The sequence below is a fragment of the Coregonus lavaretus genome, assembly GCF_964263955.1.
Source record: "Coregonus lavaretus genome assembly, chromosome: 37".
Lineage (NCBI taxonomy): Eukaryota > Metazoa > Chordata > Actinopteri > Salmoniformes > Salmonidae > Coregonus > Coregonus lavaretus.
Genome location: NC_140024.1, coordinates 15,672,411 through 15,744,024, shown reverse-complemented (window position 1 = coordinate 15,744,024; position 71,614 = coordinate 15,672,411). Strand labels below are relative to the sequence as shown.

At 45.4% G+C, this 71,614-nt stretch overlaps 1 protein-coding gene across 1 annotated transcript; it reads left to right on the top strand.

The window, feature by feature from the left end:
* The first annotated feature begins 23,701 nt into the window (after window positions 1-23,701).
* LOC311111498 (kinesin-like protein kif7) lies at window positions 23,702-37,758 on the top strand. The gene is made up of 20 exons (XM_084154235.1): window positions 23,702-23,790; window positions 25,240-25,652; window positions 26,151-26,351; window positions 26,529-26,931; window positions 27,064-27,411; window positions 27,611-27,800; window positions 28,593-28,736; window positions 28,970-29,128; window positions 29,264-29,421; window positions 29,537-29,649; window positions 29,762-29,896; window positions 30,647-30,855; window positions 31,057-31,254; window positions 31,659-31,784; window positions 33,143-33,319; window positions 33,526-33,741; window positions 33,942-34,148; window positions 34,345-34,543; window positions 36,437-36,598; window positions 36,975-37,758. Exons 2-20 carry the CDS (start codon window positions 25,325-25,327, stop codon window positions 37,364-37,366), a joined length of 4,065 nt encoding a protein of 1,354 aa, XP_084010361.1. The 5' UTR covers window positions 23,702-23,790; window positions 25,240-25,324; the 3' UTR covers window positions 37,367-37,758.
* The last annotated feature ends 33,856 nt before the right edge of the window (window positions 37,759-71,614 follow it).

Below are 71,614 nucleotides of genomic sequence, written 5' to 3'. Positions count from 1 at the left end.
TACACCTGCCACATGCCACAGGGTTGCCAAATTTTGAAGAAAGCTTGGAGTGAGATTTGCTATGGGAATTTCAATGCCCCCTGGCACTACCCCTAGATGGGGGACTGGGTGTCCTCCCCCAGGAAAATGTTACTGTTTTAAAGCTAATTTCCTGCAATTCTACTTATTTTGACATGGCTTAGGCCTATGACCAGGGTGGAAATTTAACTAAAAACCAGAGGTCAGATGTTTTCAGGATGCTTTGAACATTAAATGAACATTTGAAATGTTGACGACTTTGTTAATTTAAGATTTTGGGGAGGATGAAATTTAAAGTATGGTAATACTTTTTTAAACATATTTTTTAGGTGGTTTGACACTTTATTCAGACAGTAATTAAATGTGATAGGGAGACAGGTAAATGGGAGAAACAGTGGGAAGGTTGGAAGCACGGGTTGATCCCTGTTCTCAGGTGGAAAGTTGTATGCGACACGTGCCGGGGAGTGTTACCACTACACCAAGGCTCTACCAGGAAATACTCATATTAATGGTTGATGATAGTGGGTAACCAAATCATAGGATGCAGTCTCCTTGTTGATAGACTGCTTTCAAGGTAAAGACACAAACATTTTGTATTTTGTAATTTGGGTGAACAAATGACAAAATATTAAAATAAATTACAATTACAATTACAATTAAAATAGGACTGGAAGAAAATCCTGTTTGCTCTCCAGGACGGTTGGCCACCCAGATCTATGTTTCCCAAGTGCTGGGTTTTTGAAAATGTTTTTGTTATAACAATTAATTTCTCAAAATCACCAAACTTTTAAGAAAATCAAATGAATATCAATATTCAGGTAGTTTATGCCTACTATTTGACTCTACATAGACAAAATAGTATGTGTTTATGAGTTGTGAATACCCCTACCGTCTCTGCCTAGCATGTACAAAATACTAAAATGTCAAAAATTATATTTGATTCATGGAGCATTTCATATCCAATGCTTATTTGTATGACTTATTCAAAACTGTCCATGAATGTCGGTAATAATACATAGCCTCATATAGTTAATTTTCAAAGACAAAAGTAAGCATATCAGACTTAAAATATGTGAGTACACTAGAAAAATTGTGAAGAAGTGGAATAAAAAAATAAGGGTGGGGAATAACAGCAGTGTTCTCGCTGACAAGCACAGGAACTACTCTATATTTTAGCCCATTGTTAAGACTGAGAATTATTCTATTGATCAGACTAAATAAAGTAAATAGATAATAAAATCTCCTAAAGACAAGATTACATAAATTTGTCCCTACCCCCTAACCAAAATAGTTTTCGATGTATTGTTCCCCCTATAGAATCAAACGTACACTTACTTATGGGTTCACAACTGTTTGACAAAATGATATTCATGGTTACAAATCAGTTCACCCTACCAAACTTCCCTGCTAAAACATACTGTAGGTCTCTGCTGCCTTTTCGTTGTCACAACCTACATTCCAATCACCGAACGAGGGGACTAATGCAAGTGTGGATTAAATCAACTTTAGTACATGCTGTCAAAAGGCTGCATTCTGCAACAGGGACGGGAGTAACAGAAACCTCATTTTGTTGACAACATTGTACATAAAACAGAGCTACGGTGCGGCTCTTTTTACAATTTTATAAACTCGTCAGAGAACGTTCTCTCTCTCCATTCATCGCCACTCTAATCTTGAGGGGCGTTTCTTTACAAAATGCATCCAATCCTCTTGATCCCTAACATAACTAGACCAATCATATGCTTCAATGTGCCGCGGTTCACGGTGCTTTGGGAAGACAATGAAAGAGATTCCGCCTGTGATGTTAAATTGCAGTCGCAGATGCTCCGATCTCAAAACGATTTGGCGCGCAGTTGAAAAGTCAACGCACTGACTATACAATGGACTAATTAGAAAAATAACAGCAGTACTTTTCAATGCGTGAGATATAAGAGGTGTGCCGTGTGAGCGTGAGAAGAGGGTAAAATGCGTGTGTCTCACAGCCAATGCGTGTGAGTTGGCAGCTCTGATGTTACATGCTCTTTTAATTTATCTAGCATTATATGATGGCCGCTCACCTGAAGCTTTCATTGGAATGGTTAATGTCTTAGTGTGTGTTGTGTAATATGGGAGGTCAACACTGCTGATCAAATCTACTATATTTACTCAAGAGAACCATAATAATAGAGAAGTGTCTACTGTTCATCCTGTTCACATCACAAGGTCAAACATGACCAAAATACACAGCCTGTATGCAAAAGGCCTCAGTGTGCAAAATGCAGATGGTAAATGCAGTGGAGCATTAATGGCAACAGGTTTCAGTTTTTTCTAAACATATGAGATTACTGTTTCATTGCACAAATGTTATTCAAAACAGCTTACAGTTAAGGTGGCGGCAGGTAGCTTAGTGGTTAAGAGCGTTGTGCCAGTAACCGAAAGGTCGCTGGTTCTAATCCCCGAGCCGACTAGGTGAAAAATCTGTCATTGTGCCCTTGAGCAAGGCACTTAACCCTAATTGCTCTGGATAAGAGCATCTGCTAAATAATGAAAAAAAAAGCCATATACTTGCATGCAAGCACCATGCTCCAACAACCTGAGCCATCGGGAACCAAGATTATTTTTGAAAGATTTTGCAACTTAAATAAAAACTGTTTACCTTCAAACTACATATGGACTTACATATGGAAATACCCCCGACCATGAGGAGAAACTTTTATAAGGTCACTATGCGATGGTAATTTAAAAAATCCACTTTCATTTCATTTGCTCTTGCATGAAGTACCTGCAATTCTCACTTTTCCCAAGTGTGAGAGAGAGCTGAAGTGATTAGACTGAAATAGGGACTCCTGCAGGGTTTTCTATTTCATATTACAGGTCTGGCATTCAGGTGAAATCAAATGGAAAGCATTCCACATGCGGACGGACATCCTCATACACACACTCTCACACACTGTAGAATCAAACCTCTCTCAGAGAGAGAGAGAGGATAAGTGAGAGAAAGAGAGCGAAAGAGAATTAGAATTGTACACTATCAGTTCACCTCACACACATAACATAATCAAGGCAAATTCACAAACTAACACAGAATATTCCAATAAATGATCGACCAGCTCATAGAACACAAATTCAACCCTAAGATGAGGCCGCACCAGCTCCACTAACACTGCCTTGGCATCTCTTGAGCCCAATCGCTCTAAATTGTGTTTTTTTCTTCCAGATGGCCATCCTGTCCTAAATAATAGTTTAACAGTCCTTCCTCCTAAAGCTTAGTTCCCCAATGTAGCCTACAAACAGCCCACAGCCCCAAACAGCCCCACCGATAAAGAACTGTGAAAAAATAAATGCTCCACTGTCCCCTTCCCCCCCTCCTTCCTACCGAAGGATCAGTGTCTGTTAGCAATAGTCCTGTAAACAATCCTTCACTGTAGAACATACTGTATGTTTCTCTATGGAGGGCTTTCAATAAGGATTCAGGTTAATACAGGACAATTTCTCATACTAGGGTTGGGCGGTATCCATATTTTCATACCTTCACTGTACCATACCGGGGTAAACGGTATTACCGGCAGTGCACACAAGGGGCACTATTTCTTTAATGTAGAAAAATAATAATGCTAACACGCGAACATAAACTAATTGCAAGGGCAGACAACCCAGCTCATAAAGTTATACAACTACTCTATCTTAAAAGGCTACTCACAGTTTGGTGAATGCACAAAACAAATTGGGGTGGATGTGGAGTTGGCCACTTTGCTCAGCGCCTGAATGATGTCTGCATAGCGGAACCGCACATATTGAATGGCATCATATCTGGATGCACATCACGTGGGGCACAGTCTTTTCAGGGTTGGTTTGGAGAAGTGGAGGGGATTGAATTGTCTCTGCTGTAACCAAGAAGCTTGATCTTCCAAGCTAGCCACTTAGCTAGCATGTTAGCAAACCAAATGCATAGCTGGAGCCCTGAGCTGGAGATAATTTATTTGGCACATCTTAGATTAACAGAGTAAAATATACATTGAGTTTACGAAACATTAGGAACACCTGCTCTTTGCAGGACATCATAGACTGACCAGGTGACTCCAGGCGAAAGCTATGATCCCTTACTGATGTCACTTGGTAAAGCCACTTCAAATCAGTGTAGATGAAGGGGAGGAGAAAGGTTAAAGAAGGATTTTTAAACCTTGAGACATGGATTGTGTATGTGTCATTCAGAGGGTGAATGGGCAAGACAAAAGATTGAAGTGCCTTTGAATGGGGTCTGGTAGTAGGTGCCAGGCGCACCGGTTTGAGTGTGTCAAGAACTGCAACGCTGCTGGGTTTTTCACGCTCAACAGTTTCCTGTGTGTATCAAGAATGGTCCACCACCCAAAGGACATCCAGCCAACTTGACACAACTGTGGGAAGCATTGGGGTCAACATGGGCCAGCATCCCTGTGGAACGCTTTCGACACCTTGTAGAGTCCATGCCCTGACGAATTGAGACTGTTCTGAGGGCAAAAAGGGTGCAACTCAATATTAGGAAGGTGTTCCTAATGTTTTGTACACTCAGTGTGTATAGAGCATTGGGCCAATGCAGTTTCTGTCTCAACGTTCCGATAGTGCCACTTTTTCCTCCATAGCTGTTGCTAAGTGATATGTTAATTAACGCTTCTGCGTTGTGCTGTTTATTTCTGATAGTTTTCAAAACCTATGATGTCCAACCCCCCCAAAAAACTTTTTGGGGGACAGTATTGAAAATCATACCATGTGTATTTCAAAATACCCCGGTATGCGGTACATATGGTATACCGCCCAAGCCTTTTTCATTCCATTTAATAACCCTGCAATGTGCCATGGACATACAGTATGTCGCAGCATTAGGTATTCCTTTCAGGATAAGTTTCAATGGCTAGGTAAGACGTCTTGTGAAAGGCCTTAATGCAAAGTCTACAATAAAAAGTGTCCTTTATACAGTACATACCTAACTATTTCAAGCCCATGTTCTTTCAACCCTTACATGTGTCTGTCCATCAAATATGATCAAGAATGGAATTTTAAACTATTTTGGTATACATTATAGTATTCTATTATTGTATTCTATTATATTTAGTATTGCATTTTTTAAAGGAATAACATGTTGGTTTTAGATATTCTTTGTAAGAAAAAGAAAACACAAACAAAGGAAACGGTCCTCTCAGACCCCTGTTTGTTCTTGCTCTGTGATTCTGTGCGCTTTAGCATCGATGGATGCGTGAAGAAAAAAAGAAAAAGAAAAAAAAGCGAAAAAGGCTTAAAGCAGTGGGGAGGACTGCACGCATGGCCTTGAGTGCAACATAATGGGTCTAACACCAATTATCCCTGTTCCACGCATGGCCATTCTACAACTTATAATTTTCTTTGATAGCAGCATTAGAGTTTCTTCGTGAACATTGCTTGCAGTATGTACCGTGGATGTTCTCCAATAAGGGCTATGGGGACGAAAGGTCTTTATCTTTTCATCAGGGTAAAACTTACATCCTGTACGTGGTATGGCTGTATCTGTGTCTGTCCAGGGTTGTTCTGAGGACACACACATTTGGCCCAGCGTTTTCCTGAGTACATGACATTATTAGTGTATTTCTAGAAATGCAATTATGCCAGTCTTGCTCACTCAGGCTTTTAGCAGAAGCCTGAGATGTATTATGAAGATGGACTAGACCTATGGGTGACACAGGGAGAAGGAGAGAGAGAGCAGTGCTTGTGCCATCAACGGAGGAAGGAGGAAGGCCGGGGCCTACTTGAGCTCCATTTGGTGGCTCTCACCTGCCTCTCATCTGTGAAAAACTCCTTTGTTCTGCAAGGGACCATGAGGGAGGTTGGAGGGAGGATGGAGGAATCAGATGCTTAAGAGGGGGGCTGCATTTTGGTAAGTTGTTCCTCCAGCGTCGTTTATACATGGTGGTGGTGGGCCAAGCCATTTTAGAAAAGACAAATTATGAAAGGAAATTAAATGCAGGTACAGTCGGGGATCTGTGATGGACGTGACTGAAAAGTTTACTATCGATGCTAAAAAGCACATGGATTTATATTATATTATATTAATATATATATACTTTTTTGGGGGGACCAGATAATAAAACAAATATATGCTTTGTTATCTAAAAAGCAATGTCTGACATTTTGAAAAAAGGCTAATTCAGATATGAACTGAATGACTCACTACATCCTCATCAAATTGAGTAGTTTTATCTTGCATGGAATTACATTTTTAAAATGTTCTTGACAAAATGTGCCTGATTAAATGGTACTGGTTTATTCAGATTTATTGAACAATGATCTCCCCTTGATAACACAATGCCCTATTACTCTAAAGCTCAGAGGGAAGATACTGTAGTTGTTTGGCTGTGAAAACCACACAAAATAAAGATAAAATAAAATAATATATGCTTATATTTGTCCTGTTACACACAAGTGTGTAATGCAAATGTGTTTCTTGCATATCTGAACTCCCCCTGAGACACTGCAGGAAGTGTGGTCGTGGCCAAGATCACCATTGTCCTACACCCCTGGAGTAATTAGGGGTTAAGTGCCTTGCTCAAGGGCACAGCGATAGATTGTTCACCTTGTCGGCTCAAGTATTCAAACCAGCGACTTTTTGGTTACTGGCCCAATACTCTAACCTCTAGGCTACCTGCCGAAAGATGACTATTCCACTACAATTGTGGTTTCTCTCCGTGTAACCACGGCATCCTCAAATTACAGTAACAACCTTTGTAATTCCCTCTTTGATGATGATTTTTTGCACACAATTTGTGGCCTGTGCACCCTCTCCAGTACACACTTATAAAAAATAGTTCTTCAAGGGTTCTTTGGTAAGGGTGATGGTTCTATGTTGAACCATAATGACTCAAATAACCCTTTGAGCCCTTCAATGGTTCTTTGCAGTTCAGAAAATGGTTCTTTCCTCTTTCTGTGATAATTAAAATGTAGGGGCGGTGGCTCATTAGAATATTTTGTGGCGTGGTTTGCACACAGCTTTTTTTGTGCAACCGTAAGTGTCATTCCAGTTTCTCTAATGTGTTGTCTTATACCATTAAATGTTGAACAGGACTACAGCCAGAAATTGTGTATCGTGAAAGACTCACGTAAGGCCTGGTGTCATTTGAGAACTGTTGTCTAAATCAGTGGTTCTCAAACCTCTCCCTGGGGACTCCGAGCAGCTCCATGTAAATGATCTATTCCAGAGCTAGCACACCAGATTAATCAACTAACACTATAAAAACAACAATGGAATTTTAATTTAAGAGAAAACAATATAATATGGCTAACCAGAATAAATACCCCTGTATGGTTTTCAAAAGGTTATTTGTAGAACTATTGAGATTCTCCATAAAGGTTATATACAAAAAAAGAAAAAGGTTATTTATAGTACCAGAAAAGGGTTGTAATGATTTTTTGTGCTATATAGAAACTTTTTTTAATGGTTCTTTATAGAACCTTTAAAAACGAGTTCTATATAGCACATACTTTTTTTAATTTAACCTTTATTTTAACCAGGTAAGCCAGTTGATAACAAGTTCTCATTTACAACTGCGACCTGGCCAAGATAAAGCAAAGTATATCCAAAAAATATTTCAAAAACACATGAGTAACGTGTGATGTGTAAAAGTGGCCGTCTCTGTCTGTTTCCCCACCCAATCGGAGGACCTAGTCCTATTCCTCACGCCCTGCCTGTGTTGCTGGCCAAGCTTCATCCTGTTCATGAATCACACTGAAAAGGAAAGTCTGCCACTCACTGAAAAACAGCTCAGGAACATTTTGGTTGCTTTTTTACTCTAATGCTGGTTGCCATGAAAATAGATATGTGCCAAACAAAGGACAGAGGGAGAGGGAGAGAGAAAAAGAGAAACAGGAAGGAAAGGAGATAGCTTAACAACTCACGTGACGTGTGTGTGTGGTTCGTTTTGCATCTAGTAGAAGATTTATTCAGGTGTGATGGAGTAATTGTGTTTATTTGCTTAAAGGAAGTTCAAAAGCCATCAAGACACCTGTAAATCTGTGTGAAACGTCTTGGACTTTTGATTGGTTTGATTGATTGGTGTTTAATTGGCTACTTTTATGTGTGTGTTCAAGAGGAAGAGAGAGGAGGGGAGAGAAAGATTATATATATATATATATATATATATATATATATATATATATATATATATATATATATATATATATATATATATATATATATATATATAGAGAGAGAGAGAGAGAGAGAGAGAGAGAGAGAGAGAGAGAGAGAGAGAGAGAGAGAGAGAGAGAGAGAGAGAGAGAGAGAGAGAGAGAGAGAGAGAGAGAGACCATGTGTTTGTGTGGGTTTTACGTGGGTGTCCTGACAGATTGGATGACTACGCTCTTGGTGGTGCATGGTTGTTTGCTATTAAACTAGTCTTCTCTCATGTGGTGAGCTATTCTGCATAAGGGACTTAATCTATCATCACCCTGTCAGTATTCTTTGATATTACTACGAACTATGAATAGGCATAGTATTGAAAAGTGTTTTTCTCTGAAACATTCAAGGAGTATATCGCCTAGTCCAGTCAAACTGAAGGCTAAATGAATGTTCGTATCGCCTACAGTCATATCACCCACTACAGTCAAGTTTGATACTGATATTTTTTTGCACTGCACCACTACATAAATGAAATTACGTTACATCTTTTTGTTTTTTTCACACTTTCTTTTCGAGAGCTGGTGCTGCTGGAGTGTGGGGTGAACCGTAGGAGAACACTAATGAGAGTTTCAGGGAGACCAAGGTACCGAGCGAAGGAGGAGAAATGGAATAGAGATTGGCCAATAAATTATTCCCTCCATTTTCTAAATGAAGAGCAGAGCACTAAGTGGTCAAGCAGCACTGTGGGTGGGCTGAAGTGAGGACAGACTGACACCTGAACTCAACAGGAGAAACACTGGGGAGTCGGCGGCTCATATTCACAATGGGGCCAGTTGGAGGGAGTAATCTACTCATGCACAATGTTGTTGTTTTTTATTACCAAATTGGACTGCCAGTGGTTTTCTTTTCATTTTCCACAGGACCTCACGCTGCCGTTATACCCAAAGAGATCAAATCAATCTGATTCTCAGTTAGGTCCTAATCTCAGTTAACCCAGAACTAAAATATTGCGTAATTTGGTCAGATACGTCTCGTCTGTCCACAAGAGATTAGTTAGGACCTAAATGAAGGTCATGGTTCTGCAGCATGCATTGCCAGGTTGGAGAGCATTATCCTTGTTTGAGGTTTTACACCCTACCAAAGAAAAGGTCATTAGCTGATGAGGGCAGTTACCTGGAAGAGAGGCACCTGGTGGGTGATCCCGCTTTCCTGTTGGCTGGAGAGATAGAAATAGATAGATAGAGAGCGAGCGAGAGAGCGAGAGAGAGAGATAATACATGAGCAGATGCTCGCTCTCATGCAGCACAGTGAATTACCCATATGCCTAAACAAACCCAGTCCATCGCAGACAGGTGTGTGTGTTGTAGCACTGATACCGAGTACAGACATCTGTTCCAGTGACCTTTGAACCCCAGCTCTGTTTTCATGGCAGGTAGCAAAGCCCTTATCATCTCCTGAGAACTCTGAGTGGCTGATTAGAACCATCGGGGAGCATGATTAACCATGATGTATAAACACGATGTGAGCCACTCCCCCTGGTCCAGGCTTTTTATTGTTGTCTCATTAAGCACTCTTTATACACAGGGATTAGAATAGAATCACACCCTTACAGAGAAAATGATGGTATGGACTGGTATTGTAGAAATACTACACCAATATCATTATAACCAGAATGTTTCAGTAATAATGTTTCATACATTAAAGAATATCTAGATCTGTGATATATGCAAATGTGTTTTCCTCGACTACAGTATGTCAGACCCTAACATTTAGCGCCACACAATAAAAAAGCTAGTATATTATATTGAAGTCATTAGTATAATGCTCGACAAACTATATTTATGTGCTCTCTTCATAAGATATATTTCCATATGCGTAATTTCTACCCACCAAGACAAGCACATTTCTTTGGACAATATACACATTTCAGGTGTTCATTCAATCAGAAAAAACGTTACATGTTTTGAGTAGATAATACTGTTAAAAGCAGCACATTGACATTTGAAAATATTACATGGTCTCTTGCTTTGTGAAACATTATGAAACTGCTAAATGCCAGTTACAGACTCTTTGCTGCTGTCTTGGATAAAAGAGAGGAATTACGCATGTAAAAAGCCCAATTTGAGATGAATACAGAGAACAATTTGCCTCCATGCGTTCTTCCTGAGGGGGGAGACACTGTGCTTAAATACAAGCTGTTTCTTTGAAAGGCTGAGGTGGTGATCTCCAGCGGAAAATGGAGGCGATGTTCTGTATACTGTAGTCCACACACAGTGGGACAAAGTAAGAGCAGATCAGCCAGATGTAGTCAGGCAAGCACGCTGGTAGGGTACTATACAGCTACTTGTTTAACAGGTCAGGAATACAGTGAGACTCTTTTTCAATGGTCAACATGAACAGAATAGTGTGTGTCTTATTTGAACAATAAAATGCCTTGTGAATAATACATATAGTGACTTTTATCACATCAAAAAGGAATTACATGATTTGTCATAATCATTCATACAGTTGCTAATTTCCCTATGATTATCAATGCATTAAGATTATAGATGCATTCTTAATGCATTAAGGGGTTAATTGGAGGTGTTGCCAATTTGATTTTCACAATGCATGCAAAAAATGTGGGAGGGGTTTAACCAGATCTAGTCCCAACAGGCAACAGCTGTGATATCTATCTCTCTAATATGAACAGGTATATAGTATCTTGCATATTCATACGTATCTGTTGAATGGCTGGTTGGAAGATTGGCTGGAGTTGTGGTGTGCCCTTTAAAAAAATATAGTATTCAGGGACTTTCAAATTCTGTCTCCTCGATTGTGACGTCACCTATGTTCAGAATATTGACAGGCCACCTGTCGGGCGAGCTGCTCTTTAAAGCCGCAGGACTGAAACAACGCTAGACTTCTCTCTCTACACATGGCAACGAGACGGGCCGTCATCTTTCTTCCTCAACAGATAGCAAGAGAGTAAGCGACAAATAAACGGAGGAACAGAGATAGAGTTTGACAGGTAGAGAGAGAAAGAGTAGGAGAGAGAGAGAGAGATGGAAGTGCTATAGGTTGGCGCTAATTCATGATGTGCAGTTTATACCATCTGAACATGATAGTCCTTCTCAGCTAACCAGTGATGCGTGAGGCATCAGCAACCAGGAAGGATTGAAGGAAGAAATGTACGCTGTGTCTAAGTACTCTGAAGGTAAGATACTTGTATTTACTTTGTGTGTGTGTGTGTGTGTGTGTGTGTGTGTGTGTGTGTGTGTGTGTGTGTGTGTGTGTGTGTGTGTGTGTGTGTGTGTGTGTGTGTGTGTGTGTGTGTGTTGGGGTCGGGGTGAAAGGAGAGAGGATGCCGGACAGTGCAACAGGTAGGCTATAGCAAGCAAAAACCAAGCACTCACGGCTTTTTCCTCCACGGACACAGCAAGCTACTTGGGCTACATTCGTCGGTCATTGGTAAAGAGTCCCCGATTGAAATAGATTTATTGTAGGCTAGGTACAGTTAATATATTTCCAATAAACTATGACCTTTTGAACCGTAGACTACATCGTATATTTACTCACGATTCCTAGGATTAGGATTGAGCAACCGTAGTGCGTCGCTATTACATTTTAGTCATTTTAGCAAAACGGATTTGCAGTTAGACGTTTTTACAAATAATTATCTGCTACTTTGCTTTCCGATAAGTAGCCTATATGTAACCATTGCCATTTCTGATAGATAGCATTTAACATTGCTTTATGCTACTTCCGATATATAAAACCCTCCGTAACACACGCACAGCACTATCATCTCCGGTTCAGCACCACCGACGTGGACAGCTCCTTTCGCGTTGTGTTGGTTTTAATCGGTCTGTTAGATGCCCACTGTAAATGATCCACGGCAAACACAACAAAACTAGTAGTTATATTTTCTATAAATCATATTTGCATAACAATTGCAGGTTAACGAGTATGTCTGTTCATTGTTCCTGTTTAACCAATTGAAGTGGCAGAATAGGGCACCTCTACTTATTGATGCATTGTGTTAAACTGGTTGAGTATCATATAATATGAGCAAACATGTTTAACAAACAGGTTGGTTAAATGCATTCAGTTGGTTTGATGTAGATACTTGGAACAACCAGTATCCATAAACGTAGAAATGAACCAAACCAATTCACGCTAGGAGTCAATCTTTGATGGCTGATTGTTTGTGGAGAAAGGATTTATCATATTGATGCCTCTGGCCCCCTCAAGGCTAAACAGATATGTGCAAGCAGGGATGCAGCTGCCAGGAGAACATCATGCGAAATTCAGTCTCAGCTCTAACCTTGAAGAGGGCAATCTGCTTCTGAAAGAGCAGCTCTTTTGAAACGCCACAGGATACAGAAAACACACACACACACAAACAGGTCTAAGTGTATTTTTATGTGTTGTGTGTGGGTGTGTGTCTGAGAGTGAGTGCATGCATGTGTGCATGTGTGTGTATGTGGGTGTGTGTGAGAGAATGGATGCCATTTAAAGAGAGACATCTGAAGTGCAGTCCCAGCAGTTAATGCCCGAGTGGCCGGTTTGTATGTGGGTCCCCATGGAGCCCAGGGGAGGAGCCCCAGCATCTGAACTGTCCTTTCATCAGCCTGTCAGGGCAGGGAGCTGGTCACCCACACTGAGAAAGAGCACCCAGACTCCTCATCACCACACGACTCAGATATATATAGAGAAAGAAGAAATCCACAACAGCCGAGATGAGAGGAGACAGGAAAGAACCGCTGAGCAGAGGAAGGGAGAGCAAACATTCACTCCTAATTCACAAATCTTTCTACGCTCCACTAAAAACAAACGTGTTTAATGTCAGCTTTCAAAGGATAATAGAATATGAATAATAGAATATGAAGTGAATCATATGTCTAAGCATATCCATCCCTGTTGGTTTGTGACGATAGATCTTTCACACTGCTTTTGGTATCTTAGAATACATTTCCATGGTTTCGCTGAAGCAGAAGGGAAGGAGAGAAAGTGTGAACAGTATCTATGGAGAAGGAGGCGAGGTGGCAGTGTGGATGGATGGTAGAAGACTGTAATACAGTCAGTGGGGTGGAGCTCAGTCCTAATGTAATGCAGAGGAGTGGGGAATGAACGTGGCAGATCTGAGGCCAGATGGATGAGTTGAGAGTCAGTCAGTGTGGCTGTGTGCCCAGAGAGTCCCCAAACCTCTCAGAGGACCACATATTCACTTACTGACACGAACACCATGGCCCTAACCCCCCAGCCGCTGTCTCTAACCAACACACTAATTCCCTGCATCCATACACCATACTATTACCACTCACATATCTCTCTTATGACTGACTACATTACCTATTATGACTACCCCAACCCCCACCCTTTTCTACACACTTACCCCCACCATCACCTCCAACCACTCTCCCCCCACACCTTGATCACCCGCAATCTATCACCCTGCATCCACCTCTAACCTTCATAACCCCCCCCCCCCCCCCCCCCCCCCCCCATGCCGTCCCTACCCCATCTGCAACAGCAACCTCCACTTTAATCCCAGAATCCCACCCCACCACTACTTTGATATACCTCTAGTGATGTTATCGCAGTTCTCGGTGAGTAAAGTAACGTTCCCTATACTTTCAATGCATTCTTCCGCAAAAGGTGGGTTAACGGCGATGCTGCATGTTTATCCTCCACTACACCGCTGTATACATCCATCCCTGCCTCCCCTCCCTCCATCCCCCAGTGCCTTGCTTTCCCTACAATTTGTTTTATTACAGTAACGAGAGGGCTGCGCTTTGGAAATCAGTCCAGAGTCCCTGAGCTCGTCTTCTTCACGCCCGTCAAAGTGTAAAAAATCCACTCTGAAATACATCTGGCACAGAAAGAATCTTACACTAGACGGGGAATCGTACTCTATAACAAGGTAAAACGATTGTGAGAGCGTGCAGTGCACACTAACTAAGTCACCATAGAGCACATCCATTGGAGAGGGGTTGGAGGGGAGGGGGACACTGCCCCCAGTCTCCTCCCCTGCTGAGGTATGGCTGTGGGTGGTGAGTCACCAGGCTCCAGCTGGCCTACTGTCTGTGGCAGCAGCAGCTCTGGATCAGTGCCCTACACATGAACAGGGTCACTGATAGCACAGCACCTGACATGAAATTACACACTAAATGCAATGAAACATGGAGAATACAGAATAAATACAGCGGACAGTTGCAGTCGGTTTACACCTAATGTGATATTTTACTGTCATTTGGTTTGATCATACACAAGCAAAATGTTATTTCGGTTAGTTTCTCCTGAAAATGGGATCAAACTGCCGTTCCTTTTTTGAGGTGATGGACAATTGTAATCTAATATGTATTGACCCAAAGGTGTTTTTATTTGATTTGCTGGGTAATTGATAAGGGAAAGTACAGTCTGGATAGCCTTAGGATGTAGTGGATTTGATTTTGCTGCACCGCATGTCAGCAGCTGTAAGGTAAGATTTAATATTATCACTTACAGGATTTCTTCCATTGTGCAAAATTCAGTTTCTAGCCACAGCTTTTTACAAGAAAGAAACCCCACATTTAGAGCTTGTTTCCACAGGCACCCCATTGGCCCATAAGACTACTGTTTAAGACAAAACAAAATCAATATACACAATGATAAAAAATCTATTTAAATAATGATCATTCTTAATTCAATACTAGGGAGGCTCTCTGGGTAGTAGGACATGTACAGTGTTGTTGGGAAGCACTCCATGTAGATGAGCTACTGTAGGAAATCATTCAATTGCAATTACAGCAACAGTTAGTGTGCACCGCACGCTCTCCCAAACGCTTTTCCTCGTTATAGAGTACGATTCCCCGTCTAGTGTAAGATTCTTTCTGTGCCAGATGTATTTCAGAGTGGATTTTTTTACACTTTGACGGGCGTGAAGAAGAGGAGCTCAGGGACTCTGGACTGATTTCCAAAGCGCAGCCCTCTCGTTACTGTAATAAAACAAATTGTTCATGTAACTCGACAGAGAGACCTCGGGGGAGACATCATGCTTGGGTAGTAAAGAGAAGCTGAGCTGTGCTCCAGTCATAGCAGACACTCGATCATGTGCTGTCTCTACTGCTCTGATACCTCCTCAGATCTGCTGACAGGCTGCAGGCAGCTATTCTATTATTACATACAATGAGCAACAACAACGCCTACTGTATTTCATGTTCCCCTGCCACTGTAATGTTAGTCTGTCAGATTGAAACAAACTGCATTTCAGATCGAATTGAACTGTTATTTTGAGCCATTTGCTGTCACTCGCGTAAAGATGAGGCCCCTGGGAACAGAGTGAGAGCCATAAGGGATTATTTAGTGGTGGATGGGAAGGGGGCTGTCTTGGCTCCTGACTCCCAGTCTACTCCTGACAGGTATTCCCTCTCATTTTTTATTTTTTTATTTCACCTTTATTTAACCAGGTAAACCAGTTGAGAACAAGTTCTCATTTACAACTGCGACCTGGCCAAGATAAAGCAAAGCAGTGCGATAAAAACAACAACACAGAGTTACATATGGGGTAAAACAAAACAAAGTCAAAAAAATACAACAGAAATACATATATATACAGTGTGTGCAAATTTAGCAAGTTATGGAGGTAAGGCAATAAAATAGGCTATAGTGCAAAATAATTACAATTAGTATTAACACTGGAATGATAGATGTGCAAGAGATGATGTGCAAATAGAGATACTGGGGTACAAATGAGCAAAATAAATAACAATATAGGGATGAGGTAGTTGGGCGGGCTAATTTCAGATGGGCTGTGTACAGGTGCAGTGATCGGTAAGGTGCTCTGACAACTGATGCTTAAAGTTAGTGAGGGAGATAAGTGTCTCCAGCTTCAGAGATTTTTGCAATTTGAAAAAAGCTTCTTAATGTGAGATCAATAGGGAAGCTCCCAGTGTGTGTGTGTGTGTGTGTGTGTGTGTGTGTGTGTGTGTGTGTGTGTGTGTGTGTGTGTGTGTGTGTGTGTGTGTGTACCTGCATGCATGCGAGTGCCTGTTTGTTTGTTCATCTGTTTGTGCGTTTCTGTGTGTGTGTGTTTGTGCATGCACATCATACAGTATGTATGTACGTGTGTGTGTTGTTATTGGAGATAGGGGAGGGGCTGTCTGTCTCCATAAGTCTCTCCACTAATCAGAGCCGCTCCACGCCTGTGGAGAGACAGAACTAATGAAACGAGGGGTGAATAAAAAGCCATTTAAGAAATTCCTGCCATGTTCACTGCTGACAGGGGCTGGGTGATGAGATGTTATAATGGAGTTATAAGGTGAGGCCAGAGAGCTGCCCTAAGGGCATGATTATTCTCACTCAGAGTTATTTAATTAAATTCCCCCTCATCTCAGTCTGGTTCTGGAAAACTGGATTTTTTTTCTTCTTTTTTTTACACCTGATTGTTTGGCCTAAGGGAGTCTGTTTTATCTTTCTCCCCCATGCCAGGTGCATGCTGGTCTAATTTGTCAGTGTTACTTAGAATCAGAATGTTTCCAACTGGACTGTCTAGACATTGTGATTTTAAATTTAAAGACATACAGTGGGGAGAACAAGTATTTGATACACTGCTGATTTTGCAGGTTTTCCTACTTACAAAGCATGTAGAGGTCTGTAATATTTATCATAGGTACACTTCAACTGTGAGAGACGGAATCTAAAACAAAAATCCAGAAAATCACATTCTATGATTTTTAAGTAATTAATTTGCATTTTATTGCATGACATAAGTATTTGATCACCTACCAACCAGTAAGAATTCCGGCTCTCACAGACCTGTTAGTTTTTCTTTAAGAAGCCCTCCTGTTCTCCACTCATTACCTGTATTAACTGCACCTGTTTATACTCGTTACCTGTATAAAATACACCTGTCCACACACTCAATCAAACAGACTCCAACCTCTCCACAATGGCCAAGACCAGAGAGCTGTGTAAGGACATCAGGGATAAAATTGTAGACCTGCACAAGGCTGGGATGGGCTACAGGACAATAGGAAAGCAGCTTGGTGAGAAGGCAACAACTGTTGGCGCAATTATTAGAAAATGGAAGAAGTTCAAGATGACGGTCAATCACCCTCGGTCTGGGGCTCCATGCAAGATCTCACCTTGTGGGGCATCAATGATCATGAGGAAGGTGAGGGATCAGCCCAGAACTACACGGCAGGACCTGGTCAATGACCTGAAGAGAGCTGGGTCGTGGCTGCGTCTTCCAGGATGACAACGACCTGAAGCACACAGCCAGGGCAACTAAGGAGTGGCTCCGTAAGAAGCATCTCAAGGTCCTGGAGTGGCCTAGCCAGTCTCCAGACCTGAACCCAATAGAAAATCTTTGGAGGGAGCTGAAAGTCCATATTGCCCAGCGACAGCCCCGAAACCTGAAGGATCTGGAGAAGGTCTGTATGGAGGAGTGGGCCAAAATCCCTGCTGCAGTGTGTGCAAACCTGGTCAAGACCTACAGGAAACGTATGATCTCTGTAATTGCAAACAAAGGTTTATTTTCCAAATATTAAGTTCTGCTTTTCTGATGTATCAAATACTTATGTCATGCAATAAAATGCAAATTAATTACTTAAAAATCATACAATGTGATTTTCTGGATTTTTGTTTTAGATTCCGTCTCTCACAGTTGAAGTGTACCTATGATAAAAATTACAGACCTCTACATGCTTTGTAAGTAGGAAAACCTGCAAAATCGGCAGTGTATCAAATACTTGTTCTCCCCACTGTATATACTGTATCTAGGTGTTTTTCCTCTGTTGTTCACCATTCTGCATCATATGTCGACAGGAGAACTGTTCCGAGGTGGTGTGTTTTAGTCATGGGGTCAGGCCAAGACAGGAAGAAACATGTTTTTGTTGTTTGTTATTTTCTCCTTTTTGTGTTGATGCAAAAATATGGCAAATTGCCAGCATTTTATGAATCATAGTCTGCCATAATCACAGGCGCTCTAGTTGAACATTAGTTTCCATTCAAAGCGCACAAGGACAGAATTGGCCCTGGCCCCTCTTTGCCCGCTGTGTCGGTAATTGTATAGAGGACAGGCCTTCATTTGAGCTGGAGAGCATAATTCAGCCGGCTTTAATAATGCATTACCATTCCATGCTGCACCTATTATTTCTGCCAGGACTCCAGCAGAAATAAGAGGAACATATTCCAGCCCTTTTTCCTCATGAAGACCCCAAGTAAATATATAAATGGATGCAGAGGCAGGCTCTGCTATTTTGAAAGAGTCTCTCATATTCACACTAGCGGATGGCCCTATTATGGTTAATATAGATTTAATTGGGAAAACGTATTTGATCCAAGTCAATTTCACTCTCACAGTGGGACTCCTAATGTAATACATTACCCATGTTGGTGGCAAGTTACCCTTTCCTCCCCAGCCAAGTATGCTCCCATTGAATGGAGCTGACTCCCATACAATGCTATCCAATTATGACCTCTGCTTTTGTTTGTGATAACCCAAGCAGTTCCTTATGCAAAATAAATGTGACTTGAATATAGGCTAATCAGGCCAGTTAGTACACTGCCAAGCCTGTCAGTGGAGGGTAATGACAAAAAGCTATTTAGAGGCTAATAATGATATATTCATTGATATAAGATGATGTGTTTGTGTAGGTGTTTGTCGTGTAGGCAAAGGGGATGGAGAAGAGTGGAGAGACGGTCTAAGGCTAAGCAGTCACAATACCATTTCAAATTAAGCAGATTAGCCACAGCCCCAGTCCAGACTGTCTGTGTCAGAGGTGCTAGACACAGCTCTATACTACCTGCTAAGATCAGTGGCGAATCATTCATTTACCCAAGTGCCTTATTTCACATTGACTCGTTTACAATTCAAGGACCCAACTCCCTTTCAGCACCTTTTCAGCATCATCCAGACAGGTTGAACTGCCTTTGATGAGCAAGTTAATAATTTGACACTGAAAGACTGTGCTAGCTTCTACTACTCAGTATGTTCAGATTGTAAAACAGAATTGCTAAATATTCATCAGAGAGGATAGCGGGTGAAGTATCATGTCCTATTTGAACTCTTTATTTCTACTTCAATGCATCCAATCAAGAGATCTGATCGTGATTGAAGGTATCTTAGGAAAATTATGTGCATAAACACGGTCTATTGCACATTAGTTTCTCTGTGTCCCTCAGTGTCACTTGGACCATTGGTTTCACTATGCATTAAATGCAGTTTGAGCGTTTACAAGGACAGCCCCTCCATTGATGGGTTTCATTAGACTCGGAGTGCTGTGGCTGTATTGACTGTGTCCTTCCTGAGCACTGAGAGTGGAGGGGGACACAGGTGACAGTGTCCGGAAATGAAGGAGAATATTATGGAGTTGGGAGACTGCCCACTCACTGGAAAGGGCATTAGGATTTTACACCATGACATTATTAACTTCTCCAAAACAGGGTTTGTAAGGGCACATGGAGCCTTACTGTACAATTCAAACAGTTTAGTAGCTATAACTGCAGTCTTGAATTTATTTGTCTTAATTTCCTAGTAATTAATACAGGTGGTAAATGAAATGTTACAATGTATCTGGCTGGCCCTGATCGAGCTTGTCATGTCTTTTTCTTTTCCGTAGGGAGATGACACTGCGTTGTAATTCAGAGGGATACCATACAAGCTGACCTTACAGAACGCTACAACAGAAACGTAGCCACAGCTCAAGGTGAAGAGTTCTGACTTTTGTGGTCCTGGACGCAATGGAAGACTAGTGATTTTGTTGTTGTAAATACAGCACCCAGACAACAAGTCATAGTCTACCTCAGTGTCCAGAACTCATGCATCAATGACTCCTCAAGCTTTTAGTAGAGACATATTCGAAGAACGGTTAGGAAGAGGGGACTCTTATTTTGAAATTGTGGGATGCACTGTAAACTATTGTCATTTCCTATGGCTTATGTGTTCTTTGACATTTCTTCACAAATTCACATAATGTATGTCTATTACCATTAAAGACCACTCACCATCTTGATTGAGAGGCGTCTTTTATTCTTCTTTTAAAATATAATGGCTTTTGTCAGTTCTGTGTTTTGGCTACATCTGATGTTAAAATGGACACATTTCGGCCATAGATCCTTCAGTCATCAGATGCTGATGAAGGCTTAATGGCCAGCCGAAGTGGGTCCATTGTGAGTGTTGATATGGAATAAATACTCATACTTAATCCTCTTCGTTCCTATGTGGAATACAAGTTTTCCATGAGAGAGCGCCACTGCTGCCGATCTCCAGCCTTTTTGGGAATGGTATTCCATGACAGGCCATAGTCCTTCATCTCTTTCGCCACGGTTCTTCTCAAGGTTTTCTGTCTAAATTAATAAATACTCAGCATGAATAAATACTCAAAGATTAATACTAGTGAACTTGGTAAGAGTTGAGCACGTCTTATTGAACTTTATATATCTGATATTACCAGTGTGAGCTGTGAACTACCATCCATGATCAGTAATGGGATTTATACATCTTAACAGAAAATGCAAATGTATTGAAATATTTTATAAAATAATGGATTATGTGTTGTGATTTCTTATTCGATCAAGTCTTATGAAATGTTAGCATAGGTTCTTAACTTTTTCTTTAGTGTTACCAATCAGAAGGTTATTAACACTGTAATAACACAATGCACACACTCTGTTTACAGATGTCATTCCATAGCCCTTGAGTGGCAAATAGTAAGCAGTAAACCTTGAACAGGTAAGCCTGTATAATGTCCCAGCAGTATAGCCTTGACAATTTAGTGAAATTCTAGACCTCTATAGAATTATAAATTCATTCGCCGCAAGGAAAGAAGAATGTATTGGTGGAAATTAGTTGTATTTATTGCATTTACAGTAGTTACTGGATGCAGAGAGAGATGGACAGATATTAAATGGAAGCCTAATGACTCCAATTTGTAATAGCTTTTTCGTGGCTATGAATATGCATCACAGAGAGTAACAATGAGAGTGGGCGTTACCTTCAACTCTGAGATCAGTGTAGGATGTTTCCATGGTTACTACCATGGCAACCTTTACTAAAATACAGACATCGGCCTAGAACAAATCAGTATGGAATAGTCTGATTTCCATGGCCTTGAGGGTCATTGTTGGTGAAACTCGACAACCCTTTCACTGTGCTGTAGAAATGCATCTCTATGGAAAAGCGGCATGCTGTAGAAAGCTGGATAATTTGATGGTGCCTCTTAACTGAAATGGACAAACAACCAAAAGATAAAGATCTAACTGCTAAATGTTATAATAATCTCAGGCTATACTGCAGGAAAAATCATCTCCAAGGTCTTTTTGCAAAATGGAGTATTAAAATGGCCTGAAGTACAGTGAAAATATTATGTTTTATACAGTGAATTTTGAAATTAATCCATAATAGATTATACAAAGATGAACTCAATGTTGGAGAAATACCTTTGGGATCATTTTAGGAGTAGGCCTCCTCTGTCTACATTTTTCTTAGGTCATTAATTGTGCCATAGGGTTAGGTTGAGTGGGTTTGAGACGGCTCAGCAGCAATAGCCTACTGAAATGACTTTCCAAGCATATATCCAATATTTCTGAGTTTCCAAATCAATTTCTTAAAGATCCAATGCAGCCACTTTTATCTCAATATCAAATCATTTCTGGGTAACAATTAAGAACATTACTGTGATTGTTTTCAACAAAAATGGTCGAAACAAAAATTACTTCTAATAGCAAAGAGCAATTTCTCAAGCAATCATTTTGTAGACTGTCCGGGAGTGGTCTGAGTGTGAGGGGAAAAGTGAAAACTAGCTGTTGACTGCACTGGGCCTTTAATGAGCAAGGACATGATACTATACCCAAAACAAGACCTTTACATAAATTGATAGTGTTATTACTGGTTTATTTGAAATTTGCATTTATTTATTTGGGAAAGGTCATTTTTAACATGACTCCAGCTGGCTTTCTGCAGAAACATGACAAAACATGATCCATACAGTGCATTTGGAAAGTATTCAGACCTCTTGACTTTTTCTACATTTTGTTATGCTACAACCTTATTCTAAAAATTGATTGTTTTTTTCCTCATCAATCTACACACAATAACCCATAATGACAAAGCAAAAACTGGTTTTTAGACATTTTTGCAAATGTATAAAATACAAATATACTGAAATATCACATTTACATAAGTATTCAGACCCTTTACTCAGTACTTTGTTGAAGCACATTTGGCAGCGATTACAGCCTCGAGTCTTCTTGGGTATGACGCTACAAGCTTGGCACACCTGTATTTGGGGAGTTTCTCACATTCTTCTCTGCAGATCCTCTCAAGCTCTGTCAGGTTGGATGGGGAGCGTCGCTGCACAGCCATTGTCAGGTCTCTCCAGAGATGTTCGATCGGGTTCAAGTCCGAGAGTCCTTTAGGTGCCATCTGGCAAACTCCAAGCGGGCTTTCATGTGCCTTTTACTGAGGAGTGGCTTCCGTCTGGCCACTCTACCATAAGGCCTGATTGGTAGAGTGCTGCAGAGATGGTTGTCCTTCTGGAAGGTTCTCCCATCTCCACAGAGGACCTCTGGATCTCTGTCAGAGTGACCATCAGGTTCTTGGTCACCTCCCTGACCAAGGCTCTTCTCCCCCGATTGCACAGTTTGGCCGGGCGGCCAGCTCTCGGAAGAGTCTTGGTGGTTCCAAACTTCTTCCATTTAAAAATTATGGAGGACACCGTGTTCTTGGGGACCTTCAATGCTGAAGAAAACAGCATGACATCACCAACAAAGCCAGAACAAGCGGCAATCTGTCTCATGGAATCTTCAAAATGAAGTATGAATGAAATCAAAGACTGTGGCGTTTTCTGTGTAGTATCAATCATTTATCAATCAAAAGTGGACTCCAATCAAGTTGTAGAAAAATCCCAAGGATGACCAATGGAAACAGGATGCACCTGAGCTAAATTTCGAGTCTCATAGCAAAGGGTCTGAATACTTATGTAAATAAGGTATTTCTGTTTTTTATTTGTAATACATTTGCAAAAATTTCTAAAAACCTGTTTTCGCTTTGTCATTATGGGGTATTGTGTGTAGATTGATGAGGAAAATGTTGTATTTAATCATTTTTAGAATAAGGCCGTCACGTAACAACGTGGAAAAAGGGAAGGTGTCTGAATACTTTCTGAATGCACTTTATATTCAATCACATAGATAACATAATATAACCATGTGGATATTGCAATAATAATAATAATGAGACTATGATTAACCATGTTTTAATATTTAAGGATAAACTGCCAAATAACCTACTGCATATTTGCTAGAGTACTCTTATTTCTCCTGTCTTATTCAAATGTAAAACAACCGGAGAAGATTCAGAATCATGGTTTGTTTGATTACAGTCTATGGATCATTGGACCAGAGCGATACAGTACAGCTACGACCAGAAGTGACTTTTCATAGCAGGCTAGTAGAGGATTTTAGCTAACCCTTTTCCTGACATTAACCTAATTATCCTAACCTGCTGCGTAAATTCTCCCTGCTACGAAAAAGTCACTTCCGGTCATGGCTGGATACCCAAAGATTTAGTCAAAACCCTTCGGACAGGCATCTGCTAGTGTCTACTGAATGACATCACTTCATCCAAACATTCCCACACTGTTCCTGCAACTCAAGTTTCTCTGCTGGAGGTTAATAGATTGGAAGATGAAAAGTTAAAGTTTTCAGTAAGTGCAATATGTTATTTACGTATTAATTTCACACATTTGTTTTTGCATGCTTTATGTGTGCATGAGAGGTACGCGATAACTCATTTATGTGCAACAACAACAAAAAACGTTGTAGCTAACGTTAGCTAACTAGCTAGCTAAAACTTTTTTGGCCAACTACTGCTAGCTAACCATGGCGTTCTGTGAAGATGCTCAACCAAACTAGCTATTTTGGCAACTAACGTTACGGTGTATATGTATGTATTTTGTTGTTCTCATAAAACAAGGTTAGCCAGCTAGTTAGTTAGCAACAAAAGTTGCTTTCCTCGCTAACTATCTAACTAGCTACCGAGGGCTATCATTAGATCTGGTCCATCGCGCGACGACAACGAATTGGCTGGTCATCTCCTAACAGCATCTTCAGTCTGAATGAGTGTTATTTTTGGCTGTAAATTACTTTTGTTTAGTGACTGGCATCCAGATAATACTGCCGTAACTCACCAAAGTAAAGATGTTGCCAGAGTGCTGGATAACCTTTTCCTCTGTGTGCACAGGGTGGTATACTTTTAAGCACTTTGGTCCACTCTCATCCGTCGGATCTCCACTAGTGCGTGCGCACACGACGCTAGTGGTCGAACGTATTTTATTTTGGATAAATGGTACACTTTACACGCAGAGAAGGGTCAGAGAGGAAGATGCGACGCGAGAGCTTTCACTCTCGCCAGAATATGTCCGAAATAAGCCCAATGCGTTTGTATGGGCTTATTTTTTACCTAAACTTGTCGCCTGCCTTCCCATTATTAGGGCGGAGACATGAGCACCTCGTCATTATATACAGATCACTGGAAAAGTTCTCCAGTCAGCAGTCTGGCAACATCTTTACCCTTGGGTCTACTCTCTACAAATCGTTGATTGGGTTCGTCTATGCAATGGAGACGCAATGGACCAGAGCTATGCTATCCTGTGTGTAGCTAAGCTAAAGCTAGCCTGCAGGCTGTGCGAGTTCCAACTCAAAGTTTTTGTTTACTTGGCGGCCAAGACGTCAGACATCTTTTCCATGCTAATTAAAGTAATTAATGTATAAAAATCCCCAAAACTAATTCAGACTGAATGTGCTGTTTAGCAGATGACTAGCCAGTTACACAAATCCACATATTGTTTTACTAGATGCTTATTTTATTATGACCAGATAACAATGCCATCTATGAAGTTCCCATCATAGCATGGACTTCTCCTGAATGACAAGCAGTTTGGCTTTGTCTATATAACTAGATAGAGCAAGGCCTATTTTATGTTATTTACATGATATATTTCTTTGCCTCTTTCTACTAGCATTTTCTTTCTTTCACACATTTACTTTCTTTCCAACATGGATCACATTGAATGTTAACATATTTTCTGTATGAGGATTATTTAAAAAAAAATCTGTATGAGTGATGTTGGGTGTGGATCTTTTGGCCTGTGTAGGATGTCCTGTCTAAGATGACTGAAATCACAAACCAGACCCCAAAGGGAGTCCTGGACCGCTGACTACTAGCCCAGCCTGCCAGCGATGTCTCCCAAAGTGCCTAGCCATGGCAGGGCGGAGGACACGGCGGTGCAGGTCGCTGTTCGAGTGCGCCCCCTGCTGCCCAAGGAGCTGCTGCACAGCCACGAGAGCTGCATGACGGCTGACCCTGAGCAGCGCAGGGTCACTCTGGGTCACGACCGACACTTCCACTGTGACTTCCTGTTTGAGGAGACCAGCTGCCAGGAGGAGGTGTACGCTGTGTGTGTCCAGCCCCTCATAGAGGCCTTCTTTCAGGGTTTCAACGCCACTGTCTTCGCCTATGGACAGACAGGCTCTGGCAAGACATACACTATCGGAGAGGCCAACATTTGTGAGTTTCTGGTTTCTTCCCCGCTACCTGCAATGTTTGGTGATTTCATCATTTTTTTCTATGGCTTTTGATTCCCATCAGAGGAGATGTACTAGCTTGTAGTGTAGTGGAGCGGAGAATAGATGCACGTCTTCTGGTGTGTGATATAGAAATGCTGATAGGCAGAGAGTTCACACCCATCCTGGAAGCCAACTGCACTTCCTACAATGCAGCTGCCACAGCCTGCGGGAACAGTCCATACCAGACAGGCTTGCCATCTGAGCTACTGGTGTGTGAGATGGCAAAGCTGTGTGGGTGGATTATGGTTATAACACAGAGCGTTTGTGTGTGATGAAGTTCTGTGGTGCATGTGTGTGTCAGTGGTACGTGTTCCTTCAATGAAAACAGTGCAAAGCTGCAGGCAATGATTTTATATACTGTACCTACATACTTATTTGTCCTCAGAGAGGTTACTAGGCTATACCATACAGGGTATATGAACCCAGTGTCTGTGTGTAGCTTCCTTTAGGGATGAGGAGCAGGGCATCATCCCCAGGGCTGTGGCTGAGGTCTTCAAGCTGCTGGATGAGAATGACCTCAGTGACTTCTCTGTCCGAGTGTCTTACCTGGAGGTGTACAAGGAGGACTTCAGGGACCTGCTGGAGGTGGAGACAGCCAGCAAGGACATCCACATCAGAGAGGATGACAAGGGCAACATTGGTATGGATGTTTTTTGTTATTATATATTTTTGTTTTTTTCAACAAATATTTATTGCAAACAAGCATCTCTTTGTTGTCAGGGATCTTTAAGTTCAACATGAGGGTAGGGAGTAGTCAAAGTCATGTGTGTTAGTTATTCATGTCTCTGTCTGTGCTCGTGTGTGCGCTTCTCTGCAGTGCTGTGCGGGGTGAAGGAGTGTGAGGTGGAGGGGCTGGACGAGGTGCTGAGCCTGCTGGAGTCTGGCAACACGGCCAGACACACGGGCGCCACCCAGATGAACCCCCACTCCAGCCGCTCACACACCATCTTCAGCGTGCACATGGACCAGCGCCGCGGCGGCTCCCGGGCCCATGGTAACACCACCACGGGCACCGGGCCTCACGTCCTCTCCTCTAAGTTCCACTTTGTGGACCTGGCGGGGTCGGAGAGGATCCTCCGCACAGGGAACACAGGGGAGAGGCTGAAGGAGAGCATCCAGATCAACAGTGGCCTGCTGGCCCTTGGGAATGTCATAGGAGCCCTGGGAGACCCCAAAAGGAGAGGCACCCATATACCATACAGGGACTCCAAAATCACCAGGTATATAGTCCTCTAACTAACATTTGGGGACTCATAAAATGGTGTGCAGGATATATATATATTTTTTAAAGCAAATCATTTACCCCCTATTGACATGTGTATTTAAGTCTGACATTTAAATTCTGTATTCAGGATCTTGAAAGATTCTCTGGGAGGAAACGCCAAGACACTGATGATTGCCTGCATCAGCCCCTCCTCTGCGGACTTTGACGAGAGCCTGAACACACTGAACTACGCCAAGCGGGCCCGCAACATCCAGAACCGGGCCACAGTAAACTGCCGAGGAGAGCCGGACCGCGTGGAGGGGCTGGAGCAGCAGATCCGGGCTCTCCGCAGGGCCCTTGAGAACCGTCAACGCTCAGAGACCCGTATCATCGCCCGCTCCGACCCAGACAGGCGGTCGCGCCCCGGAGAGGGAGAGATCATCAGACTGCAAGCCCAGAGTGCCCACTACAGGACCTGTACTGACACTGCATACAGGTGAGATGAAACACCCACAAACTGCTCTAATTTTCTTAATAATCACTGGCAATGAGTTCAGTAGTTGACTAGAAGTAATATAATCAGTTTCATAAACAAAGTGCACTTTATTGTGAGGACTGATGTGTGTGTGTGGGTGTTGTTTGGCTAATGAGCTCAGGAGTAGTCTGAATATGTAAGTCTGTGTACCCATCCCCAGGTTGCTGCGTGAGCTGCAGGGTGAGGGGGCGCTGACTGCGGAGCAGGGCCTGAGGGTGAAGGACTGGCTGTGTTCTGTGGAGGAAGAACGGAGCGGCCTGACCACCGCCTCAGGACCTGACAGCGGCATCGAGAGCAGCTCCACCGAGGACACCGCCGCTCTGAGGGGGAGGGCTGCCGTCAAGAACCAGGTCATACACAAATTAACAATCGCTACATCACTCACTACATATTCATAAAGCTATTTAAAGAAAATGTTTAACAAAATGTTAATCTTATCAACTAGAGATTCATCCTAGGGCTGAGCAATATATCGTATTTTAAGGTATACTGGTATGGATCCACATACTGGTATGGATTTTTACAATGCTGTCTATAGCGATATGTTGATACAGTGTTAAATAAATGAACATTTCTATAAAGTGGACTACTTCACTGTCAATGTTTTCCTAGTATGATTTGAGTTTAAAGCAGTCAGACTGGAGAAAGCCCATTAAAACCACTTAAAATGAATTTGTTGTGGTAACTCACCAAAGTAAAGATGTTGCCAGAGTGCTGGATAACCTTTTCCTCTGTGTGCACAGGGTGGTATACTTTTAAGCACTTTGGTCCACTCTCATCCGTCGGATCTCCACTAGTGCATGCGTACCCGATGCTAGTGGTCAAAAGTATTTTATTTTGGATAAATGATACCCTGCACATGCAGAGAAGGTTCAGAGAGGAAGAGGTGAAGAGAGAGGTTTCACTGCTCATAAAACATATTTAGAATGTTTATTTTTCAGAAACATAAAATACTGCCATAGCGTATTATATTGTGATGTGATAGTTTGGCCATATCACACAGCCCTAGTTCATCCTATCCTAAAAGCATTCAAACAACCTGATGAAGTTATGGTGGCAAGGCATCATTCATCTCACAGAACAATCCAGGAAGTGCTGTTGTGCTCTCTGACTCATACTGTATCTGTCATTGAACCCCACAGGAGGCAGAGACTGGTGGGGAGGAATGGGGCCGTGAGAGGGAGGAGAGTGTGGCTCAGCTCCAGGGCCAGGTCCAGCAGCTGGAGAGAGAGAACACAGACTTCCTGGCTGCTCTGGAGGACGCCATGGAGCAGTACAAACAGCAGGTCAGAACTACAAAGCATTTTGACTTCTTACTGACATTTTGGTGTTCAACATGACAGCACTGTAATCATCAAAGAATAAAGGCAAATACATTTCCAAATACATTTAGTCTATTTTCTTAGTGTCTGTCCTCACTTGCCTCCTAGATTTTAGTACTAGTCTCGGTAGATAATCATTGAGAAGATGATCAACATTGTTAATTGATTAAATGTTATATTCTCTCCCCCTCCCCTAGAGTGATAAGCTACAGGAGCAGCAGGACGTGATAGTGGAGCTGCAGTGTCTGCTCTCTGGGCCAGGTGTACTGGGGCTGGGATTACACCTGACACCACGCCCCCACACGGCCCCCCTGGGCTCCACACGCCACGCCCACAACGGACTCACCAACAAACGGGTAACTGACTGATCAGCACCTCTTAGTAGGGGAATGAAAACTGGCATGAAGTTCCACAGTCTCAACGTTAATCAGTAGTGTGTTCCACAGTGTATGTCGCTGTGTGCTATGAGAGTGTGACTGTGTTGGCTCTAGGTTGGTCCAGTGGACTGTGTGGAGAGCAGATCATTTGGTGACCAGGTCCAGTGTGGTTATGCTCAATCTTCTCATGACCACGAGGATCTAGGAGTAGGAGAGGTGAAGGACTCTGAGGAAGAGGACGCTTACGTCAACATGAGCCAAGACAGACGGAAGTATGGACAGAATATCACATATTTATTTGAAACAGAGTGAGATCAAGCAGATTATATGATGCCCAAGCATAATTGACTGTCTAGGTTATTGATGGCTACTGTATGTATCTCTTAGACAGGTGAATCTGACTTGGGCTAAGAGAGATGTCATGGGTGGATCAGCAGCTGTAGGGAGAGGTCTCCTGTCTCAGCTGCCTGCCTCTGAACAACTCTCCACCCGGCGACCATGTGAGTCCCACAGCAGGACAGAGCCTAATCAAATTCTAAATTAACTCATTCAAAGTTAACTCATGACTGTGGAAGAACTAACGTGTGTTTGCGTCCCCTTCTCTCTGTGCAGCCAACTCCAGTGTAGGGGAGAGCTCAGTGGGTCTGGGGTCAGAGTGGGGCCTGCTACAGGCCCAGCAGAAGATCAGAGAGCTGTCTGTCACTATCCGCATGAAGGAGGAGCTCATCAGAGAACTGGTCAAGACAGGTACATACAGTGCATTTGGAAAGTATTCAGACACCTTGACGTTAGTCTTATTCTAAAATTGATTACATTATTTATTTTCCTCATCAATCTACACACAATACCCCATAATGACAAAGCGAAAACAGTTTGTTTTGGCAAATGTATGTATATATATATATATAAGACACCTAAATGACTCTCAGACCATGAGAAACAAGATTCTCTGGTCTGATGAAACCAATCTTAAACTCTTTGGCCTGAATGCCAAGTATCACGTCTGGAGGAAACCTGGCACCATCCCTATGGTGAAGCATGGTGGTGGCAGCATCATGCTGTGGGGATGTTTTTCAGTGGCAGGGACTGGGAGACTAGTCATGATCGAGGCGAAGATGAACGGAGCAAAGTACAGAAAGATACTTGATGAAAACCTGCTCCAGAGCTCTCAGGACATCAGACTGGGTCGAAGGGTTACCTTCCAACAGGACAATGACCCTAAGCACACAGCCAAGACAATGCAGCAGTGGCTTCGGGACAAGTCTCTGAATGTAAAAAAAACAATTTAATCCATTTTAGAATAAGGCTGTAACGTAACAAAATGTGGGAAAAGTAAATGGGTCTGAATACTTTCCGAATGCACTGTACCCCTCTAAGACCTTTCCTTCCTGGCTTTCTATATGATGGCAATCACATGCCTGTTTTCTCCCCATAAACAATACGGAATGTACCATTGAGTGATGGGTCAGATGTTATCTTGCCTGTGTGTTAATGTAGGTAAGGACGCCCAGGCTCTGAACAGGCAGTACAGCCGTAAGATCTCTGCCCTGGAGGGGGAGGCTGAGCAGGCCAGGCAGGAGGTCCAGGAGGCCCAGAGACAGCTTCAGGACCTGGAGAAACAGGAGAAGGAGACCAGCGGTGTCACTGACAGGACCAGGGCCCAGGAGTGTCGCAGGAAGATAGCTGCAGCACAGAGCAAAGTACAGGTCTGTCTGTCTGAGTCAGACTCCTACACTAGTGTCTGCTCATAGTGCATGTTTGTACTTGCCTGTGTCGGTTTGTTCATATATATATATATATATATATATATATATATATATATATATATATATATATATATATATATATATATATATATATATATATATATATATATATATATATATATATCTGTGTGTGTGTGTTAGGTCCTGAGCCAGCGTCAGAGGGACACGGCGCGGCTGGCCTCGCTGTCTGCGCAGAGCGAGCGGCGTGTATCGGAGCTGGAGCGCAGCGTGCAGGGCATGAGGCAGCAGCAGGAGCAGCTGCAGAGACGTCTGCGGCACGAGAGCCAACAGAAACGACGCCTGGAGACGGAGATGCAGCGACGCACGCACAGAGTCAAGGTGTAGCCCAGGAGAATGTAGAATACCTGCTAAGAAAAAGAGTGGAGCAGGACAATGCTGTGGTTTTTACAGATTGGCATTTGTGACATCTAAAGTCTCCAGTGATCACGTGACATCAACACATGACTCATTTGCATTCATAGTGTATTCCATACGCTCCACTGTGGCCTAAATACAGAGTGGGCAGAATTCCAACATGTAACTAACACCTGAATTATGCACAGCACTATTTTAAGCAGCTATTTCCCCACATCAGTTATCTCAAATGAGAGAAGGACTAGGCAGTTGGATAGAAATGATATTGTTGCTAATAGAATATGATGCCTACCTATCTTGGTATCCCTCTGTTTTTACTGAATCCTCCTTCCATCCCTCCCTCCCTCTTTCCATCCCTCCCTCCCCAGGAGCTGGAGATAAAGAATGAACAGCAGCAGAAGATCCTGAGAATAAAGACGGAGGAGATTGCTGCCTTCCAGAGACAGAGACGCAGCGGCAGCAACGGCTCTGTCATCCCACTGGAGGAGCAGCTGGTGGGACATGGGGCTTCTACAATGCTTATGAAGCATTTATATAGCACATATAAACAATTGATTAAGTATTTATACACCAGTTAAACAATAGGCATAGAATCTAAAAAGCATTTATACAGTCATTTATACAGATGTTACATACAAACCATGTTCATTCACCTCTATGCAGTAGTTCTACACCATTTATAAAGTAATTCTACAGCCTTTTAAAGTATTTTTTTTACCATGTGGTTTTACACATGGTTTCCTCTATATACAGTATGAGCCAAGGACATAAACAACTCAAAACTAGCCTGGCCGGGAGATCAGCTGGCTACATATTTAGCCTGTCATCATGTTTGTTTTTTGTGCAATATGGGCTTTTTCCTTTGTTTCTCGTGAAAGCCAGTTTTCCAAAAGACATGTTTCAACATCCAAAGGCGTTATTTCCGTTGTTAAGAGTGAAAGATGAAAAATTCCTTGTATCTCCCAGAAACTATATGCAGCTGATTTTCCCTGTGTGTGGAGAGAGTCTCAAGTCTGTCATTCACTGATGTGCCTGGACAGGCCCAGAGCTCACACTGACACCATCCCTATGGTGAAGCATGGTGGTGGCAGCATCATGCTGTGGGGGTGTTTTTCAGCTCCAGGGACTGGGAGACTAGTCAGGATCGAGGGAAAGATGAACGGAGCAAAGTACAGAGAGATCCTGCTCTCAGGACCTCCGACTGGGGCAAAGGTTCACCTTCCAACTGGACACAAAACCTAAACATCCAAAGGCTTTATTTCCATTGTTAAGAGTGAAAGATGAAAAATGCCTCGTATCCCGCAGAAACTATATGCAGCTGATTTTCCCTTTGTGTTCTTATATCTCAGACTTTCACAGTGCACATTGAGTGGAGAGAGTCTCAAGTCTGTCATTCACTGATGTGCCTGGACAGGCCCAGAGCAACGACCCTCACGCTGACACTCACACTGGACCAGCGTGACGTATAGCCACCATACTGAACTCTGTGAGAAAGAAGCCTGTTTTAGTGGGTCTCTTAGCATGGGCTTTTTAATGAAGAGAGTAAGAGACCTGGCACTCTATGTGATGGAGATAGGTGCGATATGGATCAATACACTGAGCGATGGGCAATCAGATTGTTTATTTCTCAGCTGCCGTCAGTTATAGATTTACAATTACTGAGACGCAAGTGTTTAATTATTTCTTGTTATTGAACGTTCTTCAGATGTGGGGTGTGTCTCTACATTTGCTGTGTGTCCCTTTTGTGTGCAATGTGTGTTACTTCTGAAATATTTAGTTTTTTTGTACGGTACTACCGTGTTTCTTTGTGGATCCAAATGAAGTGTGTCTGCATGTGTTCCCGTGTGAGCAGAAGATTGAGGAGCAGAAGCGCTGGCTGGATGAGGAGATGGAGAGTGTTCTGGAGCAGAGGAAAGGACTGGAGGACCTGGAGGGAGAGCTGACCAAGAGGGAACAGATCCTAGCCAAGAAGGAGGCCCTGTTGCAGGAGCGCAGTGGCCTGGAGACCAAGAGACTCCGCTCCAGTCAGGTACACACATTAAACAGGCCCCACTGCAGGAGTGTGACAGAGATTCCAGTTAGGTTGCCTACACACTCCCAAACACACACTCAAAGTGGCCCTACAGGTAAAGTGGTTTGCCGGGCTCATTTCATAGTCAATTTAATGATTGACTAGTGTGGCCGAATATATAGTGTCTTTCCTTCAACTGTAGTATATCTCTTCTCTCCACGTAGGCCCTCAGTAAGGACCTGGTGACGCTGTCTGGCCGTATCGAGTCTCTGGAGAGGGAGCTGAGTGAGAGGAACGGCCTGCTCCGCAGCAGCAGTGCCCAGGACTCCCAGCAGATCCGCCAGGAGATCAACAACCTGCGCCTGGAGAAGGACACACTGCTCAAACAGAGGGTGGAGCTGGATGACAAGCTACGGCAGGGCAGCCTGCTCTCACCAGAGGTCAGAGACTCCACAGGCTTACAGAAGCTTCTAACACTGCCCCAACACTTCTTTCCATACGTAGTATTTGTAGTTTCTGTAGTTTGGTGTGTTAGGCGCGGAGTGTCAATGCTGTCGGTGCCCCTGTAGTTTGGTATATTGTATGTGCCTGTATTTCCCCCCCATTTCAACCCCTGTGGTTCTCTTTGTTCTGTCCCCAGGAGGAGCGGACTGTGTTCCAGCTGGACGAGGCCATCGAGGCTCTGGATGCGGCTATAGAGTATAAGAACGAGGCCATAACCCAGAGACAGAGGCAGCTGAGGGCCTCTGCCAGCATGCTCTCCCAATGGGAGATGAACCTCATGGCCAAACTCAGCTACCTGTCTGCCTCAGAGACCCGTGCGCTGCTCTGCAAGTACTTTGACAAGGTCTGTCTGTGTGGCCCTCTTCCTTGCTGTTGTGGTTTTCACTGTCGGCTCAAATACAGTGCCGCATAGCCTATGAGTACACAGCAAATCTCCATTATGATTCAAAGCAGCATGGAAATGGAGTGAGAGAGAAAGATGGGGAATGTAAATTGAAAAATTGCAGCTGACTGACTGATAATATGAATTGTGTGTGTAGGTGGTGTCGCTGCGTGAGGAGGAGCGTAAGCTGCAGCTGGCCCTGGCAGATCTGGAGATGCGTGGTGAGGAGCAGCAGCAGCTGGTGCAGTGGCTGGAGAACGCTCTGGACCGCACGCAGCTCGACACTGACCGCAGGCTCACACAGCAGCAGAAGGAGCATGAGAGGAGTGTACAGCTACTGCTGCAGCAGTGCCGAGGTGGGCCTCACACAAATAAATACACACACCTATAGGATTTAGGTAGAACATGTCAAAATACACTGCTCTTAAAAATAAAGGGAACACTAAAATAACACATCCTAGATCTGAATGAATGAAATAATCTTATTAAATACTTTTTTCTTTACCTAGTTGAATGTGCTGACAACAAAATCACACAAATTATTAATGGAAATCAAATGTATCAACCCATGGAGGTCTGGATTTGGAGTCACCCTCAAAATTAAAGTGGAAAACCACACTACAGGCTGATCCAACTTTGATGTAATGTCCTTAAAACAAGTCAAAATGAGGCTCAGTAGTGTGTGTGGCCTCCACGTGCCTGTATGACCTCCCTACAACGCCTGGGCATGCTCCTGATGAGGTGGCGGATGGTCTCCTGAGGGATCTCCTCCCAGACCTGGACTAAAGCATCCGCCAACTCCTGGACAGTCTGTGGTGCAACGTGGCGTTGGTGGATGGAGCGAGACATGATGTCCCAGATGTGCTCAATTGGATTCAGGTCTGGGGAACGGGCGGGCCAGTCCATAGCATCAATGCCTTCCTCTTGCAGGAACTGCTGACACACTCCAGCCACATGAGGTCTAGCATTGTCTTGCATTAGGAGGAACCCAGGGCCAACCGCACCAGCATATGGTCTCACAAGGGGTCTGAGGATCTCATCTCGGTACCTAATGGCAGTCAGGCTACCTCTGGCGAGCACATGGAGGGCTGTGCGGCCCCCCAAAGAAATGCCACCCCACACCATGACTGACCCACCGCCAAACCGGTCATGCTGGAGGATGTTGCAGGCAGCAGAACGTTTTCCACGGCGTCTCCAGACTCTGTCACGTGCTCAGTGTGAACCTGCTTTCATCTGTGAAGAGCACAGGGCGCCAGTGGCGAATTTGCCAATCTTGGTGTTCTCTGGCAAATGCCAAACGTCCTGCAGTGTGTTGGGCTGTAAGCACAACTCCCACCTGTGGACGTCGGGCCCTCATACCACCCTCATGGAGTCTGTTTCTGACCGTTTGAGCAGACACATGCACATTTGTGGCCTGCTGGAGGTCATTTTGCAGGGCTCTGGCAGTGCTCCTCCTTGCACAAAGGCGGAGGTAGCAGTCCTGCTGCTGGGTTGTTGCCCTCCTACGGCCTCCTCCACGTCTCCTGATGTACTGGCCTGTCTCCTGGTAGTGCCTCCATGCTCTGGACACTACGCTGACAGACACAGCAAACCTTCTTGCCACAGCTCGCATTGATGTGCCATCCTGGATGAGCTGCACTACCTGAGCCACTTGTGTGGGTTGTAGACTCCGTCTCATGCTACCACTAGAGTGAAAGCACCGCCAGCATTCAAAGTGACCAAAACATCAGCCAGGAAGCATAGGAACTGAGAAGTGGTCTGTGGTCACCACCTGCAAAACCAGTCCTTTATTGGGGGTGTCTTGCTAATTGCCTATAATTTCCACCTGTTGTCTATTCCATTAGCACAACAGCATGTGAAATTTATTGTCAATCAGTGTTGCTTCCTAAGTGGACAGTTTGATTTCACAGAAGTGTGATTGACTTGGAGTTACATTGTGTTGTTTAAGTGTTCCCTTTATTTTTTTTAGCAGTGTGTATATACAACATTTTTTGTTTTCAACAAAGTCACATTTGCCATTATTGCTCCACCTCAAGACAACAAAATGAGTCACAGGCACAACTACGCGTTTCTCTATTTATTTATTTATTTATTTTTATATAATGGATTTTTCCATTCAGTTTGCCATGTCTTTACCCCCATTCAATCCTCCCACACACTCCGTATGATAACAGCCACCAGGCCCATTATCTGCAGTGCAGTGTTCCTCAGGTATTGTTGTGGTCCCCCTAATGTTTACTTCCCTACAGAGCAAATTGACGAGGGCCTGGCAGGGAGGCAGAGGCAGTACGAAGGCTGGATCCATAACCTCCGTAAAGAGCTCAACCACTACAAGGCTGCCAACCTGGAACTGAGCAACAGGCTTAGGGAGCTGTGTGGCAACGCCAGCCAACCCATGGAGCAGGGAAAGGGTACTGTATGGCTCATTTTGGATAGGGGCATACTATTGTCATTTTTTTCAAAGCGCCCTAGTCAGTGGGTAAGGTACATTAATGTAACATAATGTTGGTATAATAAGATAACAGAAGGTATGGGTATCAAAAAACGTAATCCAGTCTCTGATTTCTGTTAAAATAATCCTCATCTGCTCAAATACTCAAGACATCTGCTCTCTCTATCTCAGATTTTTTTTTAAGTACATATGTAAAATGCACATCTGTCAGGGTATAATAAGTATTCAACATTTAGTGTTTGTGACTGAGTATTCTGTTTCTGTCCTAGTCTGTCCTGTTCAGTGCTGGGCTGTGAGGCATGTGAATATTTAGTACTTTGTATGTTGCGTTGCAGTTCTGGTCTTTGAGGGAAGAACAGCAGGCAGTGGCAGTGTGGAGAGGCTGAGCCGAGGCCCAGATGACAGCCGTAGGGGAGGGCCAGGGGAGACAGAGAGACCAACCAGATCCCGGGAGGAAATAAGGGAGCTGGTCAACGCCACTCTCCCTGCCACATGGAGGCGCTCCTCCCTCCCCACCGAGGACCCCTGCGGCATGGAGGAGCTACAGCAGCAGATGGCCGTGGAGACGTCTGTAAACCGGGTGGTTCAGACAGGCACGGGGCCTTGGAGTGGGACAACATCTCTGCCATTTTCCAAATCACGCAGAGAGTCCCGCCGATCCAGCCTCAACACCGGACCACTGATCTCAAATAATTCCATAATTGATGTGAGGAAAAATCCTGTTTAAAAGCACAAGGACCTCATGGCAGAATCAAGTTTAAATGCCAAAGGACTTAATGGCAGGATCCTGTTTAAAATGCAACAGAATCAAGTTAAATTCAACGTGTGTCAAAATGGGCTTGTTTTCATACTGTTACAATTATGTGTTTGTTTTATAACCGGTAAGTATATTTTGTATTCATCTGTTCTTATTTTTTATATTTGTAGTTTTATAAATAAATGTTGGAAGAATGCTCTTCATTTTTTATATCAAGCACTTTTCTTTTCCACCATGTAATTCATCTCCGCTTGTACAATAATAGACGTCGTCATCGAAAACAGGTTATACTGTTCACTGTTGCTATTTTGTCATCAATACCCATTTCTGTATGTGAAATAAAATAAGATTCTTGCTTCTGTAATCTCTGACTGACTAATATGTTGTAAAGGCATAATATAAAACATATTGAAAGCCGTGGTTTGGTGGCTCAGATGCTATCTTAAATGCATAATGCCATACATTTGGACATCAATCAAATGTATTTTATAAAGCCCTTTTTACATCAGCAGTAGTCACAAGTGCTATACAGATACCCAGCTTAAAACCCCAAAGAGCAAGCATTGCAGATGCAGAAGCTCAGTGGCTAGGGAAAAACTCCCTAGAAGGGCAGAACCTAGAGAGGAACCAGGCTCTGAGGGGTGGCCAGTCATAGAATTAGAAAACTAGAATGGGCATGAAACTTAATGTGATGGGATAAAGATCAACCATTTTGGTCAGGGAGTTGGTGAACCATGGTTTGACAGTGCTGTGATCAAATATTGTGTAAAATAATGAATTTGAATAATTTATCTGCAGTGTATGTTTGTTAGTGAGCTAGCCAGACAGTTTTAGAGGAATTATTCCATACATCTTTCAATTAACTGCTAATATGCAAACATTACATTCAAACAATGCAGTCAATCCGCAGCCATACACTGGCTGAAATCAGTCGATTACTAGTTGTAAATGCAACAAGTACTGATATTGTATCATATAATAGCACTCACGGCTTTCCAAAAAAACGAAAATGTAGACATTTATGGTCTGTTTACATATACACTACATGACCAACAGTATGTGGACACCTGCTCATCGAACATCTCATTCTAAAATCATGGGTATTAGTATGGAGTTGGTCCCCCGTTTGCTGCTATAACAGCCTCCACTCTTCTGGGATGGCTAGATGTTGGAACATTGCTGCAGGGACTTGCTTCCATTCAGCTACGAGCATTAGTGAAGTTGGGCGATTAGGTCTGGCTCACAGTCAGTATTCCAATTCATCCCAAAGGTGTTGAGGTCAGGGCTCTGTGCAGGCCAGTCAAGTTCTTCCACACTGATATCGACAAACCATTTCTGTATGGACCTCGCTTTGTGCACGGGGGCATTGTCATGCTGAAACCGGAAAGGGCCTTCCCCAAACTGTTGCCACAAAGTTGAAAGCACAGAATCGTCTAGAATGTCATTGTATGCTGTAGCGTTAAGATTTTCCTTCACTGGAACTAAGGGGCCTAGCCCGAACCATGAAAAACAGCCCAAGACCATTATGTCTCCTCCACCAAACTTGGGGCAGGTAGCGTTCTCCTGGCATCGGCCAAACCCAGATTCGTCTGTCTGACTGCCAGCTGGTGAAGCCTGATTCATCACTCCAGAGAACACGTTTCCACTGCTCCATAGTCCAATGGCGGCAAGCTTTACACCACTCCAGCCGATGCTTGGCATTGTGCATGGTGATCTTAGGCTTATGTGCGTCTGCTCGACCATGGAAACACATTTCATTAAGCTCCTGACAAACAGTTATTGTGCTGACGTTGCTTCCAGAGGCAGTTTGGAACTTGGCAGTGAGTGTTGCAACTGGGGACATGATTTATACGCACTTCAGCAGTCGGCGGTCCCATTCTGTGAGTTTGTGTGGCCTACCACTTTGCGGCTGAGCTGTTGTTGCTCTAAGACGTTTCCACTTAACAATAACAGCACTTACAGTTGACAGGGGCAGCTCGAGCAGGGCAGAAATTTGACAAACTGACTTGTTGGAAAGGTGGCATCCTATGATGGTACCACATTGAAAGTCACTGAGCTCTTCAGTAAGGCCATTCTATTGCCAGTGTTTGTCTATGGCGATTGCATGGCTGTGTGCTCGATTGTATACACCTGTCAGCAATGGGTGTGGCTGAATAGCCAAATCCACTAATTTGAAGAGGTGTCCACATACTTCTGTATATATCGTGTATTTTAGAGGCTATTTATACAGAACATTGGTATATAAGCTATTTATAATTATGACTATCTTAGGTTGACAATAATTATATTACACAATTTCTGATATATCACATGCCTTTTATTTTCCTGCATAAGTAAAATCAGGATTATGCCTCTACTGCCATTAATTCCAATTAGACTGGTTTCACCACATTCTGGAACTTTGAGGATTTATGACAGCCCCTCTAGTAATTAAATTGGCTCTCTATGTGGCCAGCCCTCTTATGGCTGTGCGGGGTGGAGATTATAAGAAGAATACACTGTACACAGATAGGACAGACTGACCCTACGCCCCCGCACATAGTCTATAAATGTGTTCTGCTGCTACAGAGGGCACACAATTATTTATAATACTGATCCAACGATCCTGGATAAGACATTGATCAATTTAAGGGGTGAAAAAATGAACGAGCTTGCCAGGAGTCGAACCTAGAATCTTCTGATCCGTAGTCAGACGCGTTATCCATTGCGCCACAAGCCCGCTTCTGATAAAACACTACAAAATAGCTATTTTGTAATTGGCCAATTCCTGGTAACTTCTTGGTAATGAAATTGTATGTGATTGGCTGGAATAAAGCTAGCAGCATGGTCAATCCAGTGTATGCAATAGCCATAGTGCGTTTACTGAGATGCGACCTCTGCAGACGTCAGGGCATTCATACCTCTTGCACTTCGTTGAGCAGAGCAGATATGTGAAGAACGTTGTCAAGGAAGGGAGTTTGTGTATATACAGGACGTACCGCCCCCACCTACCGTCAACCAATCATCTCATTGCGGAGCTATATGGAGCCCTCAGCATTGTTACAAAATTTGAGAGGCTGTGTGGTACAGACAGAGCTCGATTTGCAACCTGGTCTCGGAGCATTTCGTATTATTCTGTACGTAAATACGAGACACTCCATTTAGTATGCTATGTTACATTTCGTATGGTATGTATTCATTTGTGGATATCAATCACCCAATTCGTATGATATATTACGAATTTACAAAATGTACAATATGTTTAGAATTTGCTAAACATATGATATGTTACAAATTCTAGCTAGCTGGCTAATGTTAGCTAGGCTAGGGTTTAGGGTTAAGGTTAGGAGTTAGGTTTTTAAGTTGTTTTTTTAAAAACCTTTATTTTACCAGGTAAGCCAGTTGAGAACAAGTTCTCATTTACAACTGCAACCTGGCCAAGATAAAGCAAAGCAGTCCGATAAAAACAACAACACAGAGTTACATATGGGGTAAACAAAACATAAAGTCAAAAATACAACAGAAAATATATATACAGTGTGTGCGAATGTAGTAAGTTATGGAGGTAAGGCAATAAATAAATAGGCCATAGTGCAAAAATAGTTACAATTTCGTAATTAACACTGGAATGATAGATGTGCAAAAGATGATGTGCAAATAGAGATACTGGGGTGCAAATTAGCAAAATAAATAACAATATGGGGATGAGGTAGTTGGGTGGGCTAATTTCAGAATGGCTGTGTACAGGTGCAGTGATCTGTAAGCTGCTCTGACAACTGACACTTAAAGTTAGGTTAAAGGGTTAAGGTTAGGGTTAGATACAAGGGTTAAGGTTAGGGGAAGGGTTAGCTAACATGCTAAGTAGTTGCAAAGTAGCTAAAAAGTAGTAATTAGTTGAACATTTGCTAAAATTGTCTGTTACGAGATTTGAACTCGCAACTTTTGGGTTGGTAGACGTTCGCATTACATGGCCATCCACCCTCCTTTCGTTTTTTTGTTGACCTCTCCAGAAGTCTGGGCATTCATACTTCTTGGCCTTCATGGAGCAGAGCAGAGCTGTTGTGAAGGAAGTTGTCAAGGAAGTGAGTTTGTGTTTATACAGGACCTCCCGCCCCCACCTACTGTCAACCAATCATGTAAATGCGGAGCTATATGGAGCCCTCCACATTGTTACAAAATTTGGGAGGAGCAATGCGATGTGGTATAGAGCTCAATTTGGCTTCTGCGTGCCTCCGGAGACGATTTGCATCACACCATCCATATGGCGCCTCCGACCACATTTTCTGATCAAGCATAAATTGGCTCTTAAAGTTACTGTCTGTGTTGATAACCGGGCACCCCCATAACAAATCACCCCACTCCTACTGAAATATCGACAATGTTCTGAACGTTTTATCTCACTCAGTACAGCAACCCGGGCCCGATTTGGGGTTGGTAACTGTGTTATGAATAGCCTGGGTGATGATAACAAAGACTGTGGAATAAAGCTAACGTTAGCTACTGTAGCTAGCTAACGTTACTTAGCTTCACATATCCCTCTCTTGGTGATAACAATGCAGTTTATTTTGATTTCGATTAACTGAATAGACCACATCATGTGAGAACTCGTTTTGGAATGTGGACGGATGGAGCAAGAAGAAAATGAACGAGCTTGCCAGGAGTCGAACCTAGAATCTTCTGATCCGTAGTCAGACGCGTTATCCATTGCGCCACAAGCCCCCTACTCATAGACATAGCCAAAATAGCTATTTTTTTATTGGTAAATTCTTGGCAGTGAAATAGCTAGCAGCATGGTAAATCCAGTGTCTGCAATAGCCATACAGCGTTTACTGAGATGCGGCCTCTGCAGAAGTCAGGGCATTCATACTTCGTGGAGCAGAGCTTTTGTGAAGGAAGTTGGCAAGGAAGGGAGTTTGTGTTTACAGGACGTACCGCCCCCACCTACGGTCAACCAATAATCTCATTGCGGACCTATATGGAGCCCTCAGAATTGTTACAGAATTTGGGAGGTCGTGTGGTACAGAGTCAGACAGAGCTCGATTTGCAACCTGGTCTCAGAGCATTTTGTATTACTCTGTAACTAAATCCGAAGACGCTCCATTTAGTATGATATGTTATGTTTCGTATGGTATGTATTAATTTGTGGATGTCCAATACCCAATTCGTATGATATATTACGAATTTGCTAAATGTACAATATGTTACGAATTCTAGCTAGGTGGCTAACATTAGCTAGCTGGCTAATGTTAGCTAGGCTAGGGGTTAGGGTTAATGTTAATTAAGTTTAGGTGTTAGGTTAATGGGTTAAGGATTGGGTTAGCTAAAAGGGTTACATTTAGGGTTATGGGGAAGGATTAGCTAACATGCTAAGTAGTTGCAAAGTAGCTAAAAAGTAGTAATTAGTTGAAAAGTTGCTAATTAGCTAAAATGCTAAAGTTGTCATTATGAGATTTGAACTCAAAACCTTTGGGTTGTGTTGATGATCACAAGTTTACTGGAGAACGGAGACCAAGTAGAGACTTTCGGACAAGGTGGATAATTGTATAATATAAGGCAGTTTATTCAGAGGTAAAGATATCTGTAAATAGCGTGCACGGACCCGTTCGTCAATCTCGTAGGGAGATATCTGAGAGCGAGAGCCCCTAAACATTGTGTGCTGACATTTTATACAATAAAATGAAGTAGGTTGATTCTAGTAGTTCTGGTCTTCTGATTGGTCCTGATGAGTTGGGCGAGGTCACCTCCAGGCTAGTGTCACTGTTGCATTGGCTCTGAGTCGGGTTCTCTGTCTTCAGATGTTCAGCCTAAGAGAAGGGGGTTTTTTGTGTGTGTGTGTGTTTGTGTTTAACAATGATGATGTGTGTGTGTGTGTGTGTGCGTGTGTGTGTTTAACAATGATGATGTGTGTGTGTGTGTGTGTGTATGTGTGTGTGTGTGTGTGTGTGTGTGTATGTGTGTGTGTGTGTGTGTGTATGTGTGTGTATGTGTGTGTGTGTGTGTGTATGTGTGTGTGTGTGTGTGTGTGTATGTGTGTGTATGTGTGTGTGTGTGTGTGTGTGTGTATGTGTGTGTGTGTGTGGGGGTGTGTGTGTGTGTGTCCTCAGAGCAAGAACTCGTGAGTTGGAAGAACTGAGAGACCTATGGCGTGGGTGTTGTCCATAGCCACCTGCTGATAAGGCTGACAAGATAGAAGTCTCTTGTGCATTGTATTAAATACAAAGGCCCAACACAAGATGGGTCATGCACAAGATTTTAGTCAGACCAAGCTATAACATTATATATTTACTACTGTTGGTGGAACCATAAGGAGAGGAAGTACAAACCAACGACGCTAGACAGAGAGGAATATGCTTAAGCAAAAGGCAGTTTATTAAACAACAGAGATAGCTGGTACTGCTCAAGCTACATGCATGGACCCATTCAGTTGCCTCTTATGGAGACAGTTGAAAAGGGATCAAAAACAGAGTTTACAGCATTACTTTATACAATGTAACACAAAGGAAGGGGTCCTTCTTCTAGTCCCTTGATTGGTTCCCGAGGCGTAGGAGGCGGGTCTGCTCTGTCCAGAGTAGAAGCCCCTTTGGTGCACGGCAGAGTCCTCTGCCCTTGGCACCCGACCAGTAGAAAGAAGTGCAGTTTGTGTGTGTGCGTAACTCGTGAGGCATGAGGATGAGTGTGCGTATGCATGGAGATGTGTGTGTGAATGTGTGTATGTTCTCAAAGGAAAGACTCGTGGGGAGCAACCAGATTGTGGCCTGTGGCGTGGGTGTTGTCCTTGAGAAGATATTGGCTCTGTCCATTGTTCTTGCATAGGAACAGCATTGATTGAAAACAAGCTCCTAACATTAAAATGGGTCATGCACAAGATTTTAGTCAGACCAAGCTATAACATTTTAATATTTACTACGACACTACGACAGTTGTTAAACATTCGCATTACATGACCAACCACCCTCCTTTCTTTTTTGCCTTTGAAGAAGTCAGGGCATTCATACTTCTTGTGCTTCATGGAGCAGAGCTGTTGTGAAAAAAGTTGTCAAAGAAGTGAGTTTGTGTTTGTACACCTACCGTCAACCAATCATATAAATGCAGAGCTATATGGAGCCCTCCACATTGTTACAAAATTTGGGAGGTGCAAAGCAATGCTGTATGGAGCTCAATTTGGCCTCTGCGATTGCATCACACCATCCATATGGCGCCTCCGCCCACAGGATCAAGCGTAAATTGGCTCTTAATGTTACTGTTGCTAACCCGGCACCCCCATAGCCAACATTTACATTTTAGTCATTTAGCATACACTCTTATCCAGAGCAATTTACAGTTAGTGAATACATATATTATTTTTTTATACTGGCCCCCCATGGGAATCGAACCCACACCCCTGGTGTTGCAAACGCCATGCTCTACCAACTGAGCTACATCCCTGCCGGCCATTCCCTCCCCTACCCTGGGCCAATTGTGCACCGCCCCATGGGTCTCCCGGTCACGGCCGTCTACGACAGAGCCTGGATTCCAACCAGGATCATTATTATTATTATTATCTCTAGTGGCACAGCTAGCACTGCGTAGCAGTGCCTTAGACCACTTAGCTTCACATATGCCTCTCTGGTGATAACAATGTATATTTTCTGCAGAGCCTTTTAATTTGGACGAACTGAATAGACATCACATCATGTGAAAATCTCGTTTTGGGATTTGGATGGATGGAGCAAAAATAAAATGAACGAGCTTGCCAGGAGTCGAACCTAGAATCTTCTGATCCGTAGTCAGACGCGTTATCCATTGCGCCACAAGCCCGCTTCTGATGAAAGCGTCCGCCATTGCTCTTTTATCATTGGTTAATTTCTTGTAACTTCTTGTAGTGAAATCGTCTGTGATTGGCTTGTGCGTAATTTCTTCGGAGGCGGACAGCTATATTATTGGTTCTCACCCTGCTGTTAATATTCCGGGACATCAAAGATTTTCGTAGACGCATTTTTTTAGGCGTTTATCTGATTCAACTACTCGTCGAGCATTTTGCCCAGTAGACCTATTGTTGAAACTGTATTTTTTCATTATAACATACATATAGTTCTATTCTTGTGTATTGTATTTTATTACTCTTGTGTTACTATTTTATTTTTAAACTCTGCATTGTTGGGGAGGGCTCATAAGCAAGCATTTCACGGTAAAGTCTACACCATTTGTATTCGTCGAATGTGACAAATACAATTTGATTTGCATGTATTTCCCCCCCCCTAAATATAATAGAAATATAACTAAATGCCTCGTGAACTTAACTGTCGTTACTCCAATGTTGGTCAACACTGTAAATGTGGTTGTTGCAACTGTGGCCGGCAGGCATTTTAGGCCTAGGTTTCAATGGCAAATGAGTAGGCTATGACGATTGGCCACAACAGTAAAACTACTCATAACTAGACCATAACGCCATTATGGCTATGCAACATGGTAAAGCATATTTCTGCAACAGATTATACTAACCAAATTACACCAAATACCAGTTGGATAACAGTTGAATAGTTAGTAAACAGGTAATAAGGGTTTGTTACATAGAATACAATAGGTACATAAACTAATACACAAAGACAGTCTGGCTCCACTAAGTCCACTTACTTTGGGCAGTGACGCACACACACTAAAGGAGTCCAGAGGAAAGGTGTCTGGAGGTGGTAATAGTTGGATGGAGAAGTCTAGAGGTGAAAGGAGCAGCACAGAGATACAGGAGCATCCACTCTCTCTGTGCAGTTGAAGGAGCCAGATTAGAATCAGCCTAAACGATTAGTTCTATATCGTGGAGCTCCGCCCCATAGGGGAGCTCTGCTCCTAGTGCTTTACCCTCTGCCCTAAGGCAGCAGCAGCCTGAAACAAATTTATGCACACACCTGCAGCCAATGGGAGCACAGGTGTCCCTATAAGAGGGGATGCCTCCCCTCAATCTGCCTCCCATTATCTTCAGCGACTGGACGACTAGACTGAAGAAGCCAAGAAGAGACGAAGAGAAGACTCAGGAAGAAATCGCCGTCGATGAGCCAGCCATCGACGTCTTCTAATATGAGCACACCAGGAGATTTTCCACCCCCAAAAGCCCTTTTCAGGGCTCAGTGCCGATGTACCTCCATGGCATCTACGGACCCCCACGACCTCTGTTTTGTGTGTTTGGGGCCGCAGCATGCCAAGGAAGGGACCGGCAACCCCCTAATTGCGCCTCCTGCGCCCTCCTTCCTATGAAGGTGAGGAAGCAGCGTTGGGCGTTTTTTAGGGAGGATATCCCCCTAGAGGATGTACTGTCTCTTCTCGCCTCTGCTTCAGAGGCGTCGACGGACAGTGCTGACTCAGGGGATGACAAGGAGAGAGACGCAGAGATGGATGTTCCAATGGAACAATCCGACCCTCTGACGCCAACCTTCAAGACCCCCTTCCCTTTGGGGAGTGTGAGATCTGAAGGCTCCTTGTGCGATGACGACACAGGCTCTGTTACGTCAGCAGCCCTGTCCTTCGCAGCGGCCTCTCTGCGTTCGGACTTTCCCGAACTCATTGAGAGAGCCGCGAATCGACTTGAGATAGCGCTGCCCCCTGCTTCCCCCCCTGTGGAGGTCGACATGATGGAGGGCGGCCCCTACTCTAGACCGAGAAAGGCAGCTGAGCCAATGGCTCCTGCTATGCCTTCTCTCTGAAAATATGTCGAGGGCTCGTGGGATACACCCCTGGTGGCGCGTTCGCCGGCCAGAGTGTACACCCCATTCACGAGAGTGGCTGGACGTGAGTGGGCTGCCAAGGGAATCCCTAGGCTCGAGAGCGCCATGGCGGCGTATCTAGTGCCGGGTTCGAGTCCCTGGGCGGCCTCCAAGAAAGCCACCTTGCCAGCACAAAAGGACAGACTCACAGCACAGCTGGCTGAGAAGTCCTTTACGCTGGGAGCCCAGGCTGTGTCAGCGGCTAACAACATTGCCCTCCTCGTGGCCTCCCTATCCCGTCTAACAACGGGTAGGTCTGAGTTGACCAGCGAGGAGATTGAAGAGGCGTCCAGGATTTCTGGCGCTATTCTTCATCTGACACAGGCGTCAGCGATATGCGCAGGCCGGTCCATGGCCACCTCGGTGGTCATGGAACGTCACCTCTGGCTGTCAATGACGGCCATGAAGGAGATGGACAAAGCCTTGCTGCTAAACGCTCCCGTCTCTAGCGAGGGCCTCTTTGGGGTCGCCGTTAAGGAGGCGACGGAGCGTTTCGGCAAGCTAGACGAAGAGAGGAAGCACCTGGCTAAACACCTGCCATTGGCAGGCAAGTTTAGCAGGGCCTCAACTAACCCGTCAACCTCTAACGCCCCCAGTAGAACTACAGGGAGGCGACGGGCCAGGCGACAGGTGCCTACCACCGACAGCAGGCGAGCGGGCTCGGCCCCCCCAGCGACGACAGTGGTGGCGACGATTCCGCCGGCGAGAGAGGTCGTCACAAAACCGTCCTGGCAACACCAGAAGGTCAGCCAGAAACGACGGCGTCAATGACGGGACGAGGGGGAGAGGACGGATGACGGCTCGGCGCTGGACGCGACAGAGCCCGCTGTTCCCCCCCACCCTATTGTTCAGGGCATGGAGGGAAATGTTTATTGTTGTTATGTGAATAAAGAGTTGGCTCCCACTGACATTGTCACAAAAGAGCCCTTTTTCCATGACACATTGCAGAGTACTACATGTCCGATGAATCTCTCCCACCATCCTGAGTGTAGCTCAACCCACCGAAGGTGCGTAGTTGAACACACACAGGAGAGGAAGGAGAAAAAGGTAGCAAGGCGTAGCCTTAGCTCACCTAATAAAGATATTTTACTACAGACTCCTAGGAGCTCTGTAGTAAAGGTCTCACATAGCAGGCAGCTGTCTCAGTCTAAGTATGACATGAAGACGCAGCCGCTAGCTGGGAATGACGCCTTGCTTCAGGCTAACGCCTCAGCAAGCGCAGTTCAGACCTGTGCGACGTTCACGGAGGGCCGAAATACTAGAGTTACAGGTGTAACCGATGTATGGGCGCCCCCGGTTAATTCAGAACGTAACAATACCCACTACTCTGAGTACAGCTCACCACACCTAGAGTGTGTAGTTGAGCAACCTCATGAGACCAGTGAAAAAGAGGTATTGTGGCGCCACCTTGTGGTACCAGTTAGAGACCACACTTTCCAGACTCTGTTGAGTACTGCAGTGGACGGATCTCATGGCAAGCAGCAGTCTCAGTCAGACAATGACATGATGACGCAATTGCTATCCGGGGAGGGCGCTCTGTCTCAGGTTAATACCTCAGTCAGTGCAGCTCAAAACCGTGCTACGTTCACGGAGGGCCGGAATACTAGAGTTACAGACGTAACTGACGTATCAAGGCCTCCGATTCTCTCAGAACGAGCTGATGTTTCCTCTCCCTTTCGAGGGGGGCCCGCCTTGGGCTATTCCACCAACCCAGTGTTGGGGAATTTGTGAGGGCTCGAATTTCGGACCCTCGAAGGGTAGCATTGTTGCTAGCCCTGAGGAAGTGTCGTCCGAATCGCACAGTGATGGCGCTGTCGATCATGTCACTTTTGGGTCTCATGTCGTCAGCCCACTCTGTGGTTCCGCTGGGACTCCTGCACATGCGCAGAATACAGCGATGGTTCGCCCAACTAAGACTAGACCCAGTGCGTCAACGTCATCGGTTGGTGGTGGTTCCTCTCTCGCTAAGAGCAGACCTGGACTATTGGAGGAATCCGAGCGTTCTCACGCACGGAGTCCCGATGGGCAAGGTGTCATCCTACATTCCAGTATTTACTTCTTCTCTGACTGGATGGGGAGGGACATGTCAGACTCAAGCGATAGGAGGTGTGTGGCCTCAATCAGGTCGTCACATAAACCTCTTGGAGTTGGAAACGGTTCGACTGGTTCTGACCCACTTCGCGCCTACCCTTCGGGGTCGCGATGTGCTGGTCTGGTCAGACAACCGGACCACAGTGGCTCACATAAATCGCCAGGGAGGAGTCAGGTCTCCTGTTCTCCACCGGGCGGCAGAGGAATTGTGGCTGTGGGCTCACAAGCACCTTCGCTCGTTGAGAGCAGCACACATTCCGGGCTACTTGAACGTAGGAGCAGACCTCATGTCAAGAGGGGGTCCTCGAGACGACGAGTGGTGTCTGCATCCGGACATTGTTCTCCAAATTTGGGAACAGTTCGGGAGAGCCGAGGTGGATCTATTCGCGTCACGCGTGAACGCGCAATGTCCCCTATGGTTCTCTCTGAGGGAACAGGACGAACCACCACTGGGAAGAGACGCATTCGCGCACTACCCGTGGCCGAAAGTTCTCCTGTATGCATTCCCTCCGCTGTCTTGCATTCTCCCACTGCTAGCCAGGGTGAGGTCAGAGGGGCTGTCAGTGATACTGATAGCGCCCGATCGCCCGGGGGCTCCGTGGTTTGCGGAGATGAGTCAGGTGTTGATTGCGCCACCTTGGCCAATTCCACATCGACGGGACGCGTTGACCCAGGCGGGAGGCTCGATAGGGCAGTGGCCCATAATCGGCCAACCACTGAAGGCTTGGTTCCTGAATGGGACAGGTTGAGGCGCCGTGGGTTATCTGATGCAGTGATCAGAACCATACAAGGTGCACGAGCCGGTTCCACTTCTAGGATGTATACCAGCAGATGGAACGTTTTTTCACGATGGTGTGACACACAAGGTGTGGACCCCATGAACTGTCAGGTTGAGAGTGTGCTCTCTTTTCTGCAGTTTATGTTTGATAAGCAGAAATCGCCCTCCACCATTAGAGTGTTTGCAGCGGCAATTTCAGCTGGTCATGAGGGGTTTGGCGGAACGAACGTGTTCAGCCACCCTTTAGTGAAACGTTTCTTATTGGGAACGCGGCGGCTTAGGCCAATGCCTAGAGCCACGCTGCCCCAGTGGGATTTGGCTTTGGTACTCGAAGCGCTATGTAAGTCGCCGTTCGAGCCATTGAATCAAATACCCCTCAAGATGCTGTCTATCAAGACGGCACTGTTGCTCGCCTTGACTACCGCTAAGCGTGTCAGTGATTTGTGTGCCCTGTCGACGAGACCCGACTGCCTTGCCATTAATGGCGATCTGAGCAGAGCGGTGTTACGTCCTAACCCGGCGTTTGTGCCGAAGGTTATTAGCAGTGCATATAGATCACAGACCGTGGAGTTGTGGGCTTTTTCTCCCCCTCCTCATGGGGAGAGGAGTGAGGAAAAGCTTCATTGTCTGTGCCCAGTGCGAGCTTTGGCGTGTTACGTTGAGCGCACAGCAGCGATTAGGTCATCGCCTCAGCTGTTTGTGTGTCATGGTGCGGCTGCATTAGGTAGACCACTTTCAAAACAGCGATTGTCTCATTGGCTTTGTGAAGGTATTGAGACAGCTTACGAGGTAGCGGGGCAACAACTGCCTCAGGGTATCAGAGCTCACTCCACTCGTGGAGTAGCAGCTTCTACTGCCCTCTTCAGAGGAACAGGGGTAGAGGATATTTGTAGAGCAGCGTCATGGTCGACACCGTCTCCATTTATCCGTTTCTATCTCTTAGATATGTCTTCTAACTCTTTGGCTCGATCTGTACTCAGCGTGGCTGAAGGGAGATCTTGAGCAAGGAAGAGAGAAAAAGCAGGACTGTGGACATGGGTGTCCATCAGGTCCGCTTTGGTTAGGAAGACGTATTCTTGACAGATATGTTTTCTAACTCTTTGGCTCGGTCTGTACTCAGCAAAGCTGAAAGGAGATTTTGAGCCAGGAAGAGAGGATAAAGCAGGACTATGGACAGGTTCCCATCAGGTCCGCTTTGGTTAGGAAAACATGTTTTTTGATAGATAGGCTTTCTATCTCTCTGGCTTGATTGTACTCAGCATAGCTGAAGGGGAATCTTGAGCTAGAAGAGAGAAAAGCAGGACGATGGACACAGGTTTCTATCAAGTCCGCTTTGGATGGAAAGCATATCTTGTGGCATGACTCTTGACTGACAGGTTCAGTACAGTAGAGGCATGTATTGAATTGACAGAATGTGAGGTCATCTATCTGATTGTTCAGTTTAGTATGATTTATATTTTGTTCCTGCCTACTAATCTCTGGGATTCCATTGAGTGAGTGAGGCGGTCTACTGTGCACATGATGTAGAGTGACACTTGGTGTCATTCCATTAGTGGTCGGTAGTGTTTTCACAGGATATTGAGGCACATCTATCTGCTAGTACAGATTAGTGTAGCTTCTATTCTGGTGATCTGCCCACTAGTCATTGGCATTGCCATTGAACTAGGTGGGGCGGGTCTTTAACCGATGACGCGGTATATTGTGACGCCCATAGGGGTTTTTAGTTGCAGTACTGCGGGAATTGGTTGCGGCCATTGCTAGGCTTGACCTTTTCATTTTTTAATGGGAAGTGTTAGGCTCGGCAGGGAGTACATTTTGGAGCGCTACGCTCCGCCTTAAACCACTAGGAGCAGAGCTCCCCTATGGGGCGGAGCTCCACGATATAGAACGATTAGTTACCGGAGTGTAACTCCAGTTCTATGAGTGGAGCGGAGCCCCATAGGACTTAAGGCCCTGCCGACCCTCTCTAGTCTCGCTGAAGATCATATCTCGGGAGGCAGATTGAGGGGAGGCATCCCCTCTTATAGGGACACCTGTGCTCCCATTGGCTGCAGGTGTGTGCATAAATTTGTTTCAGGCTGCGGCTGCCTTAGGGCAGAGGGTAAACCACTAGGAGCAGAGCTCCCCTATGGGGCTCCGCTCCACTCATAGAACTGGAGTTACACTCCGGTAACGATTAGTTACCGGAGTGTAACTCCAGTTCTATGAGTGGAGCGGAGCCCCATAGGGGAGCTCTGCTCCTAGTGGTTTACCCTCTGCCCTAAGGCAGCATCAGCCTGAGACAAAATTATGCACACACCTGCAGCCAATAGGAGTACAGGTGTCCCTATAGCCTCCCCTCAATCAGCCTCCCGAGATATTTATCTTCAGCAAGACTAGAGAGGTTTGGCAGGGCCTTAAGTCCAATGGGGCTCCGCTCCACTCATAGAACTGGAGTTACACTCCGGTAACTAATCGTTCTATATCGTGGAGCTCCGCCGCCCCATAGGGGAGCTCTGCTCCTATTGGTTTAAGGCGGAGCGTAGCGCTCCAAAATGTACTCCCTGCCGAGCCCAACACTTCCCATCCAAATGAAAAGGTCTAGCAATGGCTGCAACCAATTCCCGCAGTACTGCAACCACTGTAACCATACAAGTGTCACAATATACTGCGTCATCGGTTAAAAACCCGCCCCACCTAGTCCAATGGCAACACCAATGACTAGTGGGCAGATCACCAGAATACAGGCCATACTAATCTGTACTAGCAGATATATGGTACCTTAATATCCTGTCACAATAATACCGACCACTAATGGAATGACACAAAGTGTCACTCTACATTGTGTATACGGTAGGCCGCCTCACTCAATCAATGGAATCCCAGAGATTAGTGGGCAGATCCCAGAACATGATTCATACTAATCTGAACAAGCAGATAGATGACGTCACATTCCGTCAAATTATCATGACCGGTCTAATAGTATCGTAACCCATGTTACTACTATTATCCCACATCATTCCGCCTCAATCCAGTGAATCACTGGTGGGCAGATCAATACATGCCCTCTACTGTACTGAACCTGTCAGTCAGGAGTCATGTCAAAAATGATGTCCTTCTATCAGAAGCGGACCTGAAGGAGACCTGTCTCCACAGTCCTGCATTCCTCCCTCCTAGCTCAAGTTCTCCCTTCAGCTACGCTGAGTACAGACTGAGCCAAAGAGTTAGAAGACATATCCAAGAGATAGAAACGGATAAATGGACGCCGCCGCTCTACATATATCCTCTACCCCTGTTCCTCTGAGAAGGGCAGTAGAAGCTGCTATTCCACGAGTGGAGTGAGCTCTTATACCCTAAGGCAATTGTCGCCCCGCTGCCTCATAAGCTGTCTCAATGCCCTCACAAAGCCAATGAGACAGACGCTGTTTCGAAAGTGGTCTACCTAGTGCAGCCGCACCGTGACACACAAACAGCTGAGGCGATGACCTAATCGCTGCTGTGCACTCAACGTAACACGCCAAGGCGCGCACTGGGCACAGGCGATGGAGCCTTTCCTCACTCCTCTCCCTATGAGGAGGGGGAGAAAAAGCCCACAGCTCCACGGTCTGTGATCTATATGAACTCTTAATAACCTTCGGCACAAATGCCGGGTTAGGACGTAACACCGCTCTGCTCAGATCGCCATTAATGGCCAGGCAGTCGGGTCTCGTCGAAAGAGTACACAAATCACTGACACGCTTAGCAGTAGTCAAAGCAAGCAACAGTGCCGTCTTCATAGACAGCATCTTGAGGGGTATTTGATTCAATGGCTCGAATGGCGACTTACATAGCGCTTCGAGTACCAAAGCCAAATCCCACTGAGGAAGTGTGGCTCTAAACATTGGCCTAAGCCGCCGCGTTCCCAATAAAGAAACATTTCACTAGAGGGTGGCTGAAGACTGTCTCTGCCAAACCCCTCGTGACAAGCTGAAATCGCCGCTCCAAACACCTTAATGGTGGCGGGCGATCGCTGCTTATCAAACATAAGCTGTAGGAAAGAGAGAACACTCTCAACCTGACAGCTCATGGGGTCTACACCTTGTGTGACACACCATCGTGAAGACACGTTCCATCTACTGGCATACATCCTGGAAGTGGAACTGGCACGTGAACCCTGTATGGTCCTGATCACTGCATCAGATAACCCACGGCGCTCTAGCCTGTCCCTCTCAGCAGTCAAGCCTTCAGTGGTTGGCCGATTATGGGCAACTGCCGTATCGAGCCCCCCGCCTGAGACAATGCGTCCCGTCGATGTGGAATTGGCCAAGGTGGCGCAATCAACATCTGACTCATCTCCGCAAAACAAGGAGCCCCTGGGCGATCGGGGGCTATCAATATCACTGACAGCCCTCCTGACCTCACCCTGGCTAACAGTGGGAGAATGCAGGACAGCGGAGGGAATGCATACAAAAGAACTCTCGGCCACGGGTGGTGCGCAAAAGCGTCTCTTCCCAGTGGCGGTTCGTCCTGTTCCCTCAGATAGAACCATAGGGGACATTGCGCGTTCACGCGTGACGCGAATAGATCCACCTCGGCTCTTCCGAATTGTTCCCAAATTTTGAGAACAATGTCCGGGTGCAGACACCACTCGTCGTCTCGAGGACCCCCTCGCGACATGAGGTCTGCTCCTACGTTCAAGTAGCCCGGAATGTGTGCTGCTCTCAATGAGCGAAGGTGCTCGTGAGCCCACAGCCACAATTCTTCTGCCGCCCGATGGAGAGCAGGAGACCTGACTCCTCCCTGGCGATTTATGTGGGCTACTGTGGTCCGGTTGTCTGACCAGACCAGCACATCGCGACCCTGAAGGGTAGACACGAAGTGGGTCAGAATCAGTCGAACCGTTTCCAACTCCAAGAGGTTGATATAGCGACTCGAAAGAGGCCACACACCTCCTATCGCTTGGGTCTGACATGTCCCTCCCCATCCAGTCAGAGAGGCATCTGTGAACACTGGAATGTAGGAAGACACTTTGCCTATCGGGACTCCGTGCGTGAGAACGAGCGGGTTTCTCCAATAGTTCAGATCTGCACTGAGCGAGAGGGGAACCACCACCAACCGATGACGTTGACGCACTGGGTCTAGTCTTAGTTGGGCGAACCATCGCTGCATCCTGCGCATGTGCAGGAGTCCCAGCGGAACCACAGAGTGGGCTGACGACATGAGACCCATGAGTGACATGATCGACAGCGCCGTCACCGTGTGATTCGGACGACACTTCCTCAGGGCTAGCAACAAGGCTACCCTTCGAGGGTCCGAAATTCGAGCCCTCATCATTACAGTGTCTAGCTGTATCCCCAGGTAGACAATCTGATGACTGGGCCAGGGCGCGCTCTTTTTCCAATTCACAGCGAACCCCAGACGTGTGAGATGAATCACTGTCTGTGTCGTGTGAGTGATCGCCAGCTCTGCTGACGGGGCGAGAACCAGTAGGTCGTCTAGGTAGGCTAGTAGCCTTATTCCCTGATGACGCAACGGTTCCAATGCCGCCTCCACACACTTGGAAAACGTGCGAGGTGCCAGGGCGTACCCAAATGGCATCCTCGTGTATTCATACGCCACCCCTTGAAAGGCGAATCGCAGAAACTTCCTGTGACGGGGCTGTACCGGCACATGAAAGTACGCGTCCTTTAGGTCTATGCTTGTACAAAAGTCTCCCTTCTGGACACATTACAGCAGACGTTTTGTCGTTAGCATTCGAAAGGGCCGTTTGGTTACGCTCTCGTTGAAAATGCGTAAATCCAATATCGGCCTCATTCCCCCCGTCTTTTTGGGCACCAGGAAGTAGGGCGAATATAGCCCTTTGTTCCTTTGCTACTGGGGAACTACTGTGACCGCCTCCTTCGCCAAAAGTTCCGTAATCTCTGAAACCAGAGCGGCCACTTTTTCGGGCGTTTTCATCACCATCTCCACCACTCCCCTGAATGGGGGTGGGGTCCGATGGAATTGGAGGGCATAACCCTTCTGCAACGTCTGTTCTAGCCAGCGTGAGAGGGTACAGCTTTGCTGCCACTGCCAGCAATGCAGAGAAAGCGGCGAGCGCGAAGCTGTGGTACATTCAGTAGGAAGGACCTGTATTCCTCTATGGCCCTTGCCGCCGCTGTTCTCCAACACTGAGGTGGTGGAACAGCCCAAGGTGGGCCTCCCATGAAAGGGAGAGGAAACATCAGTGCATTCTGAGAGAGAAGGAGGGGCAGAGACATTGGTTAAACCCGTAACCGTCGTATTCCTGCCCTCCGTGAACGCAGCGCGGGTCTGAACTGCACTGACCGAGGCCACAGCCTGCGACAGGGCACCATCCCCAGCAAGCGATTGCATCATCATCCCAGACTCTGGCTGTGACTGCAATTCGCTATTAGAGCCCCTCACTACAAGACTCCTGGGAGTCTGTAATATGAGGTCTCTATGAGGTAACACAAGGCGGCGCCTTGATACCTTCTTAACCTTCACCTTTGGTGTGTGTTCAACTCTGCACCTCTGGTGGGTTGAGTTACACTCAACGTGGTGAGCATCAGCGCGTTCTGTGAGAAACGGGGGCGCCGACACGTTGGTTATTCCCGTAACCGTAGTAATCAGGCCCTCTGTGAACGCAGCATGGGTCTGAATCGCATTAACAGAGACCTTAGACTGCGATAATGCGCCATCCCCAAACAGCGGTTGCGTCATCCTCCATCCATCCTCCTGACTGAGACTGCAACCTGCTATGAGAGACACTCACTACAGTACTCCTTGGAGTCTGTAATGTGAGGTCTCTTTGAGATAACCCAAGACGGTGCCTTGGTATCTTTTTCCCTTTCACCTCCTGTGTGTGCTCAGCTCTGCACCTTTGGTGGGCTGAATTACACTCAGTGTGGTGAGCATTGGCGCGTTCTAAGAGAGGTGGGGGCGCCGATACGTTGGTTACTTTCGTGACCATGGTAATCGGGCCCTCCGTGAACGCAGCATGGGTCTGAATCGCACTAATAGAGACCTTAGTCTGCGATAGTGCGCCATCCCCAAATAGCGGCTGCGTCATCATGTCAGAGTCTGACCGAGACTGCAGCCTGCTATGTGAAACACTCCTTATACTTGAAGTGTTATTTGTACCTACCCTAAGTGCCTGTTCAGCAACGCACCCCTGGTGGGCTGAACGGCGCTCAGAGTGGTAGGAGAGAGAGGGTGAGATATGAACGCTCTCTGACGTATTATGGAAAAGGGGCTATTTTTTGACAAAGTCAGGTGGAGCCAACTCTTTATTGTACACATCACAAAAAGCATTATCATCATCACCCATCTCTTCAACCGAAGGGTGGGGGGGAACAGTGGCCACGTTCGATTCCGACGTGTCCTCCATCCACTCCCCCGCGTCCCGTCATGTGCGCCTCCTCTTGTGGCCTCCCTTTGGGGGCCAGGTCGGCGTTCTCACCACTTCTCTCGCCGGCTGTGTCAATGGGGCCACCGTGGCTGCTGGGGGGGCTGAGCCCGCTCTCCTACCTCCTGTAGCCGCCGACTGGCGCCGGATACGCCGCCTCGCCATAGACCCCTGTCTACCCTGGGCGGCGGAAGTGGACGGTCTTTGTTGGGGTGCAGGGCCTAACCTCCCTGCCAGTGGCAGGTGTCTGGCCAGCTGCTTCTTCTCCTCGTCCAGTCTCGAAAACCTCTCTGTCGCCTCTTTGATGGCGACTCCAAAGAGCCCGTCGTCAGAGAGGGGGGCGTGCAAGAGGGACGTCCTGTCTGCCTCTTTCATGGTCGTCAGAGACAACCAGAGGTGTCGCTCCGCGACCACCGAAGTGGCCATGGACCTCCCCGAGCAGACGGCCGATGCCTGTGTTAGGTGCAGGATGGCGGCAGAGATTCTGGACGCTTCCTCCACCTCCTCTGGTTCCAGCTCAGTCTTACCCGTGGTTAAACGGGACAGAGCGGCTGCCAAGAGGGCAATGTTATTGGCTGCTGCTACAGCCTGGTCTCCCAAATTGAAGGACTTCTCTAACAGCTGTGCTGTGAGACGGTCCTTCTGAGATGGTAGAGTGGCCTTTTTGGAAGAGGGCCAAGGACTCGAACCCGGTACGAGATACGCCGCCATGGCGCTCTCTAACCTGGGGATTCCCTTAGCTTGGCCCTGGAACCTTCCCTCCACTCTAGTGAATGGGAGGTACGATTTAGCCGGCGAACGCGCAGCTAAAGGTGCCTCCCATGAGCCCTCGACGTACTTGGCCAACGAAGGCATGGCTGGAGCCAGTGGCTCTGCCGCTCTCCTTGGCCTGGAATAAGGGCCGCCCTCCATTAAATCAACCTCTGGTGCGGAGGGAATAGGGGGCAGCGCTATTTCCAGCCGTCTGGCAGCTCTCTCAATGAGTCCGGGAAAGTCCGACCTCAGAGAAGCTGCGGTGAAGGACAGGGCTTCTAATTTCTCAGAGCCCGTGTCGTCATCACCATAGGAACTACAAGCCCTCTCACTAACCAAAGGAAAGGGGGGCTTGAACGTATGAGGGGTGGGGTCAGACTGTTCCATTGGAATGCCTGCCTCCTCCTCATAGTCCCCATCATCTCCAGAATCTGCGCCGTCAGATGACGCCTCTGAAGCAGAGGCTAAAATTGACAACACATCTTCTAGAGGGATATCCTCCCTAAAAAACGCCCAGCGCTGCTTCCTCTCCTTTATAGAAAGGAGGGTGCAGGAGGCGCAGTTAGGGGGACTGCTGACGCCCTCTCTGGCATGCTGAGACCCCAAACACACGAAACATAAGTCGTGGGAGTCGCCAGCTGCCATGGAGGAGCATCTGCATTGAGCTCTGAAAAGAGCTTTTGGGGGTGGAAAATCTCCTGGTGTGCTCATTTCTATGGACGACGTCGATGAACTGGAAATCGACGGCGTATCTCGTCCTGAGTCTTTCTTCGTGTCTTCTTGGCTTCTCCAGTCTAGTCCAGTCGCTGAAAATAAAGGGAGGCTGATTGAGGGGAGGCATCCCCTCTTATAGGGACACCTGTACTCCTATTGGCTGCAGGTGTGTGCATAATTTTGTCTCAGGCTGATGCTGCCTTAGGGCAGTGGGTAAACCAATAGGAGCAGAGCTCCCCTATGGGGCGGAGCTCCACGATATAGAACTGGTCAAAACCATGTAACTGCCAGCAGCTGATTGGCTAGATATGTCCAACAGCCAGACACTTCAGCACCATAATGATGAGCGGTGTCAGAAGGAAAAGGCTATGATCATTGCTATCGGGGATCCTTGGGATGTCCCTACCCCGTTGAAGTTGACATTTAAAATGGTTAGGGTTAGGTAAGGGATATGGTTAGGGCAAGGGTAGTGGTTAAGGTTAGGGTTAGGGTTTAAGGAAGGGACGTCACAAGGATCCCAGATAGCACAGACACTGCTATACGGACACTGCTTATCTGCAAATTAGGTTCAAATTAGGTTAAGGTTGGGGTTAAGGGTTTAGGATTAAGGGTTAAGGATAGGAAGATTTAGGATAGGAAGATTTAGGATAGGAAGATAGGGTTTAGGATAGGAAGATAGGGTGAACTTTAATGTCTCAAGGGGGAAATTGTCTTAGACACTGTACATTATACACTCAACATAATACAAACATTGCACATTGCACGTTACCCTTATCATCATACACTTCCTCTGTAGCTCAGCTGGTAGAGCACGGCGCTTGTAACGCCAAGGTAGTGGGTTCGATCCCCGGGACCACCCATACACAAAAATGTATGCACACATGACTGTAAGTCGCTTTGGATAAAAGCATCTGCTAAATGGCATATTATTTTATATATTATTTCTCATATAGCCAAAAAAAAAAAAAAAAGGGTTTTGGTTGTTGTTTTTTCGGGTCCGTATTGACCCCGTTCATGGTCCGGATCCAGTCCGCGGTCTACCAGTTGAGTATGGAGGCCCTATAGTGTCTGCCTGAGGGGAGGAACTGATACTCAGAGTAAAGTACATGGGAGGGATCTGAAATACCTTTCTGTGCTTGTCTGATAAAGTTCAAATATAGTCTGCAGGGAGGGATGTTGCCTCACACCCATGACCTTCATGGCAGTTTGTATCAGGCAGGCAATTTGGGATTTCAGTTGGACTGATAAATTGCCAAACCTGACTGTGATGTCATATCTCAGGATACTCTCTATGACCTCATGGTAGAACAGGAGCATTATCTTCTGGTCAACTCCAAAAACCCTGAGTCTATGTAGGAAATAGAGGTGTTGTTGGACTCTGCAGCAGACACTCTCTACTTGGACCTCCCAGCTCAGCAAACACCATCTCCTCCGTTTTCTTTACATTAAGGATGAGATGGTGCACATCACACCACTTGACAAACCTTTGAATCTCTGACCTGTACACAGTAGTATCAGTATCTTTATACATCAGACCAAGAATGGTGGTATCATTAGAAAACATGACAACAGTTATCAGGATTACTGCTAGTCCTTTCATTTGTGTACAGTGTGATTAAGATGGGTGAACTCACACCTTTGGTTAAGGTAAGGGTCGGTTTTGGATTTAGATTAGTCGTATTACAGGTCAGGAGTGTCCTTTAAGCCTCTCCCATGTCAGAGTGGGCTGCAGAAACTTCTACGTTTTAGGAGAGCCACAGGGGGTTTTCCATAAGTTGTCACGGTTCAGACAGACGACAGACGAGCCGTGGAGGAGGAGGACAAGGCGCAGCAGGGACCAGCGGACTCTCATGAATGGGCTTAATCTTAGACACATGGAAAGTGGGGTGCACCCTCATGGAATTAGGCAGTTGGAGCCGGACAGCAGTTGGGCTAATCACTCTTATAATAGGGAATGGGCCAATGAACCGAGGTGCCAGCTTTTGCGACTCCACCCTGAGTGGCAGGTTCTTCGATGACAACCACACCCTTTGACCAACATGGTAGGTGGGAGCAGGAATTCTCCGACGGTTGGCCCCGGTAGTGTAGCTGGCAACGGATCTGAGGAGTGTGGCTCGGGCTTGTGACCAGGTGCGGCGACATCGACGGGCAAAAGCAAGTGCAGATGGGCAAGTAACCTCCCCTTCCTGGCTGGCAAATAGAGGAGGCTGGTATCCATAAACACATTGGAAAGGGGACATACCGATGGCAGAGCAGGTCAGAGAATTGTGTGCGTACTCCACCCATGTCAATTGCTGCGACCAGGAGTGGGGGTTGCGTGAAGTCATGCATCGCAGTGCCTTCTCGAGCTCCTGATTTGCCCGCTCTGACTGCCCATTGGATTGGGGATGGAATCCGGAAGTCAGACTGACTGTGGCTCCCAGCAGGTGACAGAACTCCTTCCAAAAAGCGGAGGAGAATTGTGGACCACGGTCAGAAACTACATCCTTTGGCAGTCCGTGGATCCGGAAGACGTGTTCCAGGACCACCTGGGCGGTCTCCTTGGCGGTTGGGAGCTTGGGGAGGGGAATGAAGTGTGCCATCTTGCTGAATCGGTCAACTATGGTGAGAATGACGGTCATGCCACTTGAAGGGGGCAGCCCCGTGACAAAGTCAAGGGCGATGTGAGACCAGGGACGTCTGGGCACAGGCAGGGGCTGCAGCAATCCGGCTGGGGGCTGGCAGGACGACTTGTGTTGGTTGCAGATGGGGCAGGCTTGGACGAATTCCCGTACATCCTTTCTCAGAGAGGGCCACCAGAACCTCTGGGCGAGCAGGTTGTAAGTGCGGGTGGAGCCAGGGTGACAAGCTAGGCGGGAGTCATGTCCCCACTGAACGACCTGGGACCTCAGGTTTTCGGGGACAAAAAGGCGGTCAGCTGGGCAAGTGCTGGGACCTGGCTGGTTACGGAGAGCTTCCAGCACCTGTTCCTCAACATCCCAGGTCAGAGCTGCTACGATGCAGGGACTTGGCAGAATCGACACAGGATCCTTGGAGGGGCTGTCATCCTTCTGGAATTGACGGGAGAGGGCGTCTGGCTTGGTGTTGCGTGATCCAGGCCGGTATGACAGAGTGAAATTAAACCTGGTGAAGAACAGGGCCCAGCGGGACTGCCTGGAGTTCAACCGTTTGGCCGTGCGGATGTACTCCAAGTTCTTATGATCGGTCCAAACGAGAAATGGAATGGTGGACCCCTCCAGCCAGTGACGCCACTCCTCCAAGGCAAGCTTCACAGCCAGCAGCTCTCGGTTCCCTATGTCGTAATTGCACTCAGAGGGGGACAACCGACGTGAGAAAAAGGCACAGGGATGGAGCTTCCTATCCTCCGCAGCCCACTGAGAAATCACAGCACCAACTCCCACATCCGAGGCGTCCACCTCCACAATGAATTGCCGGTCCACATCAGGCATCTGGAGGATGGGAGCGGAGGTGAACCTTACCTTGAGGGTACTGAAGGCTTTGTCGGCTGCTGGGGTCCAGGTGAAGGGTTGCTTGGTGCTGGTTAGAGCAGTGAGAGGGGCAGCAACGGTACTGTAGTTCCGGATAAACTTTCTATAGAAGTTAGCAAACCCCAGAAACTGTTGCAGCTTCTTTCTGTTCTCCGGAACTGGCCATGAAGTGACTGCTGATACTTTGGCAGGATCCATTTGGATACTTCCCTCTGCCACTATGTACCCCAGGAAGGCCACTGTCTTGACGTGAAACTCACATTTCTCTGCCTTGGCGTAGAGGGAATTCTCCAGAAGACGATGAAGGACTTGCTGGACATGGCGGGTGTGTTCAGACAGGTTTCTGGAGTAGATTAAGATGTCATCCAGGTAAACGAAGACCCGCAGTACATCATTCACTAGAGCCTGGAACACAGCAGGAGCATTGGTGAGGCCAAAAGGCATAACCAGATACTCGTAGTGGCCTGTTGGTGTATTGAATGCGGTTTTCCATTCATCTCCCTCCCGGATCCGCACTAGGTGGTAAGCGTTTCTGAGATCCAACTTGGTAAAAACAGTGGCTCCCTGGAGCAACTCAAAAGCAGAGGTGAGCAGAGGCAGAGGGTAACAGTTTTTCACTGTGATGTCGTTGAGTCCCCTGTAGTCGATGCAGGGGCGAAGAGATCCGTCCCTCTTCCCCACAAAGAAGAAGCCAGCACCAGCAGGAGATGAAGATGAACGGATTAATCCTGCGGACAGAGAGTCATTGATGTAGTCCTCCATGGACTTTCTTTCAGGAGCAGACAACGAATAAAGACGGCCCCTTGGAGGGGCTGTTCCAGGGAGGAGGTCGATGGCACAGTCGTACGGTCGGTGAGGGGGCAGAGATGTGGCTCTAGCTTTGTTAAACACTTCTCTGAGACCATGGTAGCATTCTGGGACATTAGAGAGGTCAGGAGCGGAGTTAGTAGGTACTGGCCGAGGGGGTAGTGCGGCAGCAAGCAGGCAGGTTCGGTGGCAGTCCTCTCCCCACTCCCTGATCACCCCGGTCACCCAGTCGAGCTGAGGGTTGTGCCGGCGGAGCCATGGGTAACCCAGGATGAGGGGTTGGCCTGGAGAGGGGAGCAGGTGAAACTGGATAGTTTCTTGATGGTTTCCGGACAGACCCATCGAGACCGGGGCCGTGACATGAGTGACCGACCCGAGTAAGTGTCCGTCCAGTGCCCGGGCAGGAATAGGAGGTGTCAAACGGAGGTTCTCCAGTCCCAGTTGGCGTGCCAGCTTGATGTCCATTATGTTGGCTTCGGCGCCAGAATCCACCAGAGCAGCCAGGGTGTGAGTTGAGTCAGAGAGGCGGAGGTGAACTTGCAGCAGGGGTTTGCGGTCGGAGGACTGGATGGTCATTGAGCTCAACCGGACTCCCCCTATGCCCGGTGAGCTTCGGCTTTTAAAGGGCAGGTTACCACACGATGTCCATCACCTCCACAATAGAGGCAGAGGTTTGAGGTGAAGCGGCGCTGGCGCTCTGCAGGAGTGAGAGAGGCTCGCCCAATCTCCATAGGCTCAGACTGATCAAGCTGACTTGGGTGAGTGGCAGTAGATGACAGGAGCCCAGTCGGATCTCTCCGAATGCCGGTAGTTGGTGGACCTTGGCGCCCCCTCTCACGACGACGGGTCCGTATCCTTCTGTCGATCCGGACAGTCAGTGCGATGGCTTCATCAAGAGTGGAAGGCAGTTCATGGGAGACCAACTCGTCCTTGATATAGTCAGCCAAGCTATGGAAGAACGCGTCCACCAACGATGGTGTGTTCCAAGAACTTCGTCTTGCCAGGGTTCGGAAATCGATGGAATGGTCTGCGACTGTTCGTCTGCCTTGTCGAATACTGAACAGTTCACGAGACGCCTCAGCGGTTGGTGAATCCAGGTCAAACACCTTCAGCATCTCCTCAGCAAACAGGTCGAAGGTTGCACATGCGGGGGTTTGACGTTCGAACTCTGCTGTTCCCCAGAGTCGAGCTCGGCCCGTCAGGTGAGTGATGGCATACCCAACTTTAGCCCCCTCCGTGGCGAAGGTCCTTGGCTGCAAGGAGAACTGAAGTCGGCAGCTAGTCAGGAATGGCCGGACCTGGGTAGAATCGCTGTTGAACCGCTCGGGGTTTCCAATCTTGGGTTCCGGAGCAGCGGCTGCAATGACCGGGGCAGGTAACTCGGAGGCAGGGCTGGTGGGCAGACTGCCTGGAACCGGGCCGGTGGGCGGAGTGGCTGGGGTAAGGTTGGTGAGGAGTTGGATGATCATGGCGAGTTGTTGTTGCTGCTGCTGGAACTGCTGCTGGTGCTGCTGGAACTGCTGATGCTGTTGGTGGCCGACCTGAAGCAGAGAGGTGATGTCGCCGCTCATGCGGGCTAGCCCTCTCTCAGTGTGTTCCAGGCGTAGCATGGCAGTGGGTTGCTCAGGTTCGTCGGTTTCCATGTCGGGGGAAGTGTGCGCTGAGTCCATGATGGTCAGATCGTACTGTCACGGTTCAGACAGACGACCAGAGGACCACAATTGCGTCACACCAGAAAGTTTATTAAAACTTAAGGGAAAAGGGAAGTAGGGAGTGAGTGAAGGCTCCAGGGGTAACAGGGATCCCGTCCAATGTGCTGGGTCTGTGCCCCCCCCAGTGGCAGCGATGCGTCCTATGACGCCGGTGGTGGGTGGTCCAGAAGTCCTGGGGGGGGAAACACAGACACAACGGGGCGGATGAAACAAGGCAGCAGTACAGTTCAAGGGAAATCCAAATACGTTGTAGCAAGGCAGAAGGCTGGTCAGAGTTACCGGGATTGAAGAGTAGTCAGGAGTCGTTATAGCAGAAAGCAGGTCTGGTTCTCCTGGGGCAGAAGAGTATCCAAGAATCAGGCAGGTCCGGGGTCACAAAACAAGGGTGAGCCAGAAGCGTGAGCAAACAGGTTCCGGGTGTGAGCTTTGCAGACGATCTGACAAAGGAGAGCTGAAAGACAGGGCTTTAAATACTGGGAGAGGTTAGTGGGTAATGCAGCGCAGCTGGCAGAGTAATTAGAGCAGAGCAGAGCAGGGACAGGTGGAGCTAGTTAGGCTGAGTAGAGAGAGTGGTGAGCAGAGTGGAAGATAGTGGAAACAAATTAAGGTGGTAACCCGGTGGAGTGAGAGGGCTCATGACATAAGTGGCCTTGTCAGTGACCCAGGGTTTATACTCTTGTATAATATTGGATAAACAAGTAGGCTTTTTTTGGTGTAGTCATCTTTGAATGGCTGCAATGAATAGGTTCACCAGTCTTCCTGCTGCTCCAGAGTCTCCCGTACACAGCGCAGGGCTTGGACCAGCCTTTGGTTCTCCAGGAGCAGAGCCTGGTGCTCTGTGTTTGCTGCATGGCTCATTTGCACCTCGCTGTCCTGCTGTCTCTCCATCACCATAAGCTCACACCCCAGAGCCTGCAATCTCAACCCAGAACCACCCATACAGAAAAATACCCGGAGCAAGGGGTTATTGAAGTCTTCATTAAAAATGCTATTCCAAGTGTTTTCTGTCTCTCAGAACTTTATGCCTGGTTATACACAGAATGTACAAAACATTAGGAACACCTTCCTAATATTGAGTTGCACCCCCTTTTGCCCTCAGAGCAGCCTCACTTCGTTGGGGCATTGACTCTACAAGGTGTCGAAGCATTCCACAGTGATGCTGGCCCATGTTGACCCCAATACTTCCCACAATTGTGTCAAGTTGGCTGGATGTCCCCTGGGTGGTGGACCATTCTTGATACACATGGGAAACTGTTTAGTGTGAAAAACCCAGCAGTGTTGCAGTTCTTGACACACTCAAACAGGTGCGCCTGACACGTACTACCATACCACGTTCAAAGACACTTCACCCTTTGAATGGCATACATACATAATCCATGTCTCAATTGTCTCAAGGCTTAAAAATCCTTCTTTAACCTGTCTCCTCCCCTTCATCTACACTGAATGAAGTGGATTTAACAGGTGACATCAATAAGGGATCATAGATTTTCCCACTATCACTGACTTTGCTGGTAAATACTTTGTTGAGGGAAAATGTACTTGATACGATTGTGATGTGTTGTTGTCTCACCTAGCTATTTTAAGATTAATGCACTAATTGTAAGTCGTTCTGGATAAGAGCATCTGCTAAATTACTAAAATGGATTCACCTGGTCAGTCTATGTCATGGAAAGAGCAATGTTTCCTAATGTTTTGTACACTCAGTGTAGATTAAACAAAGTTTCATAAACTAGGTTTCTACACATTTGTGCAGCTACAAAATACATATTGGTGTCTTGTAGGCCTGCCAACTGACATGCCGTCTTTTAGCCTTCTTCAGACTAGCCTGGAGAAAGAGCATCTCTTCCTGGTAGCTGGGCTGTAATTGCAGGTTGACAGACAGGGGTCCTCTCCATGGCCCTCTGCTAGCGCCTGAGACAAGGGTGAACAGGTGGATTCTAAGCTTTTCCGTAGGTCTGTGTTTAAATAATATCCATCACACTATCTTGAAATATCTGTAAGAAAATAATTTGCTGTAAAAAGTGATCAGTGCAGATGGCCGTCATGCAATCTGATGTAAGACAATGGTGCTCGCCCCACATTGTTGCATGTAGCCGAGCAGTTCTCTGAGAGTCGCAGTGTGGAAACTGTTGCAATTCAGACAAAGCGACAAAAGGACATGGATTTGTTAACCATGTCTGCTATAGGAGCCACATTGACCTACTTATGTAGTTGTTGTGTTGTGCTGTCTATAGTTTGTCTGTTTTTGTATATTCCACTTAATTTGTAGGCTAGCCTACAGTAGAGGGCACTATGTTGGGTCACGGGTCATAGTCACATGTAGGCCTATATAGACACACAGGTGACCAGTAATTAGGGATGCATAGGTATGGAGCGCATAAGGTTCTTGTTCACCGTTAACCCTGGAACTATTATATGGCAGATGGTAATTACATCTGCCAGTATGGAATTCTTGCTGTTTTTATATTTGCTGCTAATAAATGGACCCAACTAAAAGATCCAGGTCTGGAAAGCAGATATGTTTTGCATGCATTTATGAACATTTCCAATCCAGCCTGTGCTGGCTAGGCTACATCTGCCATTTCCTAATTTGATGATGGTCATCAAATGTTGTATGCCTATTATGGAACATACGTTTGTAGAAACCAGTTGTTGATAAATAGTCGTCGTCGTCGTCGTCGTCGTCCCCCACCATATTAATTGTTTGACTTTATGGATTCATACACTAGATGGCGGCAAAGGACTGGAAATGTTTTACTCATACCCTTCCATGAGGAGTGACTTCACCTAAATTCCATACGGAAAACTTTGTAGCCTTTCTTTCCCTGCCCTTGATGACGTGCCCTAGCAGTGCTAAGGGACTCGAGGACTCGAGGGGGTAAGTAAATGGTTATCGTTTCGTTTAACTTTATAGTAGGATTTCCGTCATATTTCCATCATAAACCCACCCACTGCAGTCATTTCAGATGTGCAATGAATGGCCCATAGCCTATTCAAGGAGCAAATTCTCGTTTGGGCTTCATCAAACTTTTTACGAAAATATTGTATTTTTGTCTTTATTAATAGGTCTAGGCCTATTCACAGTAAGAATTAATGTATTTATTCAAGGCCATGTGGCCTAAGTTGTGCCTGTAACCTACCTACTAAGGGAGGTTTGTGGTGGAGCCATCCCATCTTGCACTGTGGCAGGTGGAAACTAGTGGTGAGGCTTCCCTCCCAACAATATTCCAGACAGAGACTAAACTAATAAAATATGTCCTCTTTTGCACACATAATAATGGTGCATGCATGAAATAAATCACTGAATGATGTATCCAATTTTACTCTACTTATATTTATTCTAAATAACAACTTTGCTCTATACGCTTCAAATGGGGGGGGGTTGCTCATCCCTTGCTTAAGATATATGTTTGACACCGGTCCAAGACACCGGTCGAAGACACCTTATTTCGGACGTAGGCTACACCGAACACAGTAGACCTACACATTTGGGGCGCGCGTAACGGTAGTGAGAACCGAGTGCAAAATATCAATTTTCCTTAGGCTTCAACATACTGAAAATTGCAACGAAATCAATTGTAAGATAATATTTTATTTTTGCTTTAAACTGATGTGTTATTTTTTTCTCAAGAAATCTCTCTCTCACACACGCACGCACACACACACACACACACACACACACCTATACACATACACATACACACACGTTCCCAGGTTACCTTGTTGTTGTTGGCCTAATTTACCAACGAATAACAACTGACTCACACACATGCATCGAAATGGCGTGTCTCGACGATATGTCAACATTTTTTTGTTTATTATAAGGAGTCATGTAATAATGAAAACAAATGAAAACACATGAAACATTTTATTATCATTTAATAATCATGTTAAAAATCTAAATAATGATAGATCTCTGAAACTGTGCACTGACCATTTCTCACCTAACACATGTGAACACAACTTGAATTCTAAAGTTACATATTGAACAGTGTTGAAGTGTATAGCTCACTTTCATTAATTTGTTAAGCAACTGCAATATCAAAGCTACTTTAGGACTATACAACTCATTTTACAGTCTTGGCTGCACCAAACATGGAAAAGATTGCATTTGACTTCGTCAAACAAAACAAGTACTCTTTGTGCAGTGAATCTAATTCCTAGGCCTAGTGTAGATTATATTTGCATATTAGATGCAATATTTGATAGAATATTGATTGTAGTTTGTATACTTTTTTAGAATATGAGAATATGCATTGGGGCAGAAATATAAAATATAAACCATCTATTGAAGATTATGATTTTTGTGTCTCGACCATAACTTTGGTGATTTACTACCATCATTTCTGATATAGTACAACACATCTGACACAAACTATTCGCAATCCTATATTACAATGCTGAAACAAATTGAAATAGGCCTAATATTTACGAAATTCTCTTAATTGCCCAATTAAGCTTATAAATTGCATTTTCGATTACAAACGTTATAGAGGTTATGACTAGAGCACATCCCATTGACTTTACAGTATCATAACATGAGGAATGAAAAACATCAATCGAGCACTAGATGTCGGTATAACCCAAGTCAGTTGGACCATTGTTCAAGCCTATTCATGTATTTCTTGTAGGCCCTATCCTCTCTTTTCAGATGACGGTCAAGCCACTGGACAGTGACATAAAATTAAGATTAAAATAGCCTACTGTCAAAGCCTATACGCACCTCAGCAGTATTCGATGTCATCGACTTATTGATTGAAAAACCTACTATTTGGGATGTATTTGACAAATAGCCAACAGATGTAGCCTAAACTGTGTGTGTCTTCAACAATTTGATCTGGAGATTCAGCAAGTTAATGTATGTGTAAATATAGGCTATGGAAAGAGTTCATTTTTAGGCTGACCTGGGTAACATCACTGTATGCATTTGATTTAGATAAACGATTTTATAATGCATTATCTGACAATGGCTCGGACAATTGGTTAACAAGCTAGTAATACGTCCTTCTATAGAAACACAAGCACTTAATCTAACCGTAAATGACCCTCTCTACATGGAGAGACCGGACTCTTAGTGAAAGGACCACTTTGTTATAACAAAACCCAGGGTTTAGAGGTCAAGAACTGACCTGCTCTCTTTGCCTTAGTGACGTGTTCTGTCACTGCCTGAGACATCAACCCCTCAAAGTCCCTCGTGACATTAGTCCATGACATTAGACTATGATCGATTAATGAATATGAGAATATGATACACACATGGGCTAATATCCATGCTTTTTTATCCATTTGAAATTCCATATGTGTGTGAGATAAAGTGTGTGTGTGTGTGTGTGTGTGTGTGTGTGTGTGTGTGTGTGTGTGTGTGTGTGTGTGTGTGTGTGTGTGTGTGTGTATTTAAAGTTTCAACTTTTATTTTCACATGTACAAGTACAAAAAGTATAACTGGTAAGAAAAATTTAAAAAATAAGAAATAAGAGAGGAAGCTGTGTGTGTTTGTGTGTGTGTGTGTGTGTGTGTGTGTGTGTGTGTGTGTGTGTGTGTGTGTGTGTGTGTGTGTGTGTGATCTAATTGAGTAAATAGCCAAGTAAAGACAATCTGCTTCACACAAGTATAACCATATGATTTTACCAAAAAGATAAACTAGAATGCCTTCTGTAACAAAATAGTATTTTTTTTGCATTAGACAAAATGCAAATGTTTATGCCTTATTGCCATTGTCTTGCAAATAAATGTATTTATATTTAAAACATATTAAGATCAGTTGATCAGGATCAATTTCTTACAAGGTGCTCCATCACTGAGAGCTCGTATAATCATGCATTACCTTTGTTTGGTCCACCATCCAAAACGGTACATAAAGCACTTTTTACAGTATCTCTGCATGTTATTTTCTCTACTTCCCTGTCCGACTGGGGCCAAACGGAGAGAGGAGATCAGAGATAAGTTCAAGATGTTCGTCTTCCAAGCCTGGGGAAAATTGTATACCGACAAAACATCGTCCAAATAGCTTTTTGAGTTTCTTTAACATTGATTTGTTGGCTGTGACATTGCAAACTTAATTGAAACTTCAATCGGTTTGATAGTTTAGAGAAATTAGATCACGACAGTTCATGAAGTATAAAAATCGTTTACCCTTCATAAATGATTGCATTTTCTCTATTGTTATTGCCAATGGGATTAAAGTAGCCTACATACACTGCTGGACTGGATCTTTGTGGCGTATGATATCTGCTTGCAAACATGAAACTTGGAGAGTGCCAAGGTAAAAATTGGGATTAGTGAGAAGAAAATGTTCATGCTAAAAGTGTAGACTGCAGGTCTAAATAGCTCAGCTGATAAATGAAGATATAGCTAGCTGCATTGATTACGTCTCATCACATAGCACGCACTAACCCATAGCCCACTTGGACAGTTTGCCAAAACGGTTGGAGAAAAAAAATGCTATACTACAAAACTAGGATAATATAGCCTAATAAATATGATAAAGACATAGAAATGACATTACCAGATGTATAGTTCATTTATTGTGAATAGCTACAACGCATCTTTACTGAGCACATCTACCACAGAGCACATCTTAGACTGAGCACTTATAGTATCAAAGAACAGAACTACAAGGCAAAATCCAGTTTCAATAGATTCCCTCTCTCTCCTTCGGTGATAGGCCTATCCTAGCACCCTCTTTCCTCCGAATTAGCTGAATTTAAATCTGCCTCACCAAAACTCAAAGGTGGAATGTGCAATACTTGGCCTAGCTCAGTATGTCGTCATCCAATAACATTCATACAGAGTTAAT

Bases quoted from the DNA above. Each gene is read 5' to 3' on its own strand.
- LOC311111498 (XM_084154235.1), top strand. From the start codon at position 25,325: ATGTCTCCCAAAGTGCCTAGCCATGGCAGGGCGGAGGACACGGCGGTG. The intron at 26,352-26,528 runs GTATGGATGTTT...GCTTCTCTGCAG, and splicing joins GGATGACAAGGGCAACATTG to TGCTGTGCGGGGTGAAGGAG. The intron at 36,599-36,974 runs GTACTGTATGGC...GTTGCGTTGCAG, and splicing joins ACCCATGGAGCAGGGAAAGG to TTCTGGTCTTTGAGGGAAGA.